Below are 72,089 nucleotides of genomic sequence, written 5' to 3' on the forward strand. Positions count from 1 at the left end.
TAATTATAATATGTTCATATATTTAGCTGCACAAGTGTGTAGCTAAGAATTTACGACCTCCAAATACAACAATACTACACAACATAGATTATAATAATAATAATAATAATAATAATAATAATAATAATAATAATAATAATAATTTATTTTACATTATACTTTACTACTTTATTTTACTTTACTACTTTATTTTAACATTATACTTTACTACTTTATTTTACAAAATAATTTTAATATAAAAAAGTACAAAAGTAAATAGTATGAAGTGTTGGGGAGGGGGAGGGGGAGGGGGGGGGGAGATGGTTTTGAAATTAAACTCGTCGGGGCAGGGATAGGGATGAATTTTGGGTCCTTCGCGGGGATAGGGATGAGTATGTTAGGCAAGGATAGGGATGGGAAAACCAATATCAAATCTGTCGCCCCCGCCCCATTGACATCCCTATTTGCATGTGTGTGTCACTTAAAGTATAGCGATTTTTATGAAACGATGGGTGTAATTACTTTGTTTTTTTTCCTTTATTTTCTTAAATTGTACTCCCTTCATTCATAATAATCGCAAAATTTTCCTTGTTCATTCATTTCTTAATATTTATATTTTTTTTAAAAATTTGGTTAAGTACCACTTATATTTGTTTCATATTATGTGCAACATTTATTTAAAAACAGACTACATATTATGTTTTTTTTAAGTTGACATCTTTCGCTATTTCTCTCCTCATAACATGCATCTCTATATTTTTCTCTCAACTTCACACTCACTTTGCCTCGAAATCTGTGTCTAGGCATTTGTTGCACATGATATGGAAAGAAGATACTCCGTAGTATTTTATTTCTCTCTTCACCAAACCCACTTATTATTATTATTATTATTATTTTTTTTTTTTTTATTTTTTTTATTTTTTTGTTTTTACTAACAATAATTGAATCTGTAGTATATTTCCACTAACTATACTTAATATTATAAAAATTCTATAAATGCTATGGGTTTTTGGTTATGTTTCCATGATTTAACTAAATAAGGAGAACGATTATAACAATCAAAATAGAATAAGAAAATTCAAAAGAAGAATTCCAAGTTAAATTTAAATGGAGGCAATGAATAATTAAATTGTTTAAACTTTAAATTTTAGCCAAGAGTCACCATTTCCTAAACTTAATAATTAATATAGTTTAATTTTGTAATGAATAGTCATGATGATTATCTCCCTTAATTATTAGTTGAAAAATATTGGTTGCAAACCTGCCCAATCGAGATAAGCTCGCTCGGTCAGGTGAATAAATTAATGGAAGTGCAATTAGACTCATATGCTCGATCTGGCTAAGCCCACCTGATCAGGTGAATTAATTGTCAAAAGTGTAACTAGATTCATGCTCCATAGCCCGATCGAATCTTACAACCAGCAAAAAAACAAGTTTGGGTTCACGCTCGATCGGGCCCAAGGTCAAAGTCCTTGGCTTTTGTTAAAATTCGTTCTATACTCTTCTTCCAAGATATACTTCTTTTATGCCAATGCAGGACATCTTTTCCAAAATCAAGCTATATAAAATGAGCTAACTTTTTCTATTTTATTAATGTGGGGTCTTCAATATCAAGCTATATAAACTAAACTATATAAAAAGAGTGCATCTAGGCACAAAAGGACTATGTATTTGACATGCACATAGGAGGGTAATCTAGTATTCGGTGGTACATTTTTACTCTCTTAACGGTATAGTGGCACATTTTTTTGTACTATTATGCATGTATAATGTACCATTAGAGTATAAGTTGTCTGAATAATATTTTTTGTGTACTATTATACATGTAGTAGTACCTTTTGCCATCATATTTTCCACCGTACCCTCAGGTTCCCATTATTTACAAAAATGTAATCCTATTTGCATGCCTAATACATAGGGTATTATGAAAGATAATATTGTGAATATTGTGAAAAGATATCTTAGAATATCTTGTGAATATCTTTAGGTATATTTGGTCTTGCCCTCCAAGTATCCTAGTCTATATATTTGTATGTGGCAGTATTTGTTGAATGAGAATTACAAAACATATAATTCAGTATATTTTGACATGGTATCAAGATCTTAGGTTTGATATAAATTTTTTTTAGACGAATCGATCACACGTCATTTACATAATTTCGTGTAATCGTGAAGAGTGTGAGAGTTCGCATTAATATTTTTAAAAAAAAAAAAATTAAATTAGTGTTTTGCGTCAATTGTGAGGGTTCGTTTTTTTAACAGTTGGGAATTGTGAGAGTATTTGTGTGAGTTTTTGGAGGGCTCACAAAATCAATCCATTTTTATTCCTTTGTTTGTGAGGAACTTTTCTTGACAGTGAAGACACCTAAAAGTGTCTCCCCAAAACCAAACCCGATGATGAACACTTATCACCGCCATTATTGGTCGGGTTGAGTATTTAATCTTTGAAGTGCTTAAATCCATGTTCTATCCAATATATTTCATGAACCAATCCAATTTCTAGCTCATTTCCCTAAACCATAACCTATTTCCACTTTTTGTGTCCACATCGAAAAACCGAGAGAAACTGATTTTATGGATATCTAATTTTGATCCAATTATTAATTTATTGGATAGGCCTTGAAAAAATCTTTCCAACCATATATCTTAATCCCAATTCCGAGCTATAACGAAAAAGATATGAGCAAAACACTAAACTCGGCCCAAAACCGACACCCTTCCACTAAAACGTCCATATATCAAAATCTACAAATTATTTTTACCTGATTAAAATTGGGTTGAAAAGTAGACTTGATAATCTTTCCAATGATATATTATATGTCTTATTCCGAGTTACGGATCAAAAGTTATGATGATTTTAATAACTGGTAAAAAACTGGAACTACCGCGCAAACAGCATAACTGCCGCGTCGCGGGAGAGATTGACGTGGCACGGGGGTTTGTACCGTGTCACGGCAGTCTGTACCGTGCCGCGGTACACATACCGTGACACAGTGCTTTTTCGCGCCATTTCCGCATGTTTATTCCACCGTGACACGGTGTATTTTACCGAGCCGCGATGGACTTTGCCGTGTCACGGTGGGCATTTCCGTGTCACGGTATTCTTTGCCGTGTCGCGGTACACATACCGTGGCACGGGATTTTCTCATGTCTTTTCCGCGTAAACGCTTCACTCATTGTCACTTCCCGTAGGTCAAATATGTCCCGCGTCACACTAATTTCCCCTGTGACACGGTAGAATCTGCCGTGTCGCGGTGGAATCTACCGTGTAGCGGTAACCTTTTTTAGGGTTTTATCCTCTTTTTAGGGTTTTGTATTTCCCGTGTTTTATCCACGTTATTTTTTCACGTGCAAACCCCCCGCGTCACACAAGTTTCCCCGCGTCACTGTAGGTTCTACCCTGTCGCGGTGGAATCTGCCGTGTCACGGTAGGTTTTTTAGGGTTTTATCCATTTTTTTAGTGTTTCGTGTGTTCCCTACTCATTTTCCCTATAAATACCACCCTCCTCTCTACAGTTCGAGGCACCAATAATCATTCTCTCTCACCTTACACCAAAAATCATTCTCTTCTCCCTCTTTAATCTAATTTCTAGCCTCCTTATTCTTCCATAATAATTCCCCTAAGCGCTCCTAGGAGTCCATACTTAACCCGAGGTTCCGTCCTTAAACCCAGGCGTGAAAGGTACAAATAATTGCGGGTTTGGACCAAAACAACTCTACTTTTTAATTTAATTTAATTTCAATTTGATTTATATTTTTATTGAAGTTACTAACAATTTATTCATGATGTAGCAATTCAAGGAAACGCGGAAAGTGAGTAAATAATCACTTAATTACTCTTATTATTATTATTCTTATTGCTAGTATCATGAATTCATGATTAGGATTATTATTTGATTTGACTAACAATATTATTGTTGAATTGCTTCCAATATTAATGTTTATTCTATTGTTATAATGATCACTATATTACATTTTTAAAGGGAATATGTAATTGAAAATCACGCCTAATAAGATAATTTGGACAACCGGTTTAGGATCCTTTTTAATCTGGTTATTTAATTCAAGTGATCACTAATATTTTAGAATTATATGTTGCATTAATATTCAACCAATTTAGCTTAATAATAGTTTGGAGCAAATTGAATGTTTTATTTGCATGCCTTTGAGATCGCAGGAATCACTTTTCACTATAAGAATCGAGTAGAGGCCAATATGGGCAAACGTGACTCCATGACTCACTTCGTACCATCATCCCCGATCCTCCTTTCGTGGTTCCGAACCATATGGAGTTAGTAATCTCATGGATTATGAATGGGGTGTAACCTTCACGGGTCAATTGTTGTCCCTTAATCGTGGTTGCCTTTTATGATCCGTGAACGGTTTACAAGTTCCTTAAAAACTTGTTGGCGGCTCCCTACTTTATTTGTCCCTAATCGTATTAAGTCAATTCCCACTTCCTAAGAGTGCCAAGTATATTCACACATGCTCTAATGTAGGTGCACTTGGAGCAACGCCTACAGACAGTGAGTTTCTTTATTTTGTGAGACAAATTGTGAGATTTTAGCACTTAAATATATTCATAGATTTCCATTGCTAAGTGATGGTTGGTGATAAATATTTGGCTCATGTAACACCCTAGAATTTCCTTTCTTTTAAAATACCTGCTTTGCCCTGTTTAAAACTTTAAATAGGAATATCTAATACATTACCGCCACCGTGAAAACGGTGAAAGAAACTATCAAAGACACACAGCGGAAGACTAAATTTCAAAATCATTCAAAATCAAGTCAACTTAAAAAGTCAATCAACAAAAGTAAAGTCAAACGAAGTAAAATAAAATCAACCTACAACTTGGAACCATTGTAGGCCCTTATTAAAAACGAATTGAATTCAAAACCATTTGGTAGTCACGCATAATAATAATGTCATAAATAAATAAAGCAATAAACACATCATATACTCATAAGCTTCTCTCTACTTGTTTCCACTACTCTCCATTAAAAATGGGTCATCATAGGGCCAAGATAAAGACAAGGCCAACAAACACACAAAACACACAATCAGTAAAGCTGAGTACATAAGCATAATTAACACACTAACATACAATTTCTTATCAACATACAACTTACCTTGTTGCACCTGTTTTTCAAGCATACAACATCCAATAAAAGTTCTCACTAGACACTACATAATTTATTTAATGTTGACTACGCATCGAACGAGTTTCCCCACTAACCTCCCCCAAATAAATTGAGGTTTCTGACACGGGAGCTGTAATACCCCGTATTTTTTTATGTATTTTTATAAAGTATTTAAGTATTAATAAAATGTATTGTCAAGGGCTCAAGTATTTTAATTAAATATTTTAAAGGGTTAAAGTATTTTAAATATAAAGTTTTATAAAAGTAAAATATGTTTTGGGCCAAACATTTATTAATTATTGGGCAATGTAAATTATTCCTACATACTCTTATTGGAATAACCCATTCCAAAACACATAACTTAAGCCCTATCCCATAACTCAAGCCCACATTTTTATAAGCCCAAATTTAACCCTACACTCTCTACTCTATAAATACCCCATGAATCCCCAAAAATTTCCCACATAAAAAGGTTAGTCTTATTTTCTTTCTCCTTTGTTTTATTAATTTGTGTAATTATAACTATTGATTTATGGGTTTTGATTTTATTGTTTGAAATTAATTTAATTAGTATCAAATTGTATTCTGATGATTAAACTTTATAATTTTAAGATTTTGTAAATTTTATAACCTAGGGTTTTTAATTATTGAAAATCATGATTTTAGGGTTTTTATGAATAATTGATTTAGGGCTTTTATAGTAATGATGTTTTGAAATTTTGGTGATTATAACTACTTATTAGTTTAACTTAATTCCAGATTATTTTAAACACGTAAATTCATGTTTTAATTATTAGATTTCCACTCGTTAATATTAATCCCGTTTTAATCCCGATTAGGTTCTGAACTCCTCCGATTTTGATAAAAAAAAAGTAGTGTTTTTCGTGTGAAAACAACATTTTAAGAAAGACTCACTACCTTTGGTAATGAGCACCACCCTCTCGTTGCCAAATTCAGCCTCTAAATATGATTTTCGGGCAGTTTTTGATTTTAAACGAAGTTTTTTTTATGCTTTAAATTTTATCCTTGAGTTTAAAAGGGGTAAGAGATAATTTAATGTTTCTATGGATAATTTAAGTATAAAGATGTATTTTGATGAAGTTTTAAAGGATTTTTTATTAGTTTAAAATGTTGGAATTTTATTTAAAGTAGTATAATTGTGATTTTTAATAAAAGGGTGTGATTATCCATTAAAAAGGAGTTTAATTAGGGATTTTTAAATAATTTTTAGATTATTATAAGTAATTTAAAGTGAGTTTAAGTTGCTGGAAATTGTGTATACAAGGGTAATTAATATAGTATTATTGTCCCTTTATGTAGGAGACTTGGTTTGGGAATTGTTGTAGAGTACTCGGTTATTTTAAGAGCTTATTTGAGGTACGTTTGCGTACTTAACATATTTTGATGATGTAGAATCATGCTAGGCTTGATTTCAATCAATTACAAGTAGTATCATGCTAAGGTTTATGTATGGAATTGTGAATTAATGGTGTTGGTGATTGAATTGTGAAGCATGAATTATTTGTGATGGTTTATGGATTGGAAAATTATATTTTGGGCATGTTGTGTTTGAACCACACTTTTATTTATGGCATGTTAGAATGCATGATTAATTAAACTACATGTTTAATTATGTTAGGAATATTGAAAAGGAATTTTATTATGGTTCAAATAATTTTTATTGATGCGTTAAGCATGAGGAAGGAGCTATATAAGTGTCTATGTACACGAGGAATAAATTGTATGTTGGTGCCTTTGTGCACTTAAGGTGTTTTTAACACCGATGGATAGGATTTTTGGCGCTTTATGCGTTTAAGGTGTCTTTGACACTGAGGTAGAATTAAAAAGGGTTCAACATTAAATAATATGTGGTCACTAATCATTCAAGAATTAAATTGGTATGTTTGGTTGATTGAATAATTATGGTTGATTGATTTATTATGCTTTGAGAGTCATCACCAAGTCCAATAACATGTAAATAACGTAAAGTGAAAGAGATTACGCACCAAAACTCTTGGAACATATATACCTTGAGTATGAACAATGGGGGGAGTTATGGGGTTTTATATTTAACCATAACTTCTAATGGAGTACAAGACGCTGTACATTCCTTTTTATTTATTATTATGCGCAGGAATTCCGCCACCTTTGAGTGGTTTTGTCGCTGGAACGGTTAGCTCCCGTGTCAGTTAACCTCAATTTATTTGGGGGAGGTATAGTTGGAAACCCGTTCGATGCGTAATCAACGCTAAATGAATTATTTAGTGTCTAGTTAATGTGTCTTGTTGATTGTTATGTGTGCTTGTAAACAGGTGCAATGAGGTAAGTGTGTGTTGATAGGTGAAAGCATGTTAGTGTGTTTAATTACGCTTATGTACTCAGCTTTGCTGATTGTGTGTTTTGTGTATTTTGCCATGTCGTCTTTACTTTGGCCCTACGACGACCCATTTTCTAATGGCGAGTAGTGGGGACAAGTAGAGAGGAGGTTTTCAGGTGATGAAGCATATTCATGAATGGGCATGAGTGAAGAGCAAATCATGCTAGTTTCTATATGTATATGATGTGTTTAATGCTTTAATTATTTATGATATTATTATCATGCATGACTAACGTAAAAGTTTTAAAGTTGGTTTGGTTTTAATAAGGGCCTACAATGGTTCCAAGTTGTAGGATGGTTTTATTTACTTCGTTTGACTTTGGTTTTGACTTTACTTTCGTTGGTTGACTTTTCAAGTTGACTTGTTTTGAATGGTTTTGAAATTAGTCTTCCGCTGTGTGTCTTTGATGGTTGCCTTAGCCGTTTTCACTGTGGCGGTAATATCTTAGATATTCCTATTTAAATTTTTAAATAGGGCAAAACAGGTATTTTAAAAGAAAGGAATTTCTAGGGTGTTACAGGAGCTAACCGTGCCAGCATCAATGACCACTCATATGTGGCGGAATTCCTGCGCATAATAATAATAAAAAAAAAATGTACATCGTCCTGTACTCCAGTAGAAGTTATGATCAAATATAAAGTCACATAACTCCCCCCATATGTTCATACTCAAGGTGTATACATTCCAAGAGTTTTGGTGCGTAATCTCTTTCACTTTACGTTATTTATAGATTATTAAAGTTGGTGATGACTCTCAAACCACAATCATTCAATCAACGATTTTTATTCAATCAATCAAATATACCAATTTAATTCTTGAATAATTAGTGACCACATAATATTTGATGTTGAATCCTTTATAATTCTACCTCGGTGGCAATGACACCTTAAACGCATAAAGCGCTACAAATCCTATCCCTCGGTGTTAAAAACACCTTAAGTGTACTAAGGCACCAACATACAATTTATTCCTTGTGTACATAGACACTTATATATCTCTTTTCTCATGCTTATAGCATCAATAAAAATTATATGAACCATAATAAAATTCCTTTTCAATATTTCAAACTAAATTAAACATTTAGTTTAATTAAACATGCTCTCTAACATGCCACAAATATATATGTGGTTCATAAATAATATTCCAAACTATTATTTTCCATTCAATAATCCATCACAAATAAATCATGCTTCATAATCCAATCACCAATAACATCCAAATCATAATTTCCATTCCAAACCTAGCATGATACTACTTGTAATCAATTAAACACATTTAGCATGCTTCTACATCAATATAACTTTGCTAAGTACGTGAACGTACCTTGTATACGATCTTAAAATCGCCACGACTAATAGAAATCACTCACTTCAAAGTCTCCTACAATTTAAAATCATATAAGAGTATTAAAATCATCTCTACACAAATTTCCAACAATTTATACTATTATAAAACCCCTCATAATTTAATTAAAATAAGCTAAAATTATATTTAAAACATCATACTTTAATCCAAATTAATGGGTAATTAAAATTCCTTAAAGAAAATTGATTTTAAAAGCTCTACCAAAAATTCCAGCACTATATTATAATTAAAACTTGCTGTTGTAGGCGTCGTTCGAAGTGCGCCTACGTTAGAAGCATGTTGTGAATATGCTTGGCACTCTTAGGAAGTGGGAATTGACATAATACGATTAGGGACAAGGAAAGTAGGGAGTCGCCAACAAGTTTTTAAGGAACTTGTAAACCGTTCACGGATCATAAAAAGACAACCACGATAAGGGACAACGATAGGTAACAACGATTGACCCGTGAAGGTTACACCCCATTCATAATCCATGAGATTACTAACTCCATATGGTTCGGAACCACGAAATGAGGATCGGGGATGATGGTACGAAGTGATTCATGGAGTCACATTCGCCCGTATTGGCCTCTACTCGATTCTTATAATGAAAATTATTCCTGCGATCTCAAAGGCATACAAACACTACTACAAAAACACCCTACAGAGTCGCCCTTTTGGATTCGCCTTAAATCAATAGGTGACGTGTAAGGTTTTAGAGTCACCTCTTACAAAGCATGTGACACATAAAGCTTGATTAAAGACATCTAAAAATGAATTGAAATGCATACGCATCACCTACACTATAATAGGCGACACGTAAACTATACACGTCCCATCTTTCATTGTGTGTGACTCATAAAGTATTACTTCACGAGTCGCTTTTAATCTTTATGAGTCGCTTTTAATCTTACTCTATTACAGACGACACCTTTAGTAAAGGTTATTTTTTTTTTAAGGAAACACCTATGCTAAGTTAAGAAACAAATAAAGCAGATTAAAACAAAAACCCTACAATTTTTATTCATTTCCTTGGTCTTTTTTTTGTTTCTTCCTCTCCTCGCCTCCCTCATTAATTCCCAGTTTTTTTGTTCCTTCTTTTCATCGCCTCTTACCGACACACCTTCCTCCTCCATACACTTTCCTTTTAACCTCTTCCCTTTGCAAACTCACCTACAACGACTATCACTATTTGTCTCCGTTTTCAGATTTGCGCGGATCAATTTCTCATCTTCGATCTCTCATTCCTCTTTCACACCTCTAAAGTGATGGAGAATTCATCTTCACGGTGGTCAGTTTCAATGGTGAAACTCAACGATGACCAGCCCAGATTCGCTCCCTTATGTGCCTCTCACTAGTCATCTCACTATCGAGGTTAGGGTTTCCATCCACACAAGAATTAACTGATTTTTTTTCCATTATAAAAAGTTAGGGGTTCATCTATTAGTCAATATTTTAGCTAGATTTTGATAAAGTTGATGTTAATTTTGTTGATTGAAGTGTTGATTTTGATTTTTTTTATTATGGAATTTTTGTGGCTATGCTTTGAATTTATATTAATTTAACCAGTTATTGTTTGATTGCGTGGTTTTTTCAGTGATTTAATGTGTACGTGAATTTATATATGTATATGTTATGGTTGAATTGTGAAGCTACTTAAAATTTTTGTTTAGTTATTGAAATAATTCGAAATTTTGCATAATTACTTTGACATGTTGAATGCTCGGCCTTAGATTAGTTAGATACGAAGTAGTATGGACATGGTCCTTAATATTCTTAATATAGAAGTTACTAAATAATATTCCTTTGCAAACTATTAAAAGTTACTCTATAAATAAAGATCAAGGAAAAAGCTATTAATTTCTAACTTGAATTGTAAACTTGTCTATATCGAATTGATCTAGTGAAGAATTGAATCATTTAGAAGCCATTTTATGAAAACCGAAAAACTGAACTAACATAACTGACTTGTGAATCTGTTGAACTATTAATGGCCTATACATTTATACAAGTTATCAAGCTGATACATCACAACTCAAAACCGTAAATAATTTGAACCAATTAGATCCGAACCTAGTCGTAACCCTCGCTAAAATTGTTTAAACTTCCCAAAAAACTGATAAATCTAGACCGTTTCAACCCATAACACATGTTGTGTCTGAACCGTATAACCTCACCTATTTTTATTCAAATTTACATGTTTTTATTTGTGTTATATATTGCACCTATTTTTCTGCAAATTGAACTTGAACAAAACATTATACAATTGGCCCTCACAAGTTACATTGCTTCTCTAATGTTATTTATGATATGCATTTATCTAACACTTTCTTTGTTATTGTAATGTCATATCATTTTGTTTGTAGATTGGTGATGCTTTTTTAACATGTTAGAAATGAGATCATGGACCGAGACATATCCAAAGCATGTTACAGCTGGTTTAAAGCATGCCATGATGAAATGTGTGAGTTTTGCAGCTCTTTACTTTTGAAGTGCAAGTGACCTACAAGCTACTGTTTCATAAATACTATCTTATATATTTATTTCAGGGAACTAGTAAAAAAATGATTGGGAAGGCTTAGTTGGAGAGGCTAAAATAAAGTGACATTTGTTTACATATCTTCCAGTTCTCTAACTAGCAAGTGGGTAAGTTTAAAACTAGGGTTCAAAGATTTTTAATCTGTGAGTATTCTAAGATTTTTCCCTTAAACCTGCTGTGCTGATTGTGCATTGTGATGACATATTATTTTCATGAAATTGGGAAGGTATGTCCACTTATTTCTTGTTTTCTAGCTAGACTCTACTCTTCATTGACACTTGATATCATGAACAAATGACTTTTGCCTTAAGCTGTTAATTGACTGTATATTGCCATTGTCTTATAATTTTGGTCTTTTAGAAAGGGAACACTGTAGATTTCACACTTATTGATGACTTGAGGCTCTATTATCTATGTAATACATGTTTAAATTTACAAGAAGGAATGTATGAAGAATTTCTGAATTTTTTGTTAGACTGTCTCTGAGCTTTAGCTTTGGAGGAAGAAGGATTTTATTGTTTTTATTGCTTCTATATGGACTTGACTGCAATATTTGCCTCAATGTATGACATTCTGGGGTTTATGTGACAACATATTTAATTATAATTTTGAAGATGAATTAATTCAGTTCATGCTGAGTCATTAATTTTGCTATTGGTGAGAAGTTTAATTTTATAAAAGTTTAGTTTATGATAGGGCAAATAATCACACGGTGAGCATGAAGCATGTATGAGACTTAAGACTCAGAAGCTAATCGAGATGGAGGGCTTTGATAGTATAATATGAACAGATTTTGCTTATAGGTGATTGTTCATATTTTTATGGCAGATTCCTAGAAGTTTAGCCATTAAAGTTTGGGAAGCCTATTAGCTCAAATGGTAGAGCAATGTGCTATTGCACATAGATGTAGGTTCAAGTCCTACATAGGTTGTAATTATATACATCATCAAGTGTGAATTTAATGAGAAAAATGAAAAGTATTTTGCGCATTGCTATTGAAGAATTACAATTTTCGTCATGTTACTTTATGCGTCGCCTCTTTAAAACCAAGGGACTCATATAAACACCTAACGCATCGCCTATATTGAAAAACATGACTCATAAATCTACCTAAGGCGTCACCTGTTATGAAAAAAGTGACTCATAAACCAACCTAATGCATCACTTGTAATAAAAAAGGCGACTCATTAACCAACCTAACGCGTCACCTGTAATAAAAAAGTAGACTCATAAACCAACCTAACGCGTCACATATAATGAAAAAGGCGACTCATAAACCAATCTAACGCGTCACATTATAGGCGACACGTAAGGGGGTACCCTATTGTGTCAGTGCCTATAGTGTCGCCCTTGAAGCGATGTGTAAGATGGTTTAGAGGCGACTCGATAGGGGTTTTTTGTAGTAGTGAAACAAAATATTCAATTTGCTCCAAACTATTATTAAGCTAAATTGGTTTGATATTAATGCAACATATAATTCTAAAATATTGTGATCACTTGATTAAACAACAAGATTAAAAAGGATCCTAAACCGGTTGTCCAAATTATCTTATTAAGCGTGATTTTCAATTACATATTCCCTTTAAACATGCAATATGGTGATCAATAAATAATAATAGAATAAACATTAATATTGGAAGCAATTTAACCATAATTCCATATACAATCTTTGAGAAGTTTTCTAGAGAGAGAAAGTGAGATTCTAGTGAGAGATACTCTGATCCCGCATGCATTAGATCTTCAAGATTTCCGTGTGCTTACTTACAACACCCGGTCACCGTTTGTTGTAGTTTTCAGAAAATTCAGAGCCAAAGTAAGGTAACAGCCTGTACCCTCTTTCAACTTTTTTCTTCTTTTTCGTCTATATACATTCTTCTTCTATCTGTATACATATTCTTTAAAAATAAAAATGGACTCTCATCCACACACACGGCACTGCCTAGGACATTCAGCCGATCTCCCAGTACGGCTGAATCTAGAACAGGGTGTGCCTTTTCTGGACTGTCGGAACTGATGTGCTCATCCCCGAATTCCTCCCTCTTTGTGTCTGTGCAAGAAACAATGGAAAGAGTTAAGCAAACGGCTATTAAGCCAAAAAGTTGGTGCACTAGGGAAGTGCCCGCAGATGAGGTTGTTCCGGATGGGGAACATGAGGAGTCGGAGGAGCAAAGTGGTTCCGATGATGGGGCTCCCTCTTCCCCAAGTAGTTCAAGTGTAAGGGAGGTTGGCGGTGAAGAGGCCGCCTCCTCTCTGAAGGAGTTTTGTCTTCGATAAGTGCAATTACTAGATATATCAAGGATCACTATTATGGAGATAATAAGTTCGTTCTTTTGGGTCGTCATTATCTGTTGCTAGACTATGATCATTGACCTTTGGGCTAGTTAAATAGTCCAAAGCCCACTAGAATGGATCCTATGAGGTCACACAACAAAGGTATTGGGTTAAGAAAGTTAGAGGCCCATTTATGGGCCTCATGAACAAGTAACCAATCATGAATTGGATTGGTCTAGTATAGTTAGATTAGAGTTAGGATTTAGGCTTTGTCATGGACTCTTATTTAGAGATGAGATCTATAAATAAAGTCCATGCCTAGGGTTGTATAATACAACACAATTAATAGTTAATTGTGCACCAAGCAACTAGTAATCCAAACCTCTTTCTCTCTCTGTACCACACGCCCATCCCCTCCCTTCGTGGTGGTTCGTAATTTGTTCGTTGCTCGTTCTACTCCATAGAAGGTCAATTGAAGGATTCAATTGCAACTAACTAGCATTAGTGGAGGACTTAATCTATGCCTGTGGACCAAGTAGAGGAATCACGCTTGAGGTTCTTTGTCTCCCTTGTTCTTGTTTGATCGCACGTGGAATCACGCTTCAAAGGTATTAATTCTAATTCTTTATGTGTTATGCATGATCTTGGGATTAGGTGCTATATGAATATGATTCATGTTTTCCGCATTCGTACCTATAAACTCCTTCACTCTCATAGGTCAGGGGACGAGTCAGGCGGTGACAAAGCCGTTGAAAGATCGGGAGCAGAGGCATCTTGCTCAGATCAAGACGATTTTGTGGCTGACTACCAGTAGCCGGCTAAAGCTTCAACTTTTCCTGACCCCAAAAAGACTAGGATGTTGTCGGGTGACATTGCCTTGTTATAGAGCGGCTTTGAGTCTTTCAAGGAGAAGCACCCCTTTAGAAAAGGGGTAAATAATTGAGGTCCCGACTAAGGATGCGGTAATGGCTTGGGACGATGGGATAAAAAATGCTGACAATTACTTCGTCTGCTACGAGGCGATAATTGCAGTCGGCCTCCGCTTCCCTCGTCATTGGGGGATTAGAAAAATTCTTAAAGGGTACGATGTAGGCGTCTGGCAGCTCACCCCAAACTCGTGGGTCAATATTCTGAGATACATCGTCGCCTGCGAGTTTTAGGGTTTGGAGCCCAGCTTCGCCGCCTTTGCTCACATGCATTACATGAGCAAAGCCCCAGTCGGCCATGGGGCGTGGTATACTCTTACCACCCTTCCCCAATATCTGATGTCTTTGGACCGGCTGAAAGGAGAAATTTTATCTGACCTCCTCTCCAAGGCTGAGTCACAACCGGACCCTATGCCGGTACAATAGAGAACCGACTCTTCTAGGCAGGAAGTGTGCTCTCCCTCGCATCTCTTCCAAAACTTACGAGCAAATAATGGAGCCGGGATTTTTTGAGACCACGACTGAGCCCTTAGGGGATGAGACTCACATAGTCGTGCCAAAGAACTGGATCCCACATCCGGATTTTTTCTAGGATGAGAGATATCTGTCTGCCTACGGACTTAGCACAATGTTCAGCAAGGGTAGACCCACTATACTTCCGGCAAATTGTCGTCTCTGCTTAATCACTTCAATTCTTTTAATTGTTTTGCCTAACTGTTTATTTGCTCCTTGTATAAGAAGCGCTGAAAATGGTGGACTTAGAGAAAACTCCGGCTAAGTCTGTAGCGCTGCTGCGCAAGGAACAACTGCAAGCCAAGAAGGCAGCAGCCGAGGCCAAGGAGGCCAAGAAGGGCGGGGTAAGACCGCCTGACCTGTTTTTATTTTAGCATTTTGTACAACATTCTGCCGGCTGTAACCTTTTTGGCTTTTTCTCTGCAGAGTGCTGGCAAAACTATTCCTTGCTCAATCTTAAAACTGATTAAGAGACCAGGTGACGAGTTGGAAAAAACTCCCACTGCTAAGGTTGCCAGGAAGAACCCTTCCTAGACAACCTCTTCTGCCAACCCGGATTGTCCTATGACCGAAGGCAAAACTCCTGCTGCTATAAAGACTCTGAGTAAAAACTCAGAGCGCTCAAAAAATGCGTCGGATTCCTCTACGGCATCGAAGGGTGGCTAGCCACCTAATGTTGCAGTCGGTGCGACAATGACTAGGGAGGGGGAAACTCCGCAACCCCAGACTCAAACCCAAACACGAGGTAAGAACCGGATTGAACTTCCTTGGCCGCTTGACATTATGCGAGTCAAGACTAAGGTCGACCCCTCTGGAGGTTTAGTTAGCAGCCGGCAATGAATGAATGCCAACTATGCTGCATCCCTCTCACCAAGTACTTCTTATGGTGCAGATGTTACCTCCGATGCGCCGGATCTGCCTGGGTTTGCCAAGCGGATGGTGAGGACCCTCACCCGGTCAGAGAAGAATTCTGTGCCTGATCTGCAGGTGGTGGACTTCGACCAGATAATAGGCCAACTAGCGGAGGTAAGTTGATCTCAACTTAACACTATGCTTTCTTCTTTAATTTTGTTAAGTATTAAACTTTCCAGCTGACCCCTTCTTTTTAGGTGATGCTGAGAGGGGATGGGTTACGGGGCCCCTTTAGGCGGAAGCCAGAAGAGGTAAATGATGCCAAAAAGAGGGCCACTTAAAATCTTAACTCTTCTAAATATGCTAACTATATGTGCGAATTAAAGATTAAAGAAGTAGAGTTGAAACAGGAGGAGTTGATCAGGAACCTGACGGCTGCTAACGATGCTGCCAACAACTGGGCCAATGACCTTGAGCAGCAACTGAAAAATGCTCAATCTGATCTCAAGGCATTGGAAGGGGCTGATCAGGAGAATTCAAAGCTCCGGGCGGACGTTGCGCGGATAGGGGTGGATCTGGTCAATCTGAGGAACCAGCAACGGGACGAGACCGCCAAGGAGCAGAGCCGACTGGTTGGGGAAAATAAACGAGACAATGAGGCCCGCTTGAAGATCGCTTGGGGTCTCCTCTACTCAGACGTATACTTTTAAGTCTAGAAACTTAAGTACGACTACGCCACTACAGTGTATTGATTTACCCTGGATCGTTTGTGCTTGATTTGTACTTTTGGGGTGAAGCATTTTTATTGATTCATTGATGAGATCTTTGCTTAGGGACAAGCAAAGGTTTGGCTTGGGGGAGTTTGATGTGTCCGTTTTATATAGTGTTTTATCCCCGTCCCTTGGTCGTTATTAGTAGTGTTTTTGGCTCTTTCGGGCCACTTTTATTACTAATTTGTGTGTTCTAGTGTTTTCGTAGTTTTAGCTGTATTTTACAGGAAATTGCACTCTTGGAGCATTTTCCCGGGCCTTATTGGATCGACTACGGAAGCTAGAAGGACACGACTACTTTTGGAGCCCAAGACCGGTGAGAGCCGGTGATTAAGGGCTCGGTAATCGGGATACCGAGGTATATGGACCGAGTGATCAAGACCCTAAGTGGATATCCGGATTGGGCCGAAGAAATAAGCCCAATCGAAGCTCCGAGCCTCGAGGTGAAGCAAGGGCCTGATCGGGCAGCTTAGCTCGATCGGGCAAGATGCGTGCTGGTGCGTGGCCAAAGGCGCGCCCGATCGGGTGAGCTGCTAGCTCGATCGGGCGCGGCTGTGAGAGGAGCTGTGCGAGAAAAAGGCGCGCCCGATCGGGCGGCCTCTTGCCCGATCGGGCGCGTGTTTCTGGAAGGGCTCTTTTGTCGAGCAATTAGTTTCTAATTAGGAGTTTGTTTTAGTTTTGTTTTTAAGTACGTTTTTAGGACGATTTAGGAGGATCACCTCTTTCTCTTAAGACTTTCTCTCTCTACTTAGTATTTTTCTCTCTCTTAAATTCTCTCTAAACTCTTGTTCTTAATTTCTTTCATTAATTCCAGATTTATTTTGGTAACGATTTCTCTTCCCTTAATCTTAGTTATTTTATCTCTTTCACCATGATTTATTTTATTACTTTGATTAGTTTAGTTTTTAATATGTGTGAGTAGTTTAATTTCTAGGGTTTATGGGGATCTAATAAACAATATGAAGGGGTAAATTATTGTTGTTGATTATCAATGCTAGATTAATTTCCTATTGATTGATTTAATGCTCTGTGACTAGATTAGGCCTATCTTTTATGCATGAGTTTGACAATATTGATTCAAGAATCGAGAGATGAGAATTAATGTTTAGGTCTAGTTTCAATAGGCAAGTTAATTTATAAATGGTTAAGTCAAGATTCGAGAGATGAGATTTAATACCGGTAAATTAATTGTGTGATTGTAATACGTAGCGAGAGCCCTTTACAATCTGGTTAATTGATGCATTGATGATTGACTATTATTGATTATTGGTATTGCATGATAATTTCTTATTGGATTGTTTTTAATGTTTTACAATTGCGGCTTGTAAAAGTATAGCAATATTAAATTGATGAATCGAGCAAATGTTAATTTGATATTAAAGGCTATTTTCAATAAGGACTTAGATCTAGTAAATTGCGAGAGCCTGTTAGATCTATGTTGATTAATAAATTGCGAGAGCCTGTTAATCATGTTATTTATGCAATGTCAATGATTGATTACTATGTTTTACCCTAGAGTATTATTTATTGGTGAACCTATGCCCTAGATCCTTTCATATATTGTTTTCTTCCTATTCTCAACTTTAGTAGTTTAGTTTCTTACTTAATTATAAATATTAGTTACTTAAATAATTTAGATTATATTAATTAATTAGGAGTAAAAAGACTTGTTTCCCTGTGGAGATCGACCCTACTTCCCTATCTACTTTAGTTAGAGGAATTAGGAATTATTTTTGATTAGGGGATACGACTTTACCCTGTCTTGTATGATGCCCAAGTGCTGGAAGAGGCAGCTCCACCTCAATTCAAGGCCTGGGCAGCTGAGCTGGGATATGAAGTCTCAGATGATGAAGAGGAGCAAGCTGAAGGCCAAGGGAACCAGCCCCAAACAGCTGATGCCCCAACCAACCAATCCCAGGCGGCTGATGCAACCGAAGGAGCCCTCCCCGTCGGTTAGGACCAGCTAGAGCAGCAGCCTCAGCAGCTTTGAGCCAGCCACCTGTTCTTCTGCGGCAGTTGTCATTTATCTTTCTTTCCGACCTGCGTGCCGAGTAATGTTGTAGTTTTACCGACTATGGAGTCGGGTCAACAATTTTTCTTTTCTTTTCACCAAATGTGTATCTAGTTAACAATATTTTGCGGCCTTTATGCCGATTTCTATTTATGAAGTATTCCGACTTAGTCGGTTTTGCACATATTGCATTTGCGTTTGAATTTTGAATTTTGCATATATATATTGATATTTTGTCTAACTTATGAAAAGCATGCGGTAGATAGTAATCCGGCTGTTTTTTCCCCTAGACGGTTGTGTGGTTGGTTTCATTTTAAATTGATCGATTGGCTTGGAAACGTCTGATACTTTAAAGAGTATGAGATGTTTATACGCCAATCAATCACAATGGTGATTGCCCCAAACCAAGTGCACAGCCGGCCATTGAAGCAGGCGTTCCCAGCCTCTTACCCAGGCGGTAGATAACCGTCTAGGGTGGTACTATTTCTTCCCTGGTTGATGACTAAGGACTTTTGCAGCATGGTCAACAGGAGATCCAAAACATCGTTGTTCAAGCGCTAAAGGAGACTTTCAAATGTGATGTGGTTCCTAGTTTTGATCCTGAGATTGATACTGTCCTTCAAGAACTGCATCTTCCTTCTCTTAACCCGTCTCAGATTAGTAATCTAGAACGACCTTTTAATGCGACTAAAATACAGGATGCAATGTTTGATTTGGGAAACTGTAAGTCTGCAGGCCCGGATGGTGTAACGGTAGACTTTTTTAAAGTTCATTGGCATACGGTGGGTGATTCGGTGGTGGCGGCTGTTCAGAGTTTTTTTCATACAGGGTTCCTCCTTAAAGAATGGAATCAATCACTCCTTGTCAAGATACCGAAGATTGCCTCACCAATGGAGGTCACACACCTTCGTCCCATTAGCCTTTGTAATACAATTTATAAATGTGCTTCCAAATGCTTGGTAGCCAGAATCCGTCCATATTTGTCTTTGCTCATCTCTTATTCTCAGCATGCCTTTGTCCAAGGGAGAGTTATTACAGATAATATTCTAATGTCACATGAATTAATGGAGAAAATTAACTCCTCCAAGACTGGTACAAACTGGCTTGCTGCGCTCAAAATCAATATGAGTAAGGTCTACGACAGAGTTCATTGGAGCTTCCTTTTACGGGTTCTTAAAGCCTATGGTTTCCCAGCTCGGTGGCTTCAAATGATTCACCAATGCATTTCTACAGTTTCCTATAAATCTCTCATCAATGGTAATACTTCTGAGGCCTAAAAGGCCTCATTGTGGTCTCCGTTAAGGGGACCCGTTATCCCCTTATATCTTCCTCTTTTGCATGGATATTTTTTTCAAGAATGCTTCACTTGGGCCAGGACTTGCGTATGTTTCAGGGAATAAAAACCTCCAGGACTAGTCCTGTTATTTCCCATCTTTTCTTCGCCGACGACGCTATGGTTTTCTTTAGATCTTCTGCTCCTTCTTGTTCGAATATCATCAAGATAATTCAACGTTTTACAAAGATTTTTGGTCAAGAGTTGAATCTCAACAAGTCATTGAATAAATTCAGTCCAAATACTACAACAACGGCACAGGATGAATTTAAGTCGATGTTTCGTATGAAGCACGTCCAAGGGTTTGATCATCATCTAAGTACCCCTATTGATTTTATGGGGAAGAAGAAAGATTGCTTCCAATTTCTCGTCGACAAAATTGTTGGTCGCATTACGACGCTCAATGCTGTCAGGCTTTCCTAATCACAAAAGTTAATTTTCATTAACTCGATCCTCCATGGCCTCTCATGTCCTTTCCTGTTTTGAAATCCCAACCTCAATTTCTGGGAAAATTGATGGCTTATTATTGAAATTTTGTTGGTCACACTCGGAAAATCAAGGAATGCATTGGGTGGGAAAAGGGAAAATGCATCTTCCTCGAGGTATGGGTGGTTTAGGGATTCGGTGTATCTCAACTTTAAACAAAGCCCTTCTTATGAAGCAAGTTTGGAGAATTGCTAACCACCCTCAGCTGCTTATTTCCAGAGTCTATACAACTCGTGCCCGCTTCTTGTCACCTTCTCCAATTGAAGGTAGACGCTCCTTCGATCGCCAATCCTACGGCCTTCGCGGGCTGCTTCACGCGGATGCACTTCTTTAAACAGGGTGCAACTGGAAAGTTGGCAACGGGAAATCCATTCTTGTAGGAAGCTCAAATTGGGTCAATGGTACTACGCTAGATCTCCAGCAAGGGATCCTCCTAGCCACTGCCAAGGATTGGACAGTTAATTTAATTTCTTCATTCATCCACAAACTCTCACTTGGGATGCAGACAAAATTCAGCAGAGTTTTCAGCCCGCGGATGCTTTCGCAATCCTTGCTATGGAATCCCCTGCTTTACAGGAGGAGGATTTCCGATTTTGGGCACGTACTACTTTGGGGAATTATACGGTGAAGATATGTTATGCAATGCTTATTCAACCGCTTGCTCCTCATTTATTAAGCCCTTTATGGAAATTACTTTGGTCCCTGCATTTACAGCCAAAGTGAAAACTATTCTTATGGAAGTTGCTCAATAACGGTTTAGCGCTCAAAGGTGAGCTTCAACGTAGGGGGGGTTCCCATACAGGATGTGTCATGTGATCAATGCGGTTAGAGGATTTCAACCATCTGTTTAGGGAGTGCCCTATTGCAAGAACAGCTTGGAGGGGTAGTGCTTTGGGCATCCACTCAGAATTATATGGCAACCTTTCTCTCTCATATTGGATCCAAGATTATATCCGACTTTTCATTAGTCAAGATGGGATTTTGAGTCCCAGTATTAGCACCTTTAATTTGTTGGTACGCTATGGGGCCTTTGGTTATTTAGGAATAATAACCCGAACATCTGTTACGACTCCAATTGAACTGCAACTATTGGACATCCTATTCTCTCATACTATCTATATGGATGATGATTCGGGTTTGGAGCTCTCTCCCTCTCCACCTAATTCCCCTTGTTTGCCCCCGCCTGGGTTTCATGTAGCCCATCTAGGGTTACATCACTCAGGCTCATTCTTAGTTAGGATTCAGGTCGACGGATCTTGGTTCAAAGATACAGGACGAGCAGGAATGGGCTGGTGCCTTGATAATTCAGATCCTCTGGATGAAAGGATTGTTGGTGTAATACCCCGTATTTTTAAACCCGTTTTATGAACTATTAATTATGTTTTGACTTGAATATGTCATAGTTTATTAATAATACATATTATTATGTTTTAAAGTGACACAAAAGAATTTTATTTAGTTTTATTTACGAAAATCATTTGGTTAAAATTATGTTTTATAAAATATTTTGGATATGCAAATCGGGAATTTAATAGTCGAAAATAACATTTTTCTATTTTGAGTATTTCTTTGCTCCAAGTCAAAGAACCTAAGTCCATTTCTTACTCCTAAAGCATGACCAAAGTCACAAACTTCATTTACAAGCTTGAATACTTGACCTCCAAGTTGTTGACATCATACATGATGTCAATAGCATGATCTCATAAACTTCCTCTACAAGCTTGAATACTTGATCCCCAAGTTCTCAAACTCTATAAATAGAACCAAAGTTCAGCCATTTTAATCCAAAAGTCTCTTGCTCTTTAAGCTTCATCCTTCTTTTCTTCTTTCTTCCTCCCATTTTCGTACTACTTCACCCCGTATATGTTCTAGGCCATTTTTCAACCAATTCTGATCATTTTTAGCCTTTTTTTGTTTGATACAAAGTTATTCCTCTCAAAACATCCTTGAGGTTAGGCTCAAGAATCACTCAATTCGAAGTTATATACTATGAGATATGGCTTCTGCAAGATCTGACTCCTTCTTTTCAACGTGAACCTTCCCGTGAGCTTTGCTACTTTATATTGTTTTGCGGTTAGTCTTTCAAAACTAATATCTATTTTCAATTTATGATTTTTTGTAAGGTCTCATATTTGATTCTTATTTAAAATACTCCATATAATGTTTATTTAGGAGATAGTTCGTGGTTGTAAATCTAGGTGGAATAGTTGTAAAGATCAAGGTACGTACTCGTGTCTAGATCTTTAAATATGTGATTTTATACAAATGTGTTTTGTGTTTTGAATGATGAAATATGTTTGAATGTTGAACAAGGATTTATGAATGTTTATGAAATGAATATTGTGAAATGTTTTACTATTTGATCTTTGGAAATAATTTCCATGTTCTAAAAGTTGTTTATACGCATACTTGAATTCAAATTCATTTTAAAGAGCAAATGTTGTTGAAATCCCATACACGGGAATTGGAAGATTGATTTATCAAATATATATATTGGATTTTTATGACTCCCACTATGTGGAGATAAAATTGAAGACTATGAACTATGTATGATCTAGTCTTTCCCCTTGATAGCACTATGTAAGGAGTTACTAGCTTGGGAGGTGTGCACACTTAGGTGGAAAAATGGTTTACGAAAATATTGATCTTCCATTTCTATTGGAATCTATTTTGGGAAAGTCGTCGGTTTTGAAATGTTGATAATTTTTGGAATGTTTCTAAACGTTTCTTAATGTGAAATTCCAATTTATGGAAGGTTTGAATAAATGTTATTTATAAATGCTAAATCTTACGAAAGCATGTTTAATTAAATAATAACTAGATTTTACGTATCTAGCATTGGTATGTACTTAGCGTTTTTGCTAATACGTATTTCTCTTTGTTTTGGCTTGGCCCTACTTATCATTTTGATAAGTCGATAGGTGATGACGACTCGACGTGATCTAAATGTGGCATTGGGGATGAAGGGCAATACTCATGTAGTCTAGGTCTCATGGCTGACGTTTTGTATGAAAATTCTCATATAGTTCAATTTTGAAAGCTATTATTACTATTATTATCAATATATATAAGTTAAGTATGAATTTTCTCCGCTGGAATTCTCTGTTTTGAAATGCCTTACGTAATCACGTGGCAGTAATGCTCCTAAGTTACTCTCTTAAATCAGGTTTTATAATAATTATTATTATTATAGAGTAATTTGGGGGTGTTACAGTTGGTGGAAGTAATTTTGGGTTGTGTTCGTCTTCTCTTCATTCGGAAACCTTAGCTTAGCCTGTTTATATGCCTTGCAATGGGCCTCAAATGCAGGCACTCAATCACTTCTGCTTTTTACAGATTCTTATAATCTGGTCACCCTTCTATGTGGCGATGGACATGCATGGAGATATTAGGTATTTATGGTTGGTGCAGCAGATTCAACATTTAGGGTCCACTTTGCAACATTGTAGTATTTACAAGGCAGATAGGGAACGTGTTCAAAGGGCACACCAAATTGCAGGAGAGGCTGCCAACCATTTCATTTGCTTTAGTAGTAATATGTATTACTTTTTTTTCCTTTTCATCCTTTGTCAAAAAAAAAAAAAAAAAAAAAAATTAAATAAAAATAAATAAATAAATAAGAGAAGACGAATAACATGGTCTTTACTCTTTGTAATACCAAGTTATATTGTGAATTTCACACATACTCCCGAGGGTGTATAATTTTATTACAAAGCATGGTTAATTAAATCGACTTACATACATGTATATAATATATGTGGGCTGATATACAAGTACAAACGGATTTGTACGCAATTTGTACGAATTGTACGTATCGTAAATCGGTAAATGTGAACAAAATAAAACGAAAAAATAAAAATGATTACATTGAATGAAGCAACAACGATCAAGACTCAAGAGCAATGCATTGGTATTAATTTCTTACCAATAATGCCGAAATGAATTATTAAATAACATAGAAAAAAAATCTAGTACTATAAATATATAGTACTTGTAATAATATAACTTAAACTCCGTGATTGTATCAATAAAGGCGGCTGATATATTTGTCAATGAGCAAGCTAAGGAGAACCTCATAACCTCTTTCAGTAGGATGGTAACTATCCCAGAATAAGTACTTTGTATCATCTGGACATACTGCATCTAACTTGTTACACAATAACGACGTTACTTCTATTAGTCCTGTGCCACAACAACCCTTCACTACTTGCTCAAACCCTGTTTAGTTTACAATGGTCGAAATAAAATTAATTAACAATTGTACTCCGTAGTTGAATTTAATAATTTTAGTGAAGGTGAGAATCGAAAAACTAATTAGCTTAGGGATCGATGCATATATAGTTAAATAAAAACGAATAGTTAGTGATTTTGTCATGAATTTGTATACTAATATCAACATGGAAATTGTATTTAAATACTTTTTGAATGTGTGGTCGTGGTTACATATAAACTACGAGTAGATTGTATCACAACTATTGAAGAATTGAGATACAATTCATACAAACTATATACGTCAATATGCTGAGAGATTATGTTGGTTTGAGTTTATTTTATATCTTTTAATATATTCATTATATTAGCATTTAGCAAGGTGAGATTAAATTTCAAATTACAACTATAATTATGAAAAAAAAATGGAGTGATCGAGTAAATGGATATGTAGAGTTTTTAAGACACAACCATACAAAAATTCACACCAATATGGTAAGTCCTAGAAATTTAGTAAACATTAATTAAGATGAGAACATTTACACATAAAATAAAGTCTGAACTTATTACCGAATTCAATTTCCTCGTACCATTCCATCAACAAACCTGTTTTTTTTTTTTTAAACACACTCCATCAATAACTAAGTGCTTCATAGGCACGTCACAGCAAACTTGTCAAGACTTGAATTATGCATAACTATAAGTACTTTAGTTATAGGAGTAAATGAGTAATGTAGTGTTTGACATTATTGATTATTCCACCGCCAATACCGTTAGTTTCATGTAAATTGTTCATTCTATCGCATCTAAAGGTACAAAGAGCCTTTACATATCTAGGACCATTCTAAACTTTGTTAAATTTTAATGCCCTCCTTTGAATGGAAATAATTTCAACCAGATATTCTCATATTATGTCATCATATGCCAAAAATAACCGACACATCTTTTAAACATGAAAATCACACCAACTTACAAATTGATATTGAACATTTTGAGAAAATCTACCTTGTAAAGCACTTTATTTGCAAGAAACTACCTAATAAAAAAAATGTTGTAAGAAACTAATTTATAAAAGGATAAATGTTGTAAGAGACTACCCTGGGTCGAAAAGTTATCGTTGGCTTTTTAATTTCCGACGTTGATCATGTCACGTGCCAATTAAGAAAAAAAAGGAGAGAAAGGGTGAATTAAAAGTCACGTGATGTGGTCAATGCTGAAAAATGAAAGTCAACGGTGACTTTTCGACCAATGGTAGTCTCTTATATTACAATATTTACCCTTTTCTAAGGTAGTGTCTTACAACATTATTTTAATTAGATAGTTTCTCGCAAAAAAAGTGTTTCATAATGTAATTTTTCGCACAATGTCCAATACCAATTTGTAAGTTGGTGTGATTTTCATGTTTAAAAGTTGTGTCAGTTGTTTTTGGCATATGATGACATAATATGTGAATATCTGGTTGAAATTATGAATTAGGAATGTTGGAAAAAATATGTTGAAAAAAAAAAAAAAAAGCCAACTAGGCAAGAGAAGAAATGTTGGTAAAAATATATTTATTTGTAAACTTATAATTTAATTTAATTTAATTATTCCTTACCTATTACCCGTTTACCACCCAGACATCATTAGTCGTACATTTATATAAACGACAACAAATTCTCACTTTTAATTCTAATTTTAACTCTATTCCCAAATTTCTTAATTTCCATGTACCAAACACCCCTATATTAATTAGGTTTAATAATAATATAATCCAAGACAACCATTCATAACTTCCAGTACGACTTCATAACTAAGACAATGCATGCATAATGTGATTATGAACATTTTTATTCATGGACTTGTCAAGGATTACCACCTACCAAATATGTCGTGATGAAAAATTAAAGGCGAAGAGAATAGAATAAGCTAGGGGGAGTATTGGATTACGTACCGTATTTAGCCGGATACTGAATAATATCATACAAAGGGGTATAAATGTCAATGTAGACAACCTTTGAGTTAGGAAGCTTGTTAGCGAGAGAATCAAGTTCAGGAGACAGCTTAGAATTGAACAATTTAGCAGCTTCATTGTAATTTTCAGCACAATCTCTCACAATTCCTCCTCCTAGGGTTCTTTGCGATGGCACACATCCTATGGGAGGTGCACCAAATACTGCTAGCCTTCGTGCCCCTAGTCCATATAACTCCTGTTCATTTTCAAATTCATATGTATCATCAATAATAATTGCATTACTTATGAAATTAATTAATTACGTCGATTCTAGTAATTACTAGAAGCTCATTGTGATCGACATATATGTAACAATTTATTTAATTTCTTATGTAGGGGTTACATGATGATCAACCTAAATTATGTGACCCGCTATTATGGGGGTTGCTTTGTTAGTGTTATAGACTTATAGGTGTTACTAGGACAGTTGTTACAAGGTGTACTTCATTAGTGTTATAAAAGTTACCTGGTAAGTGTTAAAAAGGGTTACTCGGTCAATATTACAGGGGTTCCTCGGTCAATGTTATAGAGATTACTTTGTTTTTTTTTTACAAGCGATCACACTCTGTAGTCAGCCTCACACAAGACTGGTTTGACATATTAAACTCATATAAAGTAATATTTAATTTGACTATACTGTCTCTATTCATTTTTATTTTTTTTCCGAATTTAATAAGTTTGTTTGCAAGTTGCAACCTTAACTTTTCAAGCTACAAATAAACTAAGTGATGAGTTTGTGATAAAGGAAATGTATAATTTTTTTTTTTTTTTTTTTTTGAGGGAAGGAAGTGTATAATTAATACTAGTAAAATTCAGCTTAATTAGTAAGCTGATTGAGGAGGTCACGTAACTCAATTTGCTAAATGGTTGTGTGTGACTTTTTTCATATTAATGTAAGAATTAATAGTGATACAGTTTAAATGTGTCCCCAATAATATAACTTTATTCGACATTATTATGGTTATTGTCATTTCTTTACTATTAGTTCACGTTCATGACAATGACAATTTTTCATGGCTTTAAATCATTAATAATACTCATAAATGATGGGTCTATATTCTATAACCAGCATATATACTATGCATGAGAATTGAACATTAAATAGGAATTATTTTAGCTAAAGGTATCATATGGTGGAATGGTATTGAATAATAGTCTTTATTTTAGACTTTGGAGGGTACATGCGATGAACTGAAGCTTAAATCCATCAATATATTTTTGAAATAGATCAATAATACAATATGTAATTATATTATTAGTTGTCATGTTAATGCTTGAATGATTGACAACTAAATAAATAGAATGCAGAAGTAGTATGAGGTAAAACATGTATTTCACAAACTTTTTTTTTATTTTTAATATACCAGTACACAAACTTCTAGGCATACTCTGATCTAGCTTTAATCATTATTAATGTTAAAAAGTTAACCCTCCCTTATAAAAACAAAGTTAACCCTAATAAAAATTAAAAAAAAAAAAAAAAAAAAACCCTCTAAAATGTATTAAATTTAAAGTTTTACCTCGGTAAAATTACTAATAATTTTAAGGAAAAAAATATAATAGAGGATCTGTAGAATTAATTCTAGTTAAGTAAAAAAAAAAATCAGTTTAATCAAAGTTCAGCAAAAATTATTTCACCTCAGTAAAAATAATTTCAATTCAGCAAATATAAAATAAAGCAAATATTATGCATGGCCTAAATGTCACAATAAAATTGGTTAAAATCAAAGTTACCCTAAAACTAAGCGTAAGACAATAATTAAAATTATTGTACATCGGATGCATACTTAAGATTCACGGCCATAACGTATAAGTAAAAACAATTCAATACCTGGACAAATGAAGAAGCAGATTGAAGCATAAGATCAGTGTAAGAAGGAATGTCATAATGAAATCTTCTAAAAGGAGTGCCAAAATAAGTGTTGGCAATATCATCACTTCCAGCAACAACAAAGTAAACACTGTTTGCCAAAATGAAGTTGGTCTTCTCTACCCCAACTTGTTGCTTCACTTTCTCAATGTATTCTTTAAAATACTCTAGCTGCTGTGATAGTGATATCACTGACTGTATACATCCAACAACATAGAAAACAATTAGACATTACCAAATTAATTAGAATAAAGAAATGTAGGTGAGATTTAACAGCTAATTATGAGACCAAATACACCAATCAAGGGGAATCACAATATTATTTGTGGTTATAATGGTGTTAAAATTTAAAAACATTTGTTTTCTCCATTCCAAATTAGATTAATTGGAATTTATGACTTTTATATATAACAAGTATATATGAAATTATTTTGCCTTTTATATATACCAATTAATGGTCTTAAAAAATTATTTATGCATTTTGTTGCATGCAATTCACTTGAAAATCTATACATATATATTAAAAAGCGTTTCTAAATATGTCAATGTATCACATGTATCTCATTCTTACACCAGGATAATGTCGCATCATCGATTCATCATTCAATTTGCCACGTGTATTTCTAGCATATATTTGTTTCATGTCATGGTCAACTAAAAATACATACAATGAGGTTTGAACACAATGCAAGACCTCATTGAATGAAAACCAACTTATTACCATCTAAGCTAGAAACTAATAATTATGAGGTCTATCTACGCACATAAACATATAAATACATATTAGAAATAAAAACAATAATAATTCAAAACTATTTAATATTATCATTGTATTATTATAATGTACTGACAATAAAAATAAATCTTTCAAGCTAAAAAAAAAAAAAAAAAACACTCAAAGTAACACCTGGAGCAACACTCGAGCCAAACACTAGTGAGTAATTAATATACTCTAGAGTCAATAATTTCTTTTCATTCAATTCCCTTAGCTTGAAGCTTCATGAAATTAAGAAAGAGCTTACCGCAACTTTAGAAGTCAAAGGGTCAAACCCAGCTGCTCCAGAAGCGAAACTGACACCGGTTAGGAGATCTTCTGAACTTAAATTGGGATCTAAATAAGCCGGTACAATATCCTTTACTGATAATTCTTGCGCTGCAATTAACAACATACACCCCATATATTATTTTGTGTTCATTACTAAGACCAGTCAAGTACAACCCAAATTAAACTCTAATTGAACTTTGACAAACAAATATTGCAATTATATAAGTACTTTTAAATATTGTACATGTACTCTAACACTCTTTATGTCAAGACAATGCAATTTAAGACCAAACAATGTGACTTGTGAAATTTTTACCATAAAAAAATTATTATATGAGCTACTTATAGCTTGTGTCAATAACACATACATCCCTAGTACGGTAATAATATTACTCCATTTGAGTGAGGATTTTTTTTTTTTTTTTTTTTTTTTTTTTTTTTTGTTCTGTTACATATTAATTATATGATTATTATAAATGGAAATATGACAGATGTCTTTCACGACATATAATCGATCATCTTAACCATCAACCAACTATATTTATTCCCTAAATTTGATCTTTAAAACACATCAACAATCAATTACATCAAATGAAAGGCCATGCATGTACTCGTTGGCATTTGGCAATACGTGTATGTAGACCAACTATACAATACAACATACAAGTAGTTTTCAATCTTTTCTAATAATGAGTGGCTTCAAAAAAAGGAAGAATCGGTCTTATACATTTGCAAGATGATGGAGCTTTCTTTGTGCTGGACCACTCTATCTTAACTCTCACGTAACATTTGTGAGTTATCACACTAAGCTACTTATAATTTTACATATAACCTAGCTAAGTTTCGATTTTTAACTTTTCAAATTCAATAGCGCTTTCCTATTAAGTATTAACGAATTATTTTTGCAACTTTCATACTATGATTATATGGTACATATATACAAATTACGTACACACACCCTAAACAAAATGGAATCACAATTTTATGATGAATATGCATGGTTGACTGGTTGTCAATTATGCCAATTGGTCATCACCCGGCTACTCTAGCCTAGATTGGTTTAGCCCTTATATATGTGCATATATGTCAAAATAAAATTGTTACACCTATTCTTAGTGTGCTGCATAAGCTAATTTTAGAGGGTTTTTGTGTGTGTGTGTGTGTGTTTTTAGAGAACCATAAGGCGGGTGATGAGTCAGAAACATAGAAAATCCCTTAAAATTGAGAGGGAAGCTCTAATCAACTGAGTTATCTCTCGCTCTCAGTGAATGAGATAATTCTTAATTAGTAAATACTTGTTCAAAGCTCTCAATGAATGAAATAGAAAATGAAAAAGAAAGACAATTAAGTAATCACTATCAATATCACTACTTGAACAGTCACACTACTTTGAAAGGATACATTATAATCAGGCAACCTAAATGAAACTTGCGTGAGCCTTTAATTCTTTTTCTAATTTAACGCTTATGCCAAAGTTTGGTGAATTGCAATGGGAAAATCAATGTAGCTGATAACACTTTAAATTTTTCACCTAATTTTCTCCAAGTAATAATAATATTGTGAAAAGACAAATAATTGCCAGGCATAATTTTCATAAATCATATTACGTACTGTTAGTGGACCAACTCAACCAAAAGCTTAAGTTGATGGTTGAGGCCCAGGAATATGTTTTATACTCTATCACTCCCCTCACATGAAAGGCCCTTTGGACTTGAAATGTGGATGCAACACAGGCCCACTCATACCTGGCGCGAATTAATTCCACTTTGAAGGAGGGGTGGATGAGATTCGAACCCGTGACCTTTATGTCACGCTGGCTCTGATACCATGTTAGTGGACCAACTCAACCAAAAGCTTAAGTTGATGGTTGAGGCCCAGGAATATGTTTTATACTCTATCAACTATAGTAATAATGCCCTAAGTGTGAGTTTACACTTAGCATTTAACAACCTTAATTAGGTACGAAGTACTCGTACTATTTATTTTGGTGTACTGTAGAGCAATCACTGTTATGACCCAGGATTTGATTTTTTCTTTTGTATATCATTTTATCCTAAGCAACTTAAATTTCATTTACTATTATTCTGAAATGTTTGGTCTTTTTACATACAAAGTTTTATGCATATTCTTTTTGTGAATGAAACTTCAAGTCTTTAACTTCGAATTTTAATTAATATGCTCTACTAGTAACAGTGAGACTAGTAGGCGCAACATGTTGCATAAAATAAAAAATTTGTGACAATCATAAAATGTAATTCCAAAAGGTTAGGCATTCGAATTTAGCACAATTTATTTTGGATTCATCTTCATTTTAATTAAGTATAATAAACAATAAAATGTATTTAAAAAAAAAAAAAAAAAAAAAAAAAAAAAAAAAAAAGGCAGATTAGCAATTGAGGCAAGCTACACACTTAAAGTTTTTCATCACTTATATAGTCAAATGAGATGACATGTGGGTATAATTTTTATATTTTTGCGTAATACTTACTTTGTCCCCTATAACTTTGGTGGGTAGTGATATGGACGGAAGTGAATGTCAAAAATCATACCCGTCATGTGTCACCCTCTATGCGCACTTATACTCAGCTCGTATAAAACAATAATTTGAATTTATCAAGCTTTTAAGAAAAAAAAGTGATCTAATTATAAGATCGTGATCATATTACTCAAGCTAACACATTAAATCCCCAAATGTATAGTAAGATTTAAAAAAAAAAATTATATGCATGTGTTTTTCATACCGAAAAAATCAGTAGGGATTCTTCCATTGCTGAACCTGCCAGTAGGAATGCCACCCATGAAATCCTGACCATAAGGAGGGTGATTACACTTGACAATGGTCTTGATATTGTTATTGTTCCCGGGATCAATGATCGAATCTCCGAAGGCCAGGATCGCTGGAACCGTCACATTCGGAGGCAGCTTTACTACTGCCGCCGTCGGGGTAGTGGTGGAGAAAATGATAAGGAGGTGAAAGACTAGACATAAACATAGTGAACAAGAGGTTGAAGGAAAAGAATATTGCATGGTTCCTAGTTAACTAGTAATAATATTAATAATAATAAAATTTAATGAAGCTCTTTTTTTTTTCCTCTAAAGTTGGAGAACAATGTTTGAAAATACCATCCAAATGCTGACTTATTTTTATGTGTGGCTAGGTATGTTTTTTGGACGCATTTATATAAGAAATGAATCAACCGTTTTATTTAAAGCTTGTATAATTATTAATTAAATTACTGAGGTCAATATATATAATTTTAGGAGCATTAAATTAGACCTACCTTAGCTTACATAAATTAATCTACAAGTTATAATCGTTTTATTTTTCTTTTTTCTTTTACGTACACCTTACATGTATATTATATACTCATAATTACTCAATTCAATGATATGATGATAAATTGATGATACTTGTGATGAAGAAGCTTCTAATTAAATATAAGAAAGTCTGACCAAATGGATGTGTCTGCATGCAATTTGTCTTTTTACATCAGATTTCTTCAATTGTTAGATTTATGTAGTGTTAGTATTATATACTTCCTCCATTTTTTTATTATTGCACCATAGGGGTTGGGTACAAATATTTTGGTAGTGGAAAAAAGTAAGAGAGAGAAAAGTAAAAATACAAAATTGCCCATGTGACACATTGATAAATTAAAAAGTAAGTGTAAAAAAGTAAGGGTATGTTCGGTATTTGTAGTGTGAACACAAATAATTTTTTTCCTAAAGAGAAAATGGTGCAATATTTGTGAAACTTCCTAAAAAGGCAAGTGGTGTAATAATAAAGAACAGAGGAAGTATAAACTTTAGCCACGTTACACAATATTTATCTTAATCGACGACAACAAGTATGTTGGATTGTGACTTTGTGAGTACTTACAACTTTAGATTTTGTCCGATTTCCTCAACTTACTTAAACATGCTTCAGTAAAATTAAGATAATTCACCAACTATAAGTTCGAGTTCAAGAAGAAACAATTTATGTTGAGCTTAAACTAGCAAAAGTACAGTCAATGAAAACATAATTTCAGCATAAGAAAATCAAGTTCAACCAAATTAAGATGAGAATGTAACCTTGTGCATTAATTAGACTTGTAGAAAACAATTAGGTATTTCGCATAGGTATCACAAGCTCAACCTCACATACTTGCTACCAAATCCAACTTTGACCATCAAATTTCTGTAAAAATGGAACCATTTTTTTTCAACTATATGGAAATTTTTTATACTCCGGAATACAAATCTAGGGACAAGTTAATGAATTATATATATTTAATTTAACTTATTTTGTTAGATTGCGTTAATATATATTTTTAAGATATATTATTCCAACCATTGTACAATTAAAGATGTATATATTCAAAGTAGTTGCAGGCACATTGGCAAATATGACAAGCCAAATTAGAATAAATGACTAAAAAAAAGAGGAAAGTATCCAATTTATCTATAAGCTTCTCCTTTCCATGATCGTTGTTTAATTTATATAATTTTATATTTATTGTACAAAAAACAACTATCTACCACAAAGATTTTTTTTTTTTTTTGAACGGATCTACCACAAAGATTGTGAAAAAGGCAGTCTTTGATATTAATTATTGAATTTTCATTTATGCAAGAAATTGCAAGACTAACAATCACGATCGGAAAAATTCATTAAAAATAATACTTGTTGGTGGAAGCCTTAATCGGACAACAACCTCCTATACTATAAAAGTATTAATTAATACTTTTTTAAGTTATATATTTTCTCTTTGTCTTTTTAACAATTCAAGTTTAATGCTTAAAAATTATGTAAATTTTATAGCGTGTTGACTAACTATCGCGTCCGATCCATTAATCAATCATTGCATGTCAATCTCATATAGTCAGCTGGTCTTGTTAAAATAATACAGTAGTGGTGAGTTGATGACTGGTGAGCTAAAACTTGCTTTAGCTTTGTGATTCCCCAATTGTTTTATACTGTAGTCAATGGTAAAACTTGTAAACAAATTTTTTATAGGGTCAAATTAATCATCAATAATAATAATATTATTAATAATACTAAGTCAATAACAATAACAATAAAAGATAGTTGATGCACAGGAATATATTTTATATTCTATTACACTGAGAGAGCATGTTAGGCTTGAAATGTGGATGTAGCATGAGCCCTCCACATACCCAGCATTTAATATTACATTTGAAAGTGGAGTGTAGAGCTTCGAACCCGTAACCTATATCACGCTGACTCTGATAACGTGAAAAATTTGCATATATATAAACTTTAGCTTATCTTTTTCATTAGCTCATCAAAGAATATATAATGTTACAATATTCCTTCTATCATTATCATTATTATTTTTATTCATACGTAGTATTTATTTTATGCTATTTCTATCTCACTGCAAAAGTAACAGTGTTCTTGTAATAAGTCTTACTTGTAAGTGTACGGCCCTTTGATGTCCATAATCGATTATCCAAATTGCATTGTAACAAATTGAATATCCATGAATAATTTAATATTGACTAAATCTAAATAATTGTGTTAAGACATTAGACATACACATGCATGGCACAAATTACATGCCAATTAGGCCCCCATCAACATCTAGCATTATATATAATTGGACAAATGGCCTTAATAAAGGATATTACAGTCATTTTCTCTAGAGTATCAAAACCGTTATTTTACAGCAATGATTAGCTAGATATTTGTGTCCTTTTGTGCTGTCATGTAACTGCTAGGAAAGTTCCTTATAGCTGTTATTTTGTTTTCAGTGTAAGGAAATTCTTCCTTTTTGTTTTTGCTGTACATAAGCACACTGTACTGCTCTTCTGCTAATCAATGAGAAATGACTGAACATTCCCTCTGCTGATATTCTGCTCTAACTTTCTCTCTGTCCTCTTGCACAATCGGTCTTATTTCACTCTTTATGGTATCAGAGCCAGGTTGTGCAAAATCGGGACTAAGAACAGCAGACTTGGAATAGCATTCTCATTTGAATCCTCTGTATCTCTGCTGAAATTTTTCATTTCTTCTTCCTTCTCTTCTCTTCTTTTCCTCCCTTTTTCTATAACCTGTTATGGCAGCTGATACAAATAGCCCTCTCTATCTGCATCCAAACGATGGGTCATACTCAATAAGTGTTGATAAACTCACTGGAGCAGCAGACTACAGATCTTGGAAAAGATCTATGGAGATAGCACTCACAGCAAAGAAGAAGATTGGTTTTGTTCTGGGAACTGTTCAGAGATCTACTTATGCTCAAGACTCTGTGAAAGCAGATCAATGGGATACCTGTAACTCAATGGTAATCACCTGGATCCATGCTTGCTTATCTGACACTATTAAAAAATCTGTTTTGTATGTTAATAGTGCTAGAGAAACTTGGGTGCAGCTTGAAAAACGTTTTTCTATGTCAAATGGGTCTAGGAAGTATAAGTTGAATAGAGATCTCTATAAGTTAAGGCAAAACAACAATTCTATAAATGTCTATTATACCAGTATGACTAGTTTGTGGGAAGAAATAGACTCAATGAATGCTTTGTCTGCTGTAACTGAAACTTCTGCTGAGATTAGAAATTTGTTGAACACAATATCGAAATATCAAGAAGAAAATAGGCTTTTTCAGTTTTTGAATGGCTTGGATGATATTTTTAGTGCTATGAGAACACAACTTCTCATGTTGACACCTCTACCAACTGTTGAATCAGCATGCTCTATGCTGCAACAAGAGGAGAGTCAAAGAGAGGTGCTGAACTTGTCTGGTTCAGAACTTACTTTGTCAGCCATGTACAGTCGTGGTGGGGCTGTAGTGCACACCAATTCTGAAAACACTAGAGTTAATCAGATGAATAGTGGTGAAAGAGTGATTTAGTGCAGTGCTTGTGGTGGAAAAGGTCATTCTCAGTATAAGTGTTGGACTGTTGTTGGGTATCCAAAATGGCATCACAAACACAAGAGTGGAAATGTGAAGCCTGGATCCAGATCTCAGGATCAGAAATGGAATAACAAGGCTGCACCAAAGATTGCCGCTGCAGTTCAAACCTCAAACAACAACTCAGGAACTGTAACTCTCACCCAGCTTCAGTTTGAGCAGCTTCTTAAGGCTCTGCTAGGAGGTAGTGGATCTAAAGACAGTGAAACTGATGAAGAATTGGATAATAACTTCTTTGGTATGGTATCTTGTAATGCTGCTGTGTCTTCCACAGATGAGTGGATAATAGACTCAGGAGCTTCAGACCATATGACTGCAAACTTTAACATGGCAATTGATCCAAGAGTGTGCAAAGACTGTCTTAAGATCAATTTGCCTACAGGTGATACAGCAAGAGTAACTCACCTCGGAACAGTTGAGCTTCCCAATTCTTTGTTTCTGAAAGATGTTCTAATTGTGCCAAATTTTAAACACAATCTTCTGTCAGTTCAGAAGTTGCTGAAGGATTCTCAATGTGAAGTGACATTTCACAAGTCACACTGTGTAATCAGGGATATGATCACAAAGAAAATTAAAGGAATAGGAAAGGCCAGAAATGGTCTCTATTACCTTGTTGAAAGTGATATGAATCTGTTGTCAGGTGATTCTGAATCAGAGAAACACTCACATCACACAAGTCTGTCTGCAACATCTGAGACAAAATTGGTACCATTTTCTATATGGCACAATAGACTAGGGCATGCTTCCCTGGGAAAGCTCAAGCATATTGAGTGTGTGAAAAAGACAATCAAGGATAATACTCAAGTTTGTGTAACTCATGGCTAAGTTTACAAAATTGCCATATGAATTAAGTGAATCTCATGCTTCTGTTCCTTTTGAACTGATTCACATGGACATCTGGGGTCCATACAGAGTGTGCACTAGAGGAAAATATAGATATTTTCTCACTATTGTGGATGATTACTCTAAAACCACATGGATTTATTTTCTGCAACAAAAATCTGAGTCTTTGTCTAAGCTTGAGATTTTTCAGAATTATGTCCAAAATCACTTTAACTGCAAAATCAAATTTCTGAGATATGATAATGCTCTTGAGTTTCATGATCAACACTGTCAGGCTTTCTTTGACAAGTTGGGAATTATTCACCAAACCTCTTGTGTTGATAGACCACAGCAGAATGCTAGCGTGGAGAGAAAACACAGACACATCCTTGAAATTGCTAGGGCCTTGAGGTTTCAAGCAGGGTTGTCCTTGGAATATTGGGGTGACTGTGCTATGACAGCAGTTCATCTTATAAACAGGCTTCCTTCTTCTGTCTTAAACAACAAAACTCCATATGAGATGTTGTTCAAAAAGTGCCCTAACTATTCACATCTCAGAGTATTTGGTTGCTTGGCATTTGCAGCAAATCCAAGCATTGTAGCAGACAAGTTCAAACCTAGAGGGGTAGCTTGTTTGTTCCTGGGATATCCTGCTACACAGAAAGGATATAGATTGATGGAACTGGAAACAAAGAAAATATTTGTTTCCAGGGATGTGAAATTTGAGGAAACAATCTTTCCTTTCCATAAAGATTCTCTTGACAAATATATGAAGCCTGTCCCTGGTGTTCTAAATCAGACTGAAAAATTCATAAATTTGTTTGTTGATGAACAAACTGATGTGTGTGACAATGATGAAACTGATGCTGAGGAAGAACAAATCACAAGCTCTCAGCAGCACTTTGAGAATACAGAAACTACAGAAAATTCTGAAGAAATTAGTTAAGAGCCTCAAATGAGACAGAGTGGAAGACCAACAAAAGAGCCAGTCTGGATGAAAGACTATGTTTAGTTAGGAAAAAAGGTCAAGAAAACCAATAGCAAATATGACTGATACAATTGTAAAACCTGAGTTTTACTGTTTTATGTCAACTCTTGAGGAAACTAGTGATCCAGTTCTGTATAGAGATGTTGTTACCCAACAGCACTAGGTTGATGCAATGAATCATGAAATAGATCAATGTGAAAAAAATGGGACCTGGATAGTAACAACTCTGCCAAAGGGAAAGAGATTAATTGGTTGCAAATGGATTTATAAAACTAAGTATAAATCTAATGGTGAGCTAGAGAAACACAAGTCAAGGGTAGTGATACTTGGCTGCAGACAACAATATGACCTAGATTATGGTGAAACTTTTGCCCCAGTGGCAAAAATGACAACTGTTAGAGCCTTGTTGGCAGTTGCAGCTATGAATGGATGGTTCACAGCTCAGATGGATGTCACAAATGCATTCTTTCATGGTGATCTTGAAGAGGATGTATATATGTCCATGCCTGCAGGATATTCTGGTATAGGCAGCAGAATCTTAGTTGACTCTCAGGGAAATAATCCAAGCAAGAACTCAACTCTTGTGTGCAAGTTAACAAAATCATTGTATGGGCTCAAACAGGCACCCAGATAATGGTTCAAAAAGTTGTCCATCTCTTTGGTATCTTTTGGATACACTAAGTCAAAAGCTGATTACAGCTTGTTCACCAGAATGCAGGGCAATTCTGTCACTATAGTGTTGGTGTATGTTGATGACTTGCTGATTACAGGCAACAACCAGGAAGAAATTGCTAGAATCAAAAAAATGTTGGCTTCTCATTTTCATATGAAAGATTTGGGGTCTCTAAGGTACTTTCTAGGCCTTGAAATTGATCATACTGATCAAGGCATTTTTATCTCCCAAAAGAAGTACACAACTGACTTGCTGAGAGAAGAGGGGTTGCTGAATGTGAAACCTTTGAAGCTTCCTATTGATTCTCATTTAAAGCTCTCTGCTGATAAAGGGACACCTCTCCCAGATCCTGCTAGATATCAGAAATTGTTGGGGAAACTGATATACTTAACAATTACCAGGCCTGATATATCCTTCACAGTTCAGTTGCTTAGTCAATTTATGCATTCACCTACTTCAACTCATATGCAAGCTGTAAAAAGGTTGCTGAGATATCTAGCTGGTACTGTCTCTCAAGGTGTGTTGCTTGCAAGCTCTTCTGCAGCAGAATTAGCTGCATACTGTGATAGTGATTGGGCCAACTATCCAACCACTAGAAGATCTACAACAGGTTACTGTGTTCTGTTGGGAAAATCTCCTATATCTTGGAAGGCAAAGAAACAATCTCTGGTAGCCAGGTCTTCTGCTGAAGCTGAATACGGAGCTATGGCTCTTACAGCATGTGAAGTGACTTGGATAAAGTCTTTGCTTAAGGATATGGGCATCAAGTACCTAGGGCCTGTGATTTTACACTGTGATAATCAAGCAGCACTGGCTATAGCTGCTAACCCAGTACTGCATGAAAGAACTAAGCATGTTGAAATCGATTGTCATTATGTGAGGGATATGGTGAACTCAGGGGATTTAATCACACAGCATGTGTCTTCACATAATCAGCTAGCTGACATTCTCACCAAAGGTCTGTCCATCAAGCAACATCAAGCAATATTGCGCAAGCTGGGTGCTTTCTCCTCTACCAGCACACAGCTTGAAGGGGGGTAATAAAGGATATTACAGTCATTTTCTCTAGAGTATCAAAACCGTTATTTTACAGCAATGATTAGCTAGATATTTGTGTCCTTTTGTGCTGTCATGTAATTGCTAGGAAAGTTCCTTATAGCTGTTATTTTGTTTTCAGTGTAACGAAATTCTTCCTTTTTGTTTTTGCTGTACATAAGCACACTGTACTACTCTTCTACTAATCAATGAGAAATGACTGAACATTCCCTCTGCTGATATTCTGCTCTAACTTTCTCTCTGTCCTCTTGCACAATCGGTCTTATTTCACTCTTTAGGCCTCAATTTTCTTCGTTACATAATTAGACGAAACATAACTAATGTTGCTTATACTAGCTACCTTCTTGCATTATTTCATTTTTTTGTTTTAAAATATTTATGATAAAGGGTCTTATTAAGTCGAAATCTCTCACTGGTCACGTACTAGTCCGAGTTAGCGAACTGAGTACATTAGAAGTGGAGAAAAAGAATCAAGTAATCACTTCCAAAATATATCCCTAAGAATTACACCTCATCCTTAAGGTTAGAATATATAATTATAGTTATATATGTTCTCGTTTCTATTATATACCAAGCTTATTCTTGTAATGTATTATTGTTTGTAACTAGTGATGAATACAATAATTAGCAAGTGCGGTGCGGTAACAGTTGACAGTTGGGAAAGACTAATTGACACTCACGAAAATGACGAAGGTATAGTAATCACTCTTTAAATTGAAATGTGTCTTATCGCAATGCAACCACATTTATTAGTATAAACAAGCCTTTCAAAAATAGTATACACAATTAAAGTTACTTGGTATAATAGAGGACCTAATATATAACACGCAGGTCACAGGTGTCATCAATCTATTTCTAAATTTCTTAATCATATACGTCTTCATTCATTCTCTTAACTAGTACTAGCTTGTTAGTTCAACGGCAATTTAGGTGACATCTCAACAATACAACTTAATGTAGGATAAGTGGGTTAAACATCACTATAATCCCTTCATATTACTATGATGTTTCATTATTCAATATATCTATACCCCATATTATGTTTGATCCCAAACTCGCTTACTATTATTTACTTTTTTAAAAAATAAAAATAATCATAATTAGAAGATGTGTATTGAAAATCATATACTCCGTAAAAAAATATATTAACAGTACGTAAATAATAAACACAATTCGAAGTTTTACAGGGATATAAATGCGGGTACAGTGGAGGATGTGAATATTACTTCTCTATCCCCACCAACACCCTCACCCAAATATTTTTTTTATCACCAACCCTATTGAGATATATGAATGTATATTGATATGATACTACGAGAAATCCGCATCATATCAATATACATTCATATCTCAATAAACGCACATCACACACACAATATTGACAGGTAAAAATGTACAACATTCATCTTCAATTCATCCACAATCCCCACGGCTGCAGAACTAAAATAGGCCTTGCTTGTACCACGCACCAATCATATCTAAGCCCGCCTAATAACACTACAAAATTAAATTGGATAAAACGAACCATGAAGGACCACAATCCCATACTCAATCTAAATGCCAAAACAAATGCGACTGGTTCAACTATTTGGTGAGCAATGATTATCACTGTACTGTCAAATTTCAAATCCAAACCATTTAACGGTTCGAAACTGACCAATCCAAAAGAGAACCGAACCAATCAAAAACCGATTATTTGAAACAGAAAACCTACCCGAATTGTATTTTAGTTATCGAAACCAAACCGATCCGAATAATGTTAAATCGTATAAGATCTAAATCCATTAACGAACTGAACCAAATCTAAACCAAACTGAAATAGAACTGAACCGCAAAAGAACCGAACCGTTGTAAACCCAAAATTGTTTGAACCGGGTTAAATGTCATTTACATTGAACCGTTTATAGACTAAACCATTTACAATCCGAACCACTTATAAACCGTATTGTACGTTATAAACCAAACCGTTTATAAATTGCTTACTTTTATAAATTGGTATGTAGTCTCATTAGAATCAATCAATGAAGCACGAAAACTCTTAATTTTAGCCACGTATCGTTTCCGAAACGTTTCCGAAACCTCTTACGTTTCGAAACCCGTTTCGGATTGGCTCATGGAGTTTCCTTGTTTTGTGAAGCGTCTCGCATAATTTAACAGTTTGAAAACCTGTGGGAAACTTAATTAAGGATATAAATAAGTGTTTCCCCTTTAATAAAAAGCAATTAAACCCTTATATTCACAAATTACGAGCAGTCAAGCAGCATAGTTATTTGAGTTGTTTCTATAATTGTCGTTTCCATGCTTTGGAGATCCATGTTTGCTGCCATCACCGCCTAACTAGAACAAAGTCGATCTAACTACCACCGAACGATTTCACTAATTTGGAGTTCCATGTTTGTTTTTATTTTTTTGCAAGTTTATTTGGTATTTTGTTCTGATTAAATGTATTTATTTATGTATTTTTAGTGTGTCCCCGTTTCCCATAATTTTAAAATTTCTGTTTCCCTGATTCCCCGTTTCCCCGATTCCCCATTTCCCCGTCTCCGTTTCCGCTTTCCGTTTCCGTGTAACGTAGGAATCAATCTTGTCCTCTTAATTTGAATGTATGAACTATAAAAGGGAAGTTTAAGATCCGTTAAAAGGAATTTTAAATGAAATCTAATTATGCGCATATGTGTTGAAGCATAATGGTTTTGATGATGAGGAACTTGAACTAAAAGCAAACTCAACTAATAAAGATTCTCTAGTGTGTGATTAGTCAAGGTGCAGATTAATCTTGGTGATTGAAGAACCATTTGAATCTAAGAGGACATGAAGAAGATCTTTATTGAAGAAGTTAAACAAATCAGAGGAAGAGTTCTCTAACAAGAACTAAGTTCCCTAACAGGAACGTTCCTTAACAAGAACTTGAAGACTAGCAGTTAAGTTCTTTGGTGGAACTTGATATGCTTGGAGCCCAAGTAATTTACCTGATCAAAGTACGACGCAGCAATAATAGTTAAGGTTTTATCTTAGAAATTATTGTTAATATGGTAAGTAGGTTAGTGCACGAAATTTATTAGAAACGTGATAAGTTTGCTTGGTAAATAAAATAAATATGGAAAATAATAAAAGATAGATTTTAGGAAAAGATTTTCTAAAAAGATTATTTTCTCTAAAGTCGATTTATTAAAAAGATAAGTCTTCTTAATAAATATCTTTTTAAACTTATTTCGGAAAAGATTTTATTCCACTTGATTTGCTAAAACCGTGTTCAAAAGATAAGTTGAGTTAACATATTTATCTTTTCAGAAAACCTACTTTCTATACGAGTGTTACTTGTATAAATAGTAGAGAGCAAAATGATTTAGGTTTTTGTGAGTTTATGCGTGGAGAAATCACAGTGCTTTAACTGAGTAAGTTTACCAAGCTTCTAACTTGTCATATTAGTTTCGGATTTCGTGCATTGCTTACCTATCATACTAGGTGTCTTATATTTGTATTGGTTGGGTTATTCGGGTGAATTTATAGTTTGTGTTACATACAGTTTTGTGTTAGCTTCTAGGTGAGGCTGTGAGTTTTGTACTGGGGTGGTACGAGTAGTTGTGCTTTGGTAGTACGTGTAGTACTTTGGTGGTACGAGTGAATCTAAGTGTGGTACTTAGATTGGGTAGGATAGGGTCCTATCAAGTAGCAAGTCCAGTGAGGTACTTGTGAATTAAAGGTCTGTGTCTAATAGGTTGTAACTTGGTGTTTGCCCTATTATAGTGAAGTGTTTTGTGTTTGAAATCCCTAAGGTAGGGTCGAGGTTTTACTTCCATTTGGGCCCTGGAAGGTTTCCTCGTAAAATATGTGTGTTTTATTAAGTTCCTATACGCATTGTTTATTTATCCGCAAAAAGTAGTCATTAGGAACTCAATACAATTCACCCCCCTCTTGTATTAATCGTCTCAACTAACAACATGTTTACTATGGAGTACATTATTACTAGGGTTTCATTTAACTTTCGAAATCGACCCAAATGAAAAACTTATTACCGATTAAAAAATAATTATTTGAAACCGTACCCCAAACCGTATTTTAGTGAACCAAAAACCGAAACGATCCGAATAATTTTAAACGGCATAAGAACCGAACGCAATAACTAACCGAACCAGTTTTAAATTGAACCGAAATATAACCAAACCATTGTTAACCTGAAACCATTTGAATCGCATTGGGTAAAAAACCGTTTACACCAAACCGTTTATAAACCTTAACTTGTTTGCACCGAACTGTTTACTACCCGAACTATTTACAAGTCAAACCAAATTAAAACCGCACAAAAATAAATCGAAATCAATTAGACCCGATAATAATTTGAACCGAACCAAAACCGACCCGTAGATCCCTTAACTGATTTCTAACCGAACCAAAACCGAATTGTAAAACCATTTTGACAGTGCCGCCAATAATGAATCAAGCATTTATACATAGGGCGGGCCGCACAAAGTATAAACTATAAAGTAATAGAAAATATTTTTTTAAAAAAAAAATACAAACATGCTTTATTCTTGTGGGATTTGAACCCACTACCTACAACACCAGGGGCGGATCTTAGTTAGGGTGGGCAAGGGCTCGGCCCCCCCTAAGTATTTCTTAGCTTTAGCAAAATTAAAAGTTGGAGGATCAAACCTTGGCCACCCCTATTTTTTGGCTCAAGGTTCGCCACTTTACAACACCAAAAATGGATCCTTGTATTAATAAGCTAAAACCAACTCAATTAAGTATATTTTTGTGAAATACTCCCTCTGTTCCAAAATAACTGATAAACTTTATATCAATATGTATCTTATACTACGTAGTGTCATAGTCTACATATATGAATATTAAAAAAAAAATACAACATATCAATTATTTGGGACGGACTGACGGAGAGAGTAATCAAACAAACCCCAACAATTTCACATATACTCCTTATAATTTTTTGGGCCATGGGCTGTAGGCCCACCCCTAGATCCGTCATTGTCGGTGAGACGAACACGGTGTAACATGTTATACTGTTAAATGTTAATTGGTGACTTATCATATAATTCAGGAATGACTATTTTTTTTTTCAATATACATAATCCGGTTGTAAAAAGTGAAGTGATCTTCATTCTTTGAAGCATTGTTAAGGGGATGAATGGTTATACGTTCAATAATGATTTGTTACATGTTTCATCCATAAATTAGGTAAAACTGCTGATAGCACCTAAGACCTGATGTACTTAAAAGAGGGTATTAATTAAACACTCCTAAAACAAAAGTTTGTAATCTTGCAATGTGGCATGCCTCTTTGAATAACACAGCTAAACTTTTACCCACTCTATATAGCATACAACGAACCATTAATATAGAGAATTATAGAAATAAAACTCTTGCAAATTAAATTAAGTGGGGCTTAATAATATTCTCATCTATCAAGGATATGGAAGTATTTCTATGTACGTATATTAAGAGAGTTCTAGAACAAACCAATTAAAGAGGGTCACATGGGAAATTATATCATAAAAATGCAAAGAGATATTTTAACAAGCAAATACTCCTATCCATATTGATTTAGACGTCATTTATGACTAAGAGGCTGAAAGTTTTGTCTTTGATATCGTGCTAAGATGTTGGAACATGTCGACAAGAAGTTTGATATACATATTAGTTTTTTTTTTTTCCTTTTTCAATGATGTTTTTAGGTCGATATGCTCGGATTATGACATTGTTCACATAATCTAATAATCTAATTTGATTATATGAATATATTGTGATTTATAATCGATATAAAATATAGCATTATTAGTACATCTCGGTACTTTAAAATACTAATTTTTTACAATATTGATTTGCTATAAAGTGATAATCATATAAATTAGTAATCAATTTGTTATAAATGTTGCAAGACTAACAACTAACTAATCCTAATCTACAAGTAATACGTCAAGTATAAAGAAAAACAGAGGAAGTATATGTACAGTGTATAACTATAGCCATAGAAGGGTGGATTCATTCTACGTACAAAATACCTACATGAAGAATAACAACCAACTAACCATTAATACCACGGGCCAAATTAGGGAGGTTTGTGATTTAATTTGCGAAGGCCATTAGCTTCCCCTGTTCTCAATTTCCCTTTATTTCTGAATTAGTGGCAAAACCCTACATGTGATTTTGTTGTACACGCATGAACGCAAAAGAGGAAAGAGGATTAGTTAACCTTTTAGTGGGCTACTTGCCTACTTTACATCACCTGATGCAGTAATGTTCTATTAGTTTCACAATAAGTTAGAAAGGCCAAATTTACTCAAAATCTCCAATGCAAGCAAGTATGTAAGTCCAAAACTCGTCTAGTTATCGATTATCGAAGCTAAGGGCCTATTATGATTTACAGAGCTGAACTGAATATTTTATGAGAAAAGAAATTAGAAACTAAACTAATTGGAACTGAACTGAACTGAAAATAAGTTGAAGAGAACAGACCCTAAGAAGATTGATTCTGATTGATAGATCGAGAATATATACAAAATACATCCCATACCTAGTAAGAGAATATTCTAACAAAGTAACTATATTGTTGTTCGATCTTAAGAAGTTGATAGATAGTGAATTGTGCTACATGATTGAAATCTGTCTACATTTCTACAAGAATGATGTAGGATACTAGGATAAACATATATTAGGAACAAAGATATTCCACAAAGTTGATGTTTTGACACTTTACATTAAAACGACATGCCAATTGATGCTAGCTTATTATATTATCAACGCGACAAAAGGGATTTCAACTATTTTGGCCATTGGGCTGTCATTGACCAGCAAAGTTGATAACATTATTAGATCACTCGACTGTACATAATTCTAAAATACATTTCTTGTATTTTTATTGGTTTTTTTTTTTCAAAGATGGAAATGTTAGATCGGTACGGATCTTTATATATCAAAAAAATCGACTTTCAGCCCTTCATAATTAATACTCTCTTTGTTCTTTTATTAAGAGTATGTATTCTATTTTGGAGTAACCGAGTAACCAACATTAATTAAGAGTCTATTTTTATTTATATGTTGTTGTTTTTTTTGTTTTTTTTTTGTTTTTTTTTTACAATATTATTCTCTTTTTATAATTTGTCATCTTTTTTCTTTTCTTTTTTTTTTTATACTTTTGGCATCAGTTTGCAATATTTTTTCTTTCTTTCTCAATTCTCATCAATAATATCTAACTAGTTTTTCTTTCTCTCTATCTCTAATCCCACATGCATATTTGTACTCCCAAATCTTAATCATTAGTTTTGGGGAATCTATAATTTTCTAAATTTCTGTAAAAAAAAATTTAGATAGACTCTTAATTTAGTCTTAAGTTAATTTGGTCTATAATACTGCCCTAGGCTCCCTACTCAAAAGTAAAATAAAAAAATCAAGGGGGAGTACATAGTTATTTGAAAAAGAATATATATATAACTTGATTGCAAAATAAGTGAGTAATATTTTTATTTATTTATTTTTTTAAGTAAAGAGAATGATCCTGACTAGAACTCTAAGATTGAAAGTAGTGAGTCACGTTTTACATGGTTATCTTATATTTGTTGCTGAATAGTCATTATTTTTTATGTTTTGCAGTTTGGTAAGCTTTGGTCCACTAATAAATACAAAAATATGGGATATAAATAATTTTTCTCTAAGAGCTACACCAATGGTTGTATCTGGGGACTAGCAAATTAAATTAGCTTAGAAGTTAATTATCTCTAATAAAATATTAATTATTTTTAAAAAAAAATTGAAAAACTAAATGACAATTAGCTTAACCATTGTTGTATAAACTAGATGTAACTAATAAATTATTTTATTAATTTAAAATTTTGTATATTTATGAAGATCATTCACTAAATATATGGATAAAATTTCTAATATCATAAGATAATTTTTTAATTTTAACGCTAAACTTATCTTTTGTTGTTTTATTAATTTTATGTGACGCTTGAATTTAAAATCTCAAACCTTATTCACTAATTTTGCTTATGTGATAATTGAAATTTTTAATTCATAAAATAAATGACAAATCTAGTTTTTTTTATTGATCAAAATAAGTCTTTTGTCTATGTGTTTATTTAATATACTCGTTCTGTTTAAAATGGTAGTCTCATTTATAATCGTTTAACTATTAAAAATTATGGGAAATTAATCATATGAGATTTAGTTTTATTCGTCTTAGTCTTTTGCCTATGCGTTTATTTAATATACTCGTTCTGTTTAAAATGTTAGTCTCATTTATAATCGTTTAATTATTAAAAATTATGGGAAATTAGTCATATGAGATTTAGTTTTATTCGTCTCGATGAGTACATTATTAAAATCAAACTTTTATAATATTTGCTAGGGAAAGATTAAAAATATTGCGATAAAAAAATTGCATCCATGTAGATAATTATTACTTAGTTTTTTTTTTTGTTTTTTTTTTTTATTTTTAAGAGAAGATAATTATTGGTTTTTTAAAATAATTTAAATTTTAATTATTCTCTATTCGTAGTTTTTACATATGTGTCAAAATTCTTAAATATTATTCGTCACTTTTGCTTAGGTGGCGAGTAAATTTTTTAATTCTAAAATAAATTATTAATCTAATTTTTCATTGGACAAAATAATACCTTTTCTTATGTGGCGCGCCAAATGCTCCCGAAAAATGCCTACTTTATTTATATATATATATTAGATTAACTAGAAGGAAGAATAGTTTTGCAATCCTAGATGACATGGCAAGCTAATCTATTTGAGTTGCTCTAAAAAGATTTAACTTTCTTAATTTTCTCCCTAATTCCAAATGAGGAAAAAACATAAGGATGAAGTAGAGAATAATATATCCCAATTTACTTTTACTGGCACATAATTTAAGTGAAAATTTAATGTTTGATTATGGAAAATTATTAATTATTATTTTACTGAAAAACTAGGCCTGAAAGAAGATATCAAGATAGTGAAATATTATTTTATTGAAAAAATAATGAGATAAGAAATAGTAGAGTACTCTTTTTTTCTTTCCTTTTTTTTAATGAATGTGACTGTGAGAGAGTGAAATTTTTTGGAACAAATGTAATACACGTACAACTTATTTTTCTCCTTAATGAATGTGAGAGTTTTTATAAATTTCCAACCATGAATTCACAATCTCAACCCCACTCTCAAATCCTCAAATTCTCATTCATACATAACAAATGCCCATAAAAACATAAAGTTGGTATAATGTTTTAATTTGGAAATGGGCTCAACTACAATCAGACTGAATGGCATAATTATAGTTTGGAAGCGGAAAGAAGGTTCGTAGGGTTAGAAAATGACACACACTTTGATGGATGGCCCTTAAGTAATAAAGTGATAATTACTTGAAACCTGACTTGAAAACAAAGTTCATTAAGATAAAACTAAGTACTACCTCTGTTAACGGTTATTTGCAACATTTGCCATTTTCGGTTGCTATCTATTATGTGCAACAATTTTTTTTCTTTCCATTTTAAGTAACTTTTTGCCAACAAAATGACCATATTACCCTTACTTAAACAACTTAGACATCTAAATTAAATTACTAATATGATTTAACTCTTTACCTAATGAATCTAATTATTGTAATCAATTTCACCAAAAATCATACATCTTCATCAAAACCATTCATCTCCCCTAACTCTTCTTCAATTGAAAAATCTCCAGAATTCAAACCCTAACTCTACAATTTTGTTCATCTTCCCCCTTCTCTCCTCTTGCGATTTGGGTTCGTCTGGCCGGGGATTCGAGTTCGTGGGTCTGGTCGTGGGTTTGAGTTCGTGGGTTTGGGCCCGAGTTCGTGGATCTGGTCGTGAGTCCGAGTTCGTGGGTCTGGTCATGGGTTAACGTTCGTGGGTTTGGGTTCGAGTTTGTGGGTCTGGTCGTTGATTCGAGGTCGTGGGTTTGGGTATAGGTGGTGGTTGTGGGTTTATGGGGGTTGCGTGAGTTTCGTGGGGATGGGTTTCAGATCTGGTTTGTGGGGGTGGCCTGAGTTTCGAGTTGGTTAATTTGTTGGGTTCGTGGTGGTTTAGGGTGGGTTGTGGTGGTTTGCTGGGTTCGTGGGTGGTTTGTTAGGTTCGTGATGTGGTATCGGTGGTTTTGGGGGTGGTTTTGGGTTCTAAGTATCGGTGGGTTGGGTGGTTCTGGTGGTTGTCGGTGGTGTTAGTGGTAGTTCTGGTTCTGGGTTTAGGTGGTTATGGGTTTTTATTTAATTTTTTTTTTTTAAAGTAGGATTAATACTTAATCAAGTGCCCTTATTTTTCAATAATGATGTTTTAAAAGTTTTGCCTAGGAGTCCGCGCATAGCCCCTTTGTTGCAGATAACTGTTAATGGAGGAAGTATATTGAATTTCTTTACCACCAATAACCAATTAAAGAAGTAACTTTTCTCATATTTTAAAATAAAAAGAATAATTACAAATATTGGTGTGGCGATTCGGCCAACCAAAGGTAAATTAACATATTGTAACTGAGGTCTTTGGGAAGCAATGGTGTCAAAATACAATGAAGGCAATAGTATCAGACTATCAGACATGAAATCCAACAGAACAATAACACAACCATATCAGGGCAAAACACAGAAGTGTATAAATTATAAAATAAACATGTGAATATTTGCTTTGACACAACAGTGATAACACCCTGGATCAGCTCTTCCAAAAACCGAAATAAGGAAACCGAAACTCATATACAAACTCAGTCAGAGAGAAATGGATAGAGGAAGAGGATATCACAACTAAAAGTTATTCGTTAATTATTGAGTGCTTAGCCAATGAATATATTGAACAAGATACAGGACATCATAAGAGAAATGGAGGTGATGTGAAATTAATGAGCACTCACGAGGAATGGATGCTGACAAACCCCACACTCAATGGTTTCAGAACCGGAGGATGGTACTTGGACCTGTGTTGAAAAGGGAAGAGGATGCAATTTAATTAGGTCAGGGCTTCAGTTAAAATTTTCTGAAAGAAAAAGATGCAAATCTTACGAACAAACCTGCAAATGAACAGTGCATGTAGGACAAGCAACTTCTCTCATTCGCTTACCAGAACTTTCTAACTTTGTACCTGCAGACATTACTCTAAGTCAGTGTTACATTTTTTATGGAGCTAACCATTCTATCCCACTTTCATTTGATAACAATCCTGAAGCAAAATATTGATCATTATTTTTCCAAGCATTCATAAGCAAGAAAAAATGATTACCTGAGGAAATTCTCAGGTTCTTTTCCATTTCCTCCTGCAATAATCATAAAACGAGAAGGAAAAAAATTACATATATTAAAAGAAAATGACACAAACTACAATTAGATGAATGCTACATTCACCAATATTAGAAAAAAAAATAATAATAATCATTTGATGTTCACATATATACCCCACCTATATAATTACATATACGTATTAAAAAAATAATCATTTGATGTTCACATATAAGTAATTCCAATCTATATAATTTTTCATCTGTTATTTGTCGAAGATTCTCCTCAAAAGTCAGAACAATTAAACCTCACAAACCCTGCCTTTGGCCTTTCAAAACTAACAAAAGAAACAAGTTTGCTAAATGTGATGTCTTTAGAATGAACCCCACCTACACACACTAAGAAACCCAACAAAATTACTTATAAAACTAATCTATACCATTCCAAAACCCAAGCAAAGAAATGCAACCACGCCATGTGTCACCCCCTATTTACAGATGACATGGCGTCACATCCCCAGCAACACAAGTTTAGTCCTTCCCTTCACATTATAAAAAATGTCTATCGAGATTTTAAGCCCACACTCTCCCAATTGAAGAAAAAGCTACATGATAAATTAAAAAATAATATAATATATTACCTGAAGCTTCTTGGCAAGGTCTTCATGACTCTGCAAAGAGACTGGTCTGCTAGCTGCTTCCTTTGCCATACTAAGCCTCTGAGTGACATGTGCCTGAATCATGAGAAGAAATTATTACAATCCTAATCCTATGGTGTAGTATGGTGAACCTTTTTATATAATCAAACCTACTACACACAGCTTACTCTCACAAAATTATCCATAAATCAATGTTCATATTGGAGTAATACACAAGTGAACTTTAGATCATATCCTAGAAATCCATGGCAGTGAGCTATGAAGACATGATGTGTTGCATTCTACCACCGCTCATACATTACATTACCTGGACTTATCTTCCACAGCAAAATGCTGGTGTCTGTCTGTAAATTTTAAGACACAAGTTTATATTGATTTAGACCAGTAACTTATTTTTTCACAAATATAAAAAAGGCAGGTTCCACCTTGAAAAGCCTAGTACATGCCAACAAGACTAAGAAACAATATTGAATGCCCAAATCACACATAGCCATGCAAAGAACTTATAATACTCAGAATTTCACAAGAAAGATCTTTTAACATTACAGAATGGTTTCCAACCACATCAACCCCACCCACCCCCCCCCCCCCCCCCCAAAAAAAAAGAGGGGGGGGGGGGGGAATAGCAAGTTCCTTTCAACCATTAACTGCAAAGTAGATCCTCAAGCAACTTACATGAACAGTAAAAGTCCAGGTGAACAAAATAAGTAACGTGATCAAAAGACATGAAAAGAAGATAAACCAAGAACAGGACAAGCAATCATTACAAATTCCTACCAAAACATAACTTGCAAGTATCAGGGAATAGTCCAAATAAGCCAATAAAATGCATACCATGCATCGATCACACACACGAACTGCTTGAGCATTGTCTTCCAAATTGAGGGGAGTTCTACCCTGAGTACATTTGTCACAGAATACATCTCCACAATTTCGACAGTGATGCTAGACAAGAAAACCACAAGTCAGTCAAAATCCACCATTTTATTTTCAACTAATAGGCATGCCAAATAATAGAAGAAACCACAATCCTCAAAAAATTGGTAAATAACATACCCTACGATTGAAGGCACTAAAATCTCCTCCACATCCTGTGCACTTGGATACAGCTTCATCAGGAACCTAACATAACGTGCAAATAAACAACTATAAGATAAAAGACCTCTCAAAATAAACAATAAACAAATATAGTATATATTAATACAAAAGGAATAAGGAGCCAGCAATGCTACCATTGCCTTTTGCTTTTACCATTTTACAATTTATTCATCCATTAAAAATACGTTGACCAAGCAACAACCTTACTAGCAAGTATATACCAGCATGCCACAATATCATACAGAAAAATCAGCACACATTTCAAGAGGGGGTCCGATTGCAATACAACAAAGACTGGCCACATAAAATGGCAAGAATAAGTGACAGAATATAAGTAGACTTTAACATACATCATGCCATCATAACTACTACTCCATTTAATATCTACTTAGTACAGAGGAATCAATTAAATTAAATAAATATTGAAAGCACCAGTATTTTTTTATTTAAGAATAAGTATCCAAATTAAAATGCTAATAATTACTTTCTGACTGAAAGCCCTCCAGCAACAGATAAGTCCTGAAAAATAAGGTGTACAGCATAATGGATAGCCATACTCTTTATCACTTCACATGTACACTACATCCCAAATAAATATAAAGAAATAAATCAATAAATCATGTATATTCAACTATTCAAGAATATCCTGCCAACCATAACTTTTTGGCTAAAGCCTCACAAAGGACATAATTTCAGCTTAAACAGCAGCAGACACACCCTTCAGCATTTAAAAATAACAGATATTACAGTGATAAGAAAGACAGGGGAAATCATTACCCAATGATCTTTCTCTTCATTGACTGGTTTTAGCTTGTTCATCCAGTCAGCAAAACCTTTCTTCTTCTCTGCAGACTGATCCAGGGCTTTGGGTGGTTCAGAAGACCTGATCCTCCCACCCATCTCCTTGAACTGCAATCGAACACAGAAATATTCAAAAACACATACACCATCCTCAAAATAATACATAAATCATCAATTCATCACACCAATGTATAATCCTAAAGAAATAATATATGAATAGGTGCAACACAGCTTTGCAGGGAATCTGAGATATACTACCATACTAAACCACTATCCCCAATTCATCTAGAAGCTACAGCCTAAGGCAGGGTTCAGTAAATTATAAATGAAACTTCTATCAGCATCATCCCTACACCTGCAAAGAGGTTGCTAATAGTTGATCCTTGATTGGAATAGCCGAAAGATTTGAAGTCCTTTCTCCACGAAATAAAGGCAAGCCCATTCTAGCAACAACATCTTCTATCAAATGGAAAATTCAAACCATGACATTGGATAGTTCAATAATATTTATTTTTATAACTCAGTCTCTGAGTCTCACACTAGCAAAGAAAGATGGCTGCGCTTAGAGCAAGAACAACTACTAAAGACATGGAGTATGCAGCTAACATAAACATATCAATGTGGAATGAGAAAATTAATTGTTGAGGCTGATCTTTAACACCAAAATTTCCTGACTAAACTTATCTAAAACCTGGCGTTCCTTAATCTAGCTCCTAAAAAAGTTTTCAAAACCAAGGTGTGAATGCAAAATCTAAAAACCACGGTCAATTCTTAATCAGGAGCCTTGCCTCATGACAATCGAAGTAACCAGCTACATCCTATCATCTTCATTTTCTCTCATTGTGCACGCAACCACTCAAGTCTTTGACTCTATGTTGCCACAATGTGTGTCAATGGAGTGTAAAGATGGTCAAAATTAGAAGGAAGAAAGTAATTTTCAAAATCATTTGGTCTACTATATACAATTGACACAATTAAAGAAGTACCATATACTTTTTCCCTTAAAATTTTGTATCATAGTGCAAATATTAAAATAGAATGAGCGATAATCCAGCAAGCAAAGTTGACAAGGTCAACTGGTTTAATGATTTGAAGGTTTTACAATTTCCTCTACAAGGAGGTAGCATTATACTAGCTTTTCTATTCATAAGAAATTTGCTTCTTTTAGTCAGGATTAAGCCTATTCAACAGGATGGACCCCAATTGCATCCCTGGTCTAAATGGATTATAACCAAGTCAGACCTAATCCACTATGTTAATGGGGCAAGCCCTAACCAGATCAAAACTTCATAATTTATAAGGGTGCAAAGGCTATTAATAGGTCAATCCTCCCCCTGTCAGGCTGTCACCCTTCAAGCAAACTAACAACTGACCCGAGTAATGCTCCAGATTGTTGTGTCACACATTCTCTCTAGAGAGAAAACAACTACTAATGAGCTTGAAACCATAATAAACGTTCGGATATGTTGGATGGTCCTGAGAAGTATCTCCCTGGGCAAGAAAAAAATCTCTTGGAAGGAAATCAATAAAGATCAAAAGTCAACCACCAAGCACTGACGTGCCCAAGTTCTCAAAATTTCAGGGATCAAAAGTAAGAAAGAGATAAGAGATCAATTTCAGAGATTCATAAGGTCTTAGATCTTTTTTTCCTTAAGGGTTTGAGGTGAGAGAATGGAAAGCAACTCTAAAGAGCTTTTACCATTGTATATGCCCTATATCACACAAAGTTGCACATATGATGATGGGAGCCTAGTGGTCAGCTTTCCCACCCCTTTGTACAAATTTTCAGTGGAAAACCACGAGAACACAAACTTTCATTACAATATCTTCTCATTTTCCATGTCCCCTTCCACTTCCCATGGTTAAGGATGTGCCGATGTGGGCTGACGAGTAATTTCACCTAACATAGGAAGCTTCACTTTCACATGCTCTTATCTTCGGAAAGTTACGTCTCAAAATCAAGCGTAGGCACTAATAAATCTCTAAAGTTAAGAATAGACTGAATTTTGCCACTTTAAAGCTACTTTCAAGTGAGTTTCAACCTTCATTTTATCTTACATGCTCATATCACTCAAACAAGGGTATGTAAAAATAAGTGAAAAGGACATAATGCTATGTTATATATGCTCACAAATACAATTTAAAAGATAATTTCAATAAGAGCTTACAAACTCCTCAAAATATTAATGCATTTGTAACATAAAAGACAGATGCAAAAGTCTTTCAGTCAGGAAATATGTTTCATGGATTTTGTGTATCCACTCCTTACATTCAAAATTATGTACAATGATGTGTCTTGACACTAGGATAAATATTTATACCTGAAGCTTGTACCCAAATCTAAGTAACATAACTTAAAAGAAGGGGGGAAGGGATGAATATACATATTGCTTAGGGAAACAAACCTGCACAGTAGCAGCTGTCACTGTGTCCAAAAGTGTATTCGTAGTATAGCTATTGGACTGCAGTCTAATACGTCTAGGCTCAATATCAACAGGAGCCTTAGACCAGAATGCAAATGTAGATGAATCATATTTCTACACATGAAAACAAAACAGACAATACAAATGAGTTCATAAACAATTACATAATAAATATGGAAATTTTGAGTTTCACTCAGCTTACATCACATCTTGTCACAGTCTCAAGTGGATATATCCTCAAAGTACGACTCGTGTTAGGATCAAGCATTCGTATCCCATCCAAGCCAACCTGAGAATGGAAGCAACAAAATCTAATATAATTACTCCATAACAAGCCAAAAGCAAGAGTCCACCACAAGTACAAGCACAAGACACAAAAATCAATCAGATGGATTTGTTATAAGGCAGGTGTGTGTGTGTGTGTGTGTGTGTGAGAGAGAGAGAGAGAGAGAGAGAGAGAGAGAGGTACTTTTGGTATCCACAGGCAACTTTCAAAAGATTATAAGAAACATGATGTTTACTAATATAATTATCAATTATATGCCCTACAAAATGATAAACATCATAAGAAAATACTGAAAAGGCAAACGAATAAGTTTTATCACCATCCAAAGAGGCACACATCTGTCTTCTATACACCAATTTTTCCATAGTAAATTTAACCTTTATCACCAATATTGTGCCTTGAGCTTTTTAAAACGTTGGGTAAGAGTAGGGTAAGTTACTTACAATAATGCATCAAGAATGAGTTGGGGCCTGCTTGAGGCCTGAGGGTACAAAAGGATTCAAATGAGTGCTTTTTTGTTTTTATTTTTTAATAGATTTTTTTGTGCTATGGCTGAAAAAACCTGTAATATTTGTATGCCTTGATTGAAATAATGCATCATTTGCAAGGCCAGTATTTATTCATCTCTTTTGTTTGAGAGAATTAGCCCCACCCTTATGCCATATTATAATTTCCATAGCTTCAACCTCCATTCTTGAAAGAGTATAGAGGATTAGTAAAAGGTTTAAAGACACCAATGTGATGAAAGGAGAGATGGAGTGAGATGGGATAAGGTCTCAAGTTATGAGGCGAGAAATAGAGAAAAATCTTGACCACATAAGGAATGTTGAATTAAATCCCATGTCCTACAAACACTAAATTGGAAAGTGTTACATTCTTACAAGAATAAGCATATTGTAACTGTCTAATACCCACTTAGAAAAGAAAGTGTTTCACAAAGCATATAGATTTATCAGCCATATTGACAAGAATGACAACCCATACACCATTTAATATAGCAAGCCCTAGTTTCTCACCAACAAGATGGCAAGGCTCCAACTTTACACGCACTTCTAGAGTGCCACTTTGGAAAAATATGCACAACCCATTCTACACATCAGATTACAGTGAGAGCGCATCTTTCTGGAACTTTTACCAAGAAAAAAAAATCAAGTAATTTGAGGGTTTTTCAAGATTTAAAATGCCAAATAATCCAAAATTCTTCTAAAGATCAGCCAAAGTATCCTCTCCAAACATGATTGTTAGGGTTTGTTTGGCATTGTTTTTTGTTTTCAGTTTTCTACTTTTAAAACAAAAAAACCAAAAAAAGGAAACAAGAAAAAGATGTTTTCACTTTTTTGTTGTCGGTTTTAAAAATTATCATGATTTTATAAGTTTGATTAATTTTTGATTCATTATATGACATACTACCTCTGTTACATATTATTTCAACGATTAGATACTTTTCCTCTCTACTTTATGTCAAATTGTTGCGAATAATATGAAACGGATGTAGTATATCATATAATTCGAAAAACAAAAAACCCAAAAAAAAACAGTGATACCAAACGAACCCTAAACTTCTCACCAAGATTTTTTTATTTCCTGGACCAAGGGTACATTTCATGAGATGCAATAGAAGCTACACATAGCATTCCAGCACTACTCATTACCTCATATAGATCTCAATCAACCATCATTACTATTGTCTTACAAGCATTTTGGAAAAAACTGAAGAAAGTTTGACCATCAACAAAATTCATGTTTCCTAGTTTCCACTAGCATACATAGTTGATATTCACTGCAATAGCAGGCTATGTTGAACAAACAAAGGTCTTCCACAATTTACTTCGTAAAGCATTTAACAACAAATTCAATCCAGTAACCACAAACTAGTGAACTACTAAGGAAGCTAACATAGTTTCACTCATTCCCTGTCAATCTGTCATATCAGTCAAAATTTATAACATTCCTTTCTCTTCTAGACACTTCAATCAAACTAACAGCTCACCTCACCACCAGTCCATTGTTTCCTACAAACCACAATCAACTAAACTTAGTTTCCTAGACAGCTCACTCAAAAGTCAAAACCCACTAAAAATATGAATTCAAGACCATCATCATGTTCAAAGAATTTCTAATCAGAATACTTTTACTACTTGTATTATAATACATTGTTCTAGAATTAAGCAAGGGATGATAAATTTAAGCTCATAGAGTTTACACAGACACTAAATCCAATAAATACAACAGCAACAACATTGACATTAACAGAACAAAATGCATAAACAACAGCAAGAAATAGCATACCATACAGAGAACATCCATGACACTCTGACCACCACTTTCAGGCAAGAGCTTGACCCTGAACTTCTGAACTCCCCCCTTAGAATCAGAATTCGACTCCGCCTTCGGCACCGCCCTAACAACCTTCAAAGAGCTAGGCTTTTCCTTCTCCTTCTTTGAGGAACCTGAAGGGAAGCTAATAGCCCTCCCATAATCATCAAACAACCCAGACCAATTAGACGATTTCGACCCGGTCCCTCGAGCACCATATGGCTCCGATTTCCCCTGATAAGCATATGCCCCATCATCCTTATAATCATACCCACCTCCCGAATTAGACCTACTTCCCCCAAAACTCCCATACCCACTTAAATTCTCATCATAATACCCTGCCCCATAATCAAATTTCGCAGTATTATCATACGATTTCTCATAATAACTAGAATTAGCGTTTAAATTAGTGGGGTTAGGGTAATTTTGAGGCGGAGGAGGAGGGGGGTTAGGGTAATTTTGAGGGGAAGCTGATTGCTGAGGATCATAGGGTGGATAATACGGCGTCGTAGACGGAGGATACTGCAATTGGGCCGGCGGAGGAGGCGGAGGAGGGTAAGGCCCATATGATTCAGGCCCAACAGAAGGCGTCGGCGTCGGCGTCGGCGGCGGTGGAGGAGCGTAGTGGGGTTGAGGAGGAGGAGCAGTAGGATCGGAAGAATGAGGAAAAGAAGGGTAATTCTGGGAATAAGAGGAGGAGTAATCGGCGGCGGAGTAAGAGTTGGGGGCGGAGAAAGGTGGTGCAGAGGCGTAGGACGGTGGTTGAGGGGGCGGAGGAGAAGGGAGAGAGAGATCAGGGGTGGCGTAGTATTGTGATGGAGGGGGTGGTGGTTGGTGGTGTTGGTGTTGGTGTTGTGGGGGATGAGGGTAGTAAGAAGGAGGGTTGAAATCGCCGGCTTGCTGCATTGCCGGAGATGGGGTTGATTGGGGAGTTCCGGCGGTGTTGATGAGGGAGAAAGTGGAGGAGAGAGAAAGTTTGAGAAATTGTCAGCGAGGATGACAAAGGTAAAGGTAACGAGTGTGCGTAATTTTCTACTTTTGTGTGGGTCCCTTGTTCAGGTTTATCATGGAGTTGTTAAGTTTCCAAGCAACAACCAAGGTGTTAGCAATTTTTTTTTTTTTTTTTTTTTTTTTTTTTTTTGGTGGAAGATCGGCTAAAGATTTAATTATCTTTGATAAATTTTCCTAATATAAAAACAAAGCAATAAACTTTCTTTTTTTTTTTTATAGTTAAATCCTACCCTAGTTCGGAATCCATCACTTATTATATATAGGCAACCCTGTACATCTCTCCTATCGCTATGATGTATGTAATTCATCTCTTGGTTATGGTATACTATTATAACCCAGTATTAAATTTTCAAATCTATTTTAATTTGCAGAAATCCCTAATTCGTTTATTTATTAAGTATTTTTTTTAATATAAATATTGAATGGCAACCCTGTAATTTACTGCTTTTTTATTATTTTTTTTAAAATACAAGCAGTAATTTTTTCAAGTTTGAATTTTTAAGATAATAATAATAAGAATAATAACAAAGTTTTACAAAAGTACATGTAGTAAAATCTGAAGTGTGGTATTTAAAAGGTACAGTAGTGGTAAAACTATAAAAGTAATTCAAATTTGGTTTTGTTTGGTGTCAGCCTGTAACAGGTGTAATTGATAATATGGAAGAGCGGTCATGCCCTACGCCTACGGATGATGATGATGATGACGACGCTGATGCTGATCTTGAGTTGGAGGAAGTTGAGTTGGAGGAAGTCGAGAAACCCTTGTCGATTATACGTAGACATGAGACGGATGTAGGGTTTTTCCATATCGATGGACCAAGCGAGTCGACAGAGCTAATTCCAGTGACAATTGAAGGGTTCACATACGCAAAAGTGGACGAGAAAACACTAAGAGAATCAAAAAGCTTAGACGTCGAAAATTCGTCTACAAAGATGTTGGTGGACGAATTACCACGGCTAGAACACATGGACATTGCACCAATTGAGGATGAGCGAAATTGGAAGCCTTGCTGCTGTTATAGCAACAGTTGTACAAGAACGATTGTGTCGAGGGTGATTAACAAAGGGGTTTTAGGGTTGGTTTTCTTGCCATCTACTGTCACAATTTCTCAAGTAATGGAAAGAGTTGCAAAGAAGCTTGGCCTTACGCTCAACACATTTCAACTCAAGGTTATTGATTTTACTACTAGGCCGTGTTGCAAAAGCCTCGTCACCTTTTTAGTTGCTTATGTCTAATGTCATTGCTATAATGTTATTTAGTTGGACTATCTTTATTTTAAACATTCACCAATGTTAATTGCTTTCTTTAATTGTTATTTAATATTCGTAGTTTTTCATATTCCTTACATTATTATTCTCGTATAATATATTATTATCTCTAGGTGAACAAGCAATAATGATTGTATTAAGTTGATTTGTTTTGTCAAAAAAAAACAAAGTTGATAGGACAATTTGGTTACGAGGAGGCGGTCAAAGATAAACAAACAAAAGTTTTAGACTGAGGCCTTGTATAAGGAAGAATAATGGGTTCACTATAAATAAATCTAATATATATATATAAAGGGGAGTTTTTTCCCGAGTTTTTAGAGAGCCACGTAGGATCTAATTTTCTCAGTGCGCCATGTAGGATTATAAATCTTAGTAGTAGCCAATTAAATAAGAGATTATTAATTTCTTTTAGAATTAAATAATTTAAATGCCATGTAAGCAAAATTGGCGAATGAGATTTTTAAGTTTAAATTAATTAAATATTATATATTATCTTTTAATATTAGGAATTTTATCTAAATATATAACAAATTTCAGGCTCATAAATTCAAAAAAAAAAACATTATTTAAAAAAAATCAAACAAACCGTGCATGGGAAGAGGAGTTTTTTTCCTGAGTTTTTAGAGAGCCACGTAGGATCTAATTTTCTCAGCGCGCCATGTAGGATTATAAATCTTAGTAATAGCTAATTAAATAAGAGATTATTAATTTCTTTTAGAATTAAATAATTTAAATGCCATGTAAGCAAAATTGGCGAATAAGATTTTTAAGTTTAAATTAATTAAATATTATATATTATCTTTTAATATTAGGAATTTTATCTAAATATATAACAAATTTTAGGCTCATAAATTAAAAAAAAAACATTATTTAAAAAAAATCAAACAAACCGTGCATCGCACGGGCTTCATCTAGGTGTTTACATTGTTTTTAAATTTTTTTTTTCATATTTTAGGCTCATAAAACTAATATAATAACAAATTTTTATTTTGATATTAGGAATTTTATCTAATATTCTAAAACTAATATAATAACATTTTTAATCACATAAATATGAAAAATATTTTTTGAAAAACAAATACTGACAAACCGTGCATCGCACGGGCTTCATCTAGTTAATCTTATTGAACAATCAAGCCTTCATTCTCTCTTTGTACCACTCTATTACGGATATATTTTCCGAATATTTGATAGAGTTTGTTTTGGTAAATATGTTTATCTTTGTGATTGTTTTGGTAGATATGTTTATCTTTATCATTCGAAAGGAACAGTGACTTCCCGATTTTGCCCCCCCTTTTTTTTTTCGAAATTGCCCTTCTGCTTTTGGCTCTTTCTTTTTCCCCCTTTTTCTGCTTGCCATTACCTTCCGTTTTCCTTTGAACTGAACCTTCTCACTCCATATTTCCTTTATCTCATTCTCCTCCATTGAAGGAACTTTTATGCTTTCCTCTCCATTATCGATGCAGCTTGCGAGGTAATTTGTTTTTCAATAATTTCTTGAATATCTGCGTTAATTAGGGTAATAATGTGAGATTAATTAGGTCTAGAATTGGGTTATTTTTGCCATGCATGCGTACAATAATCCGAATAATTTCTTTGTATTCGGTTTTGTGTGTTTTGATTTTCTCTGAAGGTTGAGGAATATGAAAAGGTTGAAGAAGAAGTAAAGGAAGAAGTAACGAATGATGAAAATGATTCAATAATGGCGGAAAAAGGTTCGAATTCGGATTTAGTCCCCTTTTTTTTTGTTTGGATTTATGTTTATTTAGTCCTGATTTCCTCTCTATTCGTTTCAAAAAACATTCTAATTAGTTGTTTAATCTGCATGCAAATACCTGTTTCTGGGTTTTGATTTGGGATTACGGGTTGTTGTAGGGTGAGGCGTGTATGAATGCTCAAGCAATCAAGAAATTTGTGGAGAAGAATAAAAAATCGGCGGCTAAATGTGTGAATTTAGCGATTCAGTGTTCGATTATTCATGCCCTTTCAAATGTGAGATGCATTGATTTGGAATTACGGGTTGTTGTAGGGTGAGACGTGTATTAGTGTTCGATTACTACATGCATCATTGTGAGGTGCTTTAGAGACTATCAGTGTGATTTTGAGAGACTTGTGAGATCTATGTCTACTCAACCAGGAGAATATTTGCCATTGGGCCCAAGCTCGACAACGGTTTTATCAGTTGGAGGAACAGGTTGAAAGAGAAATACCTTTAAAGTTTTACCTCATCTTGTAAGTGTGTGTTATGAATTTTTCAGTGTGATTTTTTAATCCTGGCGAACTGGAATTTGGTACTTAATAACTTCAGTTTTGGCTTTAATCTTGTTGGGATGTTGGCGGATAGAAAGCCATCTCTTACAGCAATTAATATGAAGAAAGTTATTGTAAAGCTGCTCTGAGGCATCATCCTAATAAGGTTTGAGCCTTCGCATTGCTGTTTCAGTTGTCATATTTGTATTGCTTGCAATTAACATGAAATTTGCTAATACAGACTCGTCGGTTATTGCTAGAGCCGAAAGTGGAGATGATGGCCTCTGGAATTGCTTAGCTTTGTATAACCAAGGGTTTGCTTAGCTTTGTATATTTACTTACTTATTTTTCCCGTTTTCATGAACAATAAGCTTTTATTCGTTTGGGTTTGCCAAACTTTTGCTTTTGTTTTATGGGTCTTGCTTATTTTCAAAAAATATTATGTTCTTATTTGTGCTATGATATGATGAATAGAGATTAATAATTTTTTTATCGAGATTATGTTTAGTTTCCGCAATATATTTGTGAATGTTGGTTCGATTGGAAAAACTGAAAAATGTTTTTCTTATCTTTTCTTTTCCCATAATTTAACTTGTACATCTTCTTGTTTGCGCTTTCCAGCCCGGTTTCAAGGCAGTAGAGAACAGGAATGAGGTTTTGATAACTAGAAATTATATTGAAATATACTAGGAATACCCCTGCACAAATTCTTGCAGTATTGCTGAGAGAAAAGTGAGTTTTTGATGAACTCTTATCGTGCTGCAAGAGATGAAGGCAGGGGTGAACCTGATTTGTTAACCTGTGATCAACCTTCAAAGTTTGTGATGCGTAAATCTTAATTTCAAGTGCGTAAATCTTAATTTCAAGTTTTATGCAGCTCTTTTCTTAACTTTATTAAGATGGTCTTATGTGAGTTCAATGGGACTATTGCTTGTTGAATGTTATTCTCATATTCTCTTACTACACAGCCGGTACTGGAGGTGCTGGTCCAACAGTATTGTCGACAAGCTTTTTACTTCTCGGAGAAGGGGTTTTTGCCTACAACAAAGGTTACTTTCTTCCATTTTGTTACCCTATTTTGTTTTACTTGGTTACTTAATTATTAGCATTCATCAAAGGTGGTTAGAATTTCTAAAATTATAAAGATTAAGGGGCCGTTTGGTTCGCACAAGGGAATCAGAATGGAATGAACAAAGGGAAAGGAGAAGAATGGAATGAAAATACCCTATTTTTGCTTTGTTGTTTGTTTTTAAAACGAAGGGAATCATTCCCCCACCACACCACCACCACCACAACCACCACACATTTCATCAATTTTTCACTTCCCACCATTTCCAGCCACCGCCACACCTCCTCCACCACTCGCCGCCCTTCGTCGCACCTCCCCCTCCCCTCGCCACGCCAGCCCCGATCTCCCCTCCCCCGAAAAAAACCAGCCGAAGATCATGTAATATGCGAGAGAAGTGCGCAAGCATTCAATAGCAGAATCGCGATCCTCTAGAGTGCCTCTTCTCAACAACTCAATAAATTTCTTCAAAATGAAAAACAATAATCAAAATCAATCAAAAATTCCAACAAAAACCTAACAATTTGAGAGAGAGAGGAAGAAGAAGGAGAGAAAGTAGAAGAGTCTTCGTTGTCGAAGAAGAGGTTTTCGGATTTGGCGAATTCGATGACGAGAGAATCCAAAGCTTCCCAGTTTAATGGCGATGAATCCATGGCGTCTGTGTGTGGTTTTTGCGGGGCTAGGGGTGGTTTTTGCGGGGGAGGGAGGTGCAGCGGTGGTCGGGGGAGGCTCGGCGGTGGTTAGGGTAGGGGCGGCGGTGGTTTGGGCTGATTTTCCGGTGGTTTTGGTAGGTGTGAAGGTGGTGATGTGGTGGTGTGAAGGTGGGTAGGGAATGGGAATGGGAAAGTCTAGGGGGGTGGGGAATGGAGTTGGAAGGATTTGGGGTAATGAGAAGGGTAAAGGGAATGATTAAAAGTGTAAAACAAACATCAACAAAGGAAATCGAGCCAGTTGATTCCCATTCCCTTTCCCGATTACCCCCAACCAAACGGTCCCTAAGAGAAATGTGGGTATATTCAGAATTTCTAAAATTATAAATGAATTGATAGTAGAGACTTAAGGGTTTCTTCACTATTTCTGTAATGGTTAGAATCAATGGCCCTGTAAGTTCTCTCTCCTTTCACTCTCATCAATTCTATGAATTTATTGATTTTTTGATATATTTGGTGCTGAATTTCTCCCTTTTATAGGATTCAAAAGGTCTAAAGATGAGAAATCATGCATTTCATCAATACCAGTAAGTTCCAACCTTCAGAATGTAGAGAAATTAAATGCAAAAGTGTTGTTTTGAATTTGATTTTTAAGTATTTATTATTGTAGAATTATTATCGTTATTGTCAATATATAGTATGAATTTTAGTTAGGAGATAACAATATTCAAAATTTTAGTTTATATTATATTGCTATAGTATGAATTTTTTTGTTCGTATTAATCATAATGCAGCTTCTCATGAAGGAAAATTAGTCATTGTTAGGTAACCAACGATATTGTGAAGTCTTTATCACTAAACAGTTATCAGAATTTATAGCATGGTGATACATAAGATAGTTTTGCCTCACTTTAAGTAGTAGTTTTTGTTGTGTACTCTGATCATTCATTTTTTCCCATCATTATAATTTGATCATCCAGAATTCCCTTTTGACAGACTATATGAGTGATTTTATTGATATTTATAGTGAGTAATTTTATGTGATATTTGGAGCCTTATGATAATTAAATCAACTAAGAGTCATATACTGTACTAAAATCATTTAAAATGCAGATTTCTGATTGTATCAGAATTAAAGGCGTGGTTTTTATAAATGAGTGACACACAGATTAGTGGTGGGCAATAAATTTTAAAAGACTAAGAAAATACAGCAATTTGCATTGATCTCTAAAACATACTTGCATTGTCTTCCATTTTTTCAATCCTTCTGTGTGTATCTTGCTGTGGTTAATAGTAATGATGTGATGATGTATTGCGTCAATGATCAGTACTTGAGCTAATCAATCCTTTACTATTTGCAGTAACAATGTAGCTTGGCACAATGCTATGTCTCAAACTCAGAAGGCTTCAGGGAAAGACTGTTAGAATTGCACTAATTATTGATCTGAACAAGATTAGGGCAGCATGTAGTAACATTGATGGAAGAGAGCACATGGAGAATCTGCTTCTGTTGAAAGGTATAAAAAAATTAGTGTTAGCTCAGAATGACTACCATACACTTGCCACTTGGTTACAGGAAACTAGAAACTAGCTGACTGTCATTTGTTCACCTCTACATCTATGGTGTACTTGCAGGTTCTGTGAATCTGTGGTGTTTATAGTTGAGGGCTATCATTCACTGCCATTCAGCCCCTTACTATCCTCTTTCGAAAGATATTGTTATACAAGGACAACATCATGTGTCACGAACCCAAGTAATCCGGATCTCAACATGGGTCAACCTTCGATTAAGGTCTATGCAAGAAGAAGGAAAGTCAATCAACCAGGGCTACAACAGGGGACTCCACACTTTGACAACTCCAAATGAGAAGATGACAAAAGTAATTAAAGATAAGAGAAGGAAAGGAAGGCAACTAGTTTCTTTGTGCTTTATCTATGTTTTTCTTAATTTAGCTTAAGTAATCACATGTATCCTTAAGGTCAACCTGACCACCTTAGATAAATATGGTAGCATTAGCAAGGTAGAGGGTATCCAGAAAATTGAGTGAAAAACACAAGTGAGAGTTGTAGCCTCAAGCTACTGAGAGATTCATAACCTCAAGTTATGCTTATCCCCTGTACTTCGAATATTAGCAATTAATCAATCAAGCTTTCCTTCTTACATAATCAGTGTTAATTACAATTATCGTGCTAAATACAACAGTAGGAATCAGTCCATAACAAACTTGGTATCAGAGCAGGCACGGTCATGGCAGCTAACACCGAGCAACGGCTGAGCGCGGTGGAGGAGATATTGACTGGCCTTAAGGCGCAATTGACTTCTATAGAAGAGAAATTGCAGCCAAGAGGAGAAGGAGATGTGGCTGCAACCGTCAAAACGGCCCTAGAGGAGGAACGAAAGAAGACAGAGGAAGTGGTGACGGCCGCCACCACACGTCTGGAGGGTCGCATCGACCGCTTCAGGCAAGACATCGACACTCAGGGAGCAATTGACCGAGCAAATTTCGCCAAACTCCAACAAGAAATGGAGAAAATCAAACAAGCCCAACCACGACAACCATTGAAACCTCCGTTCATTCCGATTGTCGACGAGAATAGCCCGCGACCGGAGTCAGAACATGTACGAACTACGAACGAGGAAAGGCCGTTTGAGGAGGAGGAGTGGCACCCCCCTGAACCCGGCGGATGGCGCGGCGGTGGATGGAGAGGGGGCGGAGATCTCGGTGGCGGGGGAAACCGATGGAAACATCGGAAGCTGGAGATACCCACTTTCGACGGAGCCGAACCAGACAGTTGGGTAATTCGAGCGGAGAGGTACTTTGAGGTCTACCAATTGACCGAAAAGGAGAAAATGGAGGCTTCGGTGGTGGCCATGGATGGAGCGGCATTGAAATGGTTTTTATGGGAACAAAAACGCCGGTCCTTCTATGGGTGGCCGGACCTCAAGCAAAAACTTTTGAGTGAGTTTAGGTCGTCCCATTCCGGGTCCCTACACGAGCAATGGCTGGCCGTGCAACAAGAGGGAGGTACGGTGATGGAGTATCGGCGACGGTTCATAGAAATGGCGGCTCCGCTAGAGGATGTGCCGGAAAGCCTAATGTTGGGGCAATTTATCAATGGCTTAAGGAGGGATATCAAGGCGGAGCTAAGGTTGTTAAACCCACCGAGCTTAGAGAAAGCTATGGAGGTAGCTGGGAGGATTGAAGAGCGTAACCGATTTCAACAAGAAAAGAAGGGAACTGGAGGGTGGAAAGGTGGACCTTATGTGGGTGGGCCAAGCAACAGCCCAACAGAGAAAAATGGAGGAGGTTCTGGGCTCATAAAGACATATGGGCTGCCAAGTAGTTTGGGCCCAAAAACGTGGCCTAAGGCCCCTGAAATGTCTCAAGGCTCCGTTAACCAAGTTCCACCCAGCACCGTGACTGGCAGTAAGGCAATTGGGTCGACTCGACGGTTAACCGATTCGGAAGTTCAAGAAAGACGAGCAAAGGGGCTTTGTTTCCGGTGTGACGAAAGGTGGGGAGTGGGACACCGTTGTAAACGGAAGGAGCTCACACTCATGATCGCCGGAGACGAGGAAGGAGGGAAAGAGGATAATGAAGTATTTGTAGCGGAGGAGGAGTTAGAAGGCAATGAGTCCGCCATTGGAGTGACCTTATGTTCAGTTGTGGGAATTTCAAACCCGAAAACCATGAAGCTTGGAGGTGAAATAAGGGGGCGCCGCGTGGTGGTTATGATCGACCCGGGGGCCACCCATAACTTCATCTCGGCCCCGCTAGTGACGGAGTTGAAGTTGGAGATGACCGAGAAGGGAGAGTTTGATGTAGCTCTCGGGAATGGAGATACGGTGAGGGGGCGTGGGGTGTGCAAGGGGGTAGTGATCAAGCTAGATGGAGGAGTAGCCATTACCGAGGATTTCTTGCCATTAACCTTGGGCAATACCGAAGTGATTCTTGGAGTACAATGGTTGGAAAAATTGGGTTCGGTAGTCACAAATTGGAAAACCCACGTCATGAAATTTTCCGTCGCCAGAGTTCCGGTGGTGTTAGTAGGTGATCCCACCCTTGAGAAGTCCCAAGTATCCTTGAAGGCAATGGTGAGAAGTTTGGGCAAAGAGAAGTGTGGGCTGCTAATGGAAGTCAACAAAATTGAAAAAGAGGAGGCCCAAACCACTAGGCCCATACCAGAATTTCTTGAAGGCCTCATCTCCAAATATCAGAATGTGTTTCATATGCCCATGGGACTTCCTCCCCAACGTGAGCATGAGCATGCTATTACACTTAAGGAGGGTAGCAACCCCATAAGTGTACGACCCTACCGCTATCCTCAAGTCCAAAAGGATGAGATTGAGAAGCTCATATTAGGCCTTCCACGAGTCCTTTCTCTAGCCCGGTTTTGCTTGTTAAGAAAAAGGATGGGTCTTGGCGGTTTTGTGTGGATTATAGGGCGTTAAACAAGGAGACGGTGCCGGATAAATATCCTATTCCGGTGATTGACGAGCTTCTTGATGAGATCCATGGAGCTAGAATTTTTTCCAAGCTCGATTTAAAATCGGGTTACCATCAAATCCGAGTTAAATCCGAAGACGTGCCCAAGACCGCTTTTCGCACCCATGAGGGCCACTACGAGTTCTTGGTGATGCCATTTGGGCTCACTAACGCTCCGGCCACCTTTCAATCCTTAATGAATGAAATTTTCCGTCCCTTCTTACGGAAATTTGTCTTAGTCTTTTTTGACGATATTTTGGTTTATAGCAAGAATGAAAGTGAACATGTGCATCACTTGGAGGAGGTGTTTGAAAAATTGACATTAAACAAGCTTTATGCCAATCTTAAGAAATGTGATTTCGGGCAAGAACAAGTAGCCTACTTGGGCCATATAATTTCTTGCCATGGTGTTGCAATGGACAATGAGAAGGTGCAAGCCATCTTGAATTGGGCCTGCCCAAGAAATCTGAGGGAGCTTAGAGGCTTCTTAGGGCTAACGGGCTACTATAGAAAGTTTGTGGCCCAATATGCCTTGATAGCTAGTCCACTCACAGCCCAGCTCAAAAAAGATTGCTATGGGTGGACCGAAGAAGCCACTCAAGCTTTTAGGCGGCTCAAGGAGGCTATGGTGACCGCTCCGGTGCTAGCCATGCCGGATTTCAAGAAGGAGTTCGTTGTTGAGGCCGACGCCTCGGGTTATGGGCTAGGGGCGGTTCTAATGCAATTGGGCCGACCCATAGCTTATTATAGCAAGATGTTGGGAGTGCGAGCCCAAGCCAAGTCCATTTACGAGAAGGAACTCATGGCAATTTGTTTGGCCATAGTTCGTTGGAAACATTATTTGATGGGTCGACACTTTGTGGTGAGAACCGACCAACAAAGCCTCCGGCATATTACGCAACAAAGAGAAGTTGGTGGTGAATATCAAAAGTGGCTACGGAAACTAGTCGGGTTTGACTTTGAGGTCCAATACAAACCCGGTGCCTCAAATCGGGTTGCCGATGCCTTGTCTCGGATTGGAAGGGAAATGGGCCAGACGGTTCCTGAGGCCCAAGTTGCTGCCATGTTGACTTCTAGTTGTGTTGAATGGGCTGATTTAGAAAAAGAGTTAGAAGCAGATGTGGGTCTGGGCCACATTAAAAAAGGGCTTTTAGGAGGAGATGGGCCAAGTGGATTCTCCTTGGAAGGAAATAGGCTGCTATACAAGAATAGAATCGTGATACCCAAAACTTCACGATTCATTCCTAAGTTACTCGGGGAGTATCACGCCACTCCCATCGGTGGTCACGATGGCGAAGTAAAGACTTATCTCCGCCTAGCCGCTGACTGGTATTGGCAGGGGATGAGGAAACAAGTTGGGGACTTTGTGCGTAAGTGTGAGGTATGTCAACGGAGTAAGGTGGCCCAACAACACCCTCTCGGCCTCCTTCAACCGCTTCCAATTCCGACGGCAATTTGGGAAGATATCTCCATGGACTTCGTGGAAGGGTTGCCATTATCTAAGGGCATTGATTCAGTGCTAGTAGTGATGGATCGGTTGTCCAAGTATAGCCATTTTATAGGGCTTAAACACCCCTTTAATGCGTTGAAAGTGGCGGATTACTTCATCAAGGAGGTGGTGCGCCTCCACGGGTTTCCTTCCTCCATTGTGTCCGACCGTGATCGTGTGTTCATGAGTATATTCTGGAGAGAGCTATTTCGACTTCAAGGAACGCAACTCCAACGGAGCACCGCATACCATCCACAATCCGATGGTCAGACAGAAATAGTGAACAAAGGGCTTGAGGTTTATCTCCGGTGTTTCGTAGCAGGACAGCCTAAGCAATGGGCAAGGTGGTTGGCGTGGGCGGAATACTCCTATAACACATCACCCCACACGTCAACCAAGATGACCCCCTTTAAGGTGGTCTATGGCCGAGAACCACCGAAGCTTTGGCGTTTGGGAGCTGGCCAGACACCAGTCAGCAGCCTCGAGGAAGGGCTGCGCGAAAGGGATTTTGTGTTGGATGAATTGAGGGTAAATTTGATACATGCGCAACAATTGATGAAGGAATATGCTGATCGACGAAGGACAGATGCGGAATTTGATGTTGGGGAAGCAGTATATTTGAAACTCCGCCCTTATCGCCAGAAATCATTGGCGCAACGACCCTTTCAGAAGTTAATGGCAAGATACTACGGGCCGTATGTGGTGGTACAGAGGATTGGAAGGGTGGCGTACAAATTGGATCTGCCGTCTTCTTGCAAACTTCACCCGGTGTTTCATATCTCACAACTGAAACGCGCAGTGGGGAACGCTCCGATTAATCCGGTCATACCGGAGCAATTGAACGAAGAGCTCGAATTGGTTGTTGAACCCGAGTCAATTAAGGAAGTCAGAGAGGTCAGCGCTAGAAAGGGTGGAGGATTCGAAGTTCTAGTCCAATGGAAGGGG

At 35.7% G+C, this 72,089-nt stretch overlaps 3 protein-coding genes and 2 long non-coding RNA genes across 6 annotated transcripts in view; 3 read left to right on the top strand and 2 right to left on the bottom strand.

Moving 5' to 3' along the window:
* The first annotated feature begins 22,337 nt into the window (after positions 1-22,337).
* LOC145638861 (uncharacterized) lies at positions 22,338-23,636 on the top strand. The gene is made up of 3 exons (XR_014114719.1): positions 22,338-22,619; positions 22,719-22,767; positions 23,461-23,636. It is a non-coding gene; the product is annotated as an uncharacterized LOC145638861 (long non-coding RNA).
* Positions 23,637-24,153: 517 nt separating this feature from the next.
* LOC145638860 (GDSL esterase/lipase EXL3-like) lies at positions 24,154-32,826 on the bottom strand. The gene is made up of 5 exons (XM_081689908.1): positions 32,405-32,826; positions 29,641-29,771; positions 28,580-28,813; positions 26,689-26,944; positions 24,154-24,764 (listed from the first exon to the last, which is right to left on the bottom strand). Exons 1-5 carry the CDS (start codon positions 32,688-32,690, stop codon positions 24,571-24,573), a joined length of 1,101 nt encoding a protein of 366 aa, XP_081546034.1. The 5' UTR covers positions 32,691-32,826; the 3' UTR covers positions 24,154-24,570.
* A 2,899-nt stretch (positions 32,827-35,725) lies between these two features.
* On the top strand, positions 35,726-37,405 carry LOC145639937 (uncharacterized). The gene is made up of 2 exons (XM_081691256.1): positions 35,726-36,435; positions 36,526-37,405. Exons 1-2 carry the CDS (start codon positions 35,726-35,728, stop codon positions 37,403-37,405), a joined length of 1,590 nt encoding a protein of 529 aa, XP_081547382.1.
* A 13,296-nt stretch (positions 37,406-50,701) lies between these two features.
* Positions 50,702-59,949, bottom strand: LOC145638862 (protein FREE1-like). The gene is made up of 10 exons (XM_081689909.1): positions 58,896-59,949; positions 56,523-56,609; positions 56,303-56,434; positions 53,874-54,005; positions 53,055-53,120; positions 52,833-52,943; positions 51,981-52,073; positions 51,345-51,378; positions 51,136-51,206; positions 50,702-51,042 (listed from the first exon to the last, which is right to left on the bottom strand). The coding sequence occupies exons 1-10, from the start codon at positions 59,826-59,828 to the stop codon at positions 50,965-50,967; spliced, it is 1,737 nt and encodes a 578-aa protein (XP_081546035.1). The 5' UTR covers positions 59,829-59,949; the 3' UTR covers positions 50,702-50,964.
* A 2,595-nt stretch (positions 59,950-62,544) lies between these two features.
* LOC145638864 (uncharacterized) overlaps positions 62,545-72,089 on the top strand; it is an 11,869-nt gene continuing 2,324 nt past the window's right edge. Inside the window, exons 1-7 of one of the 2 annotated variants that reach the window (XR_014114721.1) lie at positions 62,545-62,676; positions 62,836-62,917; positions 63,078-63,147; positions 63,232-63,618; positions 63,694-64,501; positions 65,709-65,755; positions 66,530-66,685. This is a non-coding gene — a long non-coding RNA (uncharacterized LOC145638864). Of the gene's footprint in view, positions 62,677-62,835; positions 62,918-63,077; positions 63,619-63,693; positions 64,502-65,708; positions 65,756-66,529; positions 66,686-66,803; positions 67,323-72,089 lie in introns of those variants that run through there. The other variant, XR_014114720.1, reaches the window with a different exon arrangement.

This window comes from Chenopodium album, chromosome 7 (genome assembly GCF_948465745.1).
Source record: "Chenopodium album chromosome 7, dcCheAlbu1.1, whole genome shotgun sequence".
Taxonomy (NCBI): domain Eukaryota; kingdom Viridiplantae; phylum Streptophyta; class Magnoliopsida; order Caryophyllales; family Amaranthaceae; genus Chenopodium; species Chenopodium album.

Bases quoted from the DNA above. Each gene is read 5' to 3' on its own strand.
- LOC145638860 (XM_081689908.1), bottom strand. From the start codon at position 32,690: ATGCAATATTCTTTTCCTTCAACCTCTTGTTCACTATGTTTATGTCTA. The intron at 28,814-29,640 runs GTAAGCTCTTTC...GGATGTATACAG, and splicing joins CTTTGACTTCTAAAGTTGCG to TCAGTGATATCACTATCACA. The intron at 24,765-26,688 runs GTACGTAATCCA...TAAACTAAACAG, and splicing joins TCAGTATCCGGCTAAATACG to GGTTTGAGCAAGTAGTGAAG.
- LOC145639937 (XM_081691256.1), top strand. From the start codon at position 35,726: ATGGCAGCTGATACAAATAGCCCTCTCTATCTGCATCCAAACGATGGG. The intron at 36,436-36,525 runs GTACAGTCGTGG...GATTTAGTGCAG, and splicing joins GAACTTACTTTGTCAGCCAT to TGCTTGTGGTGGAAAAGGTC.
- LOC145638862 (XM_081689909.1), bottom strand. From the start codon at position 59,828: ATGCAGCAAGCCGGCGATTTCAACCCTCCTTCTTACTACCCTCATCCC. The intron at 53,121-53,873 runs GTAATGATTTCC...ACGTTATGTTAG, and splicing joins ATGAAGAGAAAGATCATTGG to GTTCCTGATGAAGCTGTATC. The intron at 51,043-51,135 runs GTTTGTTCGTAA...TTTTCAACACAG, and splicing joins CATGCACTGTTCATTTGCAG to GTCCAAGTACCATCCTCCGG.